The 72,089-nt window shown below is 44.4% G+C and overlaps 1 protein-coding gene across 1 annotated transcript; it reads right to left on the bottom strand.

Annotated features, from left to right (window-relative positions):
* Positions 1 to 38,116: 38,116 nt before the first annotated feature.
* On the bottom strand, positions 38,117 to 46,128 carry LOC125512259 (two-component response regulator ORR27-like). The gene is made up of 4 exons (XM_048677357.2): positions 45,920 to 46,128; positions 45,648 to 45,812; positions 45,395 to 45,559; positions 38,117 to 38,456 (listed from the first exon to the last, which is right to left on the bottom strand). The coding sequence occupies exons 1-4, from the start codon at positions 46,065 to 46,067 to the stop codon at positions 38,419 to 38,421; spliced, it is 516 nt and encodes a 171-aa protein (XP_048533314.1). The 5' UTR covers positions 46,068 to 46,128; the 3' UTR covers positions 38,117 to 38,418.
* Positions 46,129 to 72,089: the final 25,961 nt, after the last annotated feature.

Genomic DNA, 72,089 nt, shown 5'->3' with positions numbered 1-72,089 from the left:
AGTGAAAAGTTGCGCCGGGTTCAGTAGGATAAACAGAGCCAACAGCCGCCTTGACCTTCAAATTCATCCATTGCATCATAAGGTGGCAATTTTGAGACTCCGTGATAGCATCCACGGGATAGCTGGCAGGAGCCATCAAGGCATGCTCCGGCTGAAGCAGCTCGGTGGAAGCCACGCTGCTTCTGCGCTGAGATGGCGGGGTAGCTTCGGGGGAGGCTTCGGCAGTACGTTTGCTGCGATTTGCTTCTCGTTCCTCTATCGCGTCTACCCTTACTTGCAGCGCCTGCATTTGGGTCTGCTGCACTTTTTTCCTCCTCTCATGGGATTTGTAACCGCCTGCGTACGGAAACCCAACCTTCCACGGAATGGGGCCTGGCGTGCCTCGTGTCCGTCCAGGGTGCTCAGGATTCCCGAGGGCCATTGTGAGCTCATCGTTCTCTCTGTCTGGAAAGAACTTCCCTTGCTGCGCTGCTTCGATATACTGCTTAAGCTTCCTGACTGGTATGTCCATTTGATCGTTCGTCCAAATGCACTTCCCTGTTACAGGGTCCAAGGTTCCGCCAGCCCCGAAGAACCAAGTCCGGCAACGGTCTGGCCAGCTAATTGTCTCTGGTTCGATCCCTTTATCAACCAGATCATTCTCAGTCTTGCCCCACTTAGGCCGGGCTACGAGGTAGCCACCTGACCCCGTGCGATGGTGAAGCATCTTCTTCGCAGCATTTTTCTTGTTTGTCGCCGACATCTTCTTACTCTTTTCCGATGTCTTGTGGGCCACAAATGCGGGCCAGTGATCTCTGATCTTCTCATATCTACCCTTGAATTCTGGTGTCTCATTATTTTCGACAAACTTATTCAGCTCTTTCTTCCACCTCCTGAATAGTTATGCCATCCTCTTAAGAGCAAAAGACTTGATTAATTGCTCTTTAACTGGGTTCTCTGGATTATCCTCTGGCGGTAGGGTGAAATTTGACTTCAGCTGAGTCCAAAGATCATTTTTCTGCATATCATTGACATAAGACACCTCAGGGTCTTCTATAGGTGGCTTAAACCATTGCTGGATGCTTATCGGGATCTTGTCCCTAACCAGAACCCCGCACTGAGCAACAAATGCGCTCTTTGTCCGGAGGGGTTCAATCGGTTGGCCGTCGGGCGCGATTGCTATGATCTCAAACTTTTCATCCGAGCTCAACTTTTTCTTCGGGCCTCGTCTCTTTACCAAAGTTGTGCTCAATACGGAGGGCTAGAAAAAAGAACAAAGACTTAATTAATATGTGTACATACCAAAACAATGAATGCATCAATCAGCTAGTCAGCACAGGCTTAACTAATATATATACCTGGCCGGACTCGGTTCGGTCACCGGAGCCATCATCACGGTCTCCTTCTTGCACCGGCATTGGGTCACCGGAGCCGTCCTCATGTTCTTCTTCTTGCACCGGCATTAGATCACCGTAGCCAGCTTGTTCACCCTCTCCTTCCAGACCATCGGTGTCGTTGAGAAACAACAAGACAGCATCACTTCCTTCTGCGATTATGTCCCTCAACAACGCTTCTTTTGCTTCGTCTAGGGCGGTGTCCATAGTTTCTACAAATATTTACAACATGGCAACTATTATTCAAACATGACAGATGGATATATTAGTGCCAAACATAGAACTAGCTACCTAATCATAGTAAGGAATCATATATATTAATTAGTGGCCTTGACCCCCCCCCCCCACGTGTTGAAGCTATCGGGAGGGGGTATATATCGACAACGACGACACTACATCTATATGTCCCTCGACGACCCTCGTTCCTGATAAAAAAGAGGAAGAAGAAGAAAAAAAAGAGGAGAAGAAAGAATAGAGGAGAAGAACTCCTCTATTCTTTCATCTCCTCTATTCTTTCTTCTCCTCTTTTTTTTCTTCTTCCTCTTCTTTTTTATCCTGTTCTTCCTCTCATGTTCGAGATGATCGTCGAGGGGTCGGAAGGTTGCCTAGTGTCAAAGGATTCAACAAAACCATGTCTTCATCATTAGGCGAAAGTAACATGTGCATGATGGTACGAAGCTCTCCAAAGTTATTTTGGAACGGAGTCTCAGATAAGATAATTTGCTTTTTGGTACAAAGTTCAGCAACACCTTCCAAATATCGTTATTTGGAAGGCCTTTGCTGAAATTCATACAAAAAGGCAAATTATCCTATCCGGGACACCATTCCAAAATAACTTTGGAGGACTTCGTCATGCCCTGGTTACTTCCGGCTAATGATGAAGCCATGGATTTCTTCAATACTTTGACACCAGGAAACCTCTCTCGACCCCTCGGCGATCCTCGACCCCTCGAACCCTCGACGACCCTGGAACCCTCGACCCCTAGACGACCCTGGAACCCTCGACCCTCGATCCCTAGACCCTATAGAACCCTCGAACCCTCGAACCTGAAACCCTCGACCCTTGACCCCTTAACGACCCTCGACCCTCTACCCTAGTTCCCGACCCTCGACCCCTCGGCAATCCTCGACACCCTCGTTCCCGATAAAAATTAAGAAGAAGAAGAAGAAGAAGAAGAAGAAGAAGAAGAAGAAAGAGGAGAAGAAGAAAGGAATAGCTAGAGGAGAAGATCGAAGAAAAAAAGAAGAAAAAGAAGAGGAGAAGAAGAAAGGAATAGTGGAGAGGAAGAGAAAATAGAATCTTCTCCTCTTTTTTCTTCTTCTTAATTATTTATTTCTCCTCTTCTTTTCCTCTCCTCTTCTTCTTTCTTTCCTCTTCTTATTTTCTTCTTTCCTATCCTTCTTTTTCTAAAATTGTAACTTTTGCATATATAAAACTTTTCTAAAATTGTAACTTTTGCATATAGAAAGGAATAGAGGAGAAGATCGAAGAAAAAAAAGAAGAAAAAAAAGAGGAGAAGAAGAAAGGAATAGAGGAGAAGAAGAAAAAATAGAATTTTTTTCTATTTTTCTTCTTCTCCTCTATTCCTTTATTCTTCTCCTCTTCCTTTTCTTCCTCTCCTCTTCTTCTCCTTTTTCCTCTTCTTATTTTCCTTTTCCTCTCCTAAATATATAAAACTTTTCTAAAAATGAAACTAACCTAAAATGTACTAAATCAGAGAACATATATAGATAATCCTTTTCTAAATATATAAATCTAACTTTTTTGCATATATGAACATATATACACAGAGAACATACAAACATATATACATTTTTATAAAAAAGCAAAATACAAATCATCATATGTATGAAAAAAAATCTGAAAAGAAGCAGCATACACAATGCATATACTCACATATATACACATATATATAATCTGAAAAAAACAAGCATATAATATATGAAAAAAAGGAATCGGGGAGGGGCGGCGCCGGCCTGACCAAGGGAGGGGCAGGGGTGCGGGTTCGGCAGCGAGGACGGCGACGGGGCAGGGGCGCGCGTTCGGCGGCGAGGAATGGGTCGGGGCAGGGCGACGGCGATGACGGGGGTGCGCGGGCCGGGGCGCGCGACGCGCGTCTGGGCAGGGTGGCAATCGGCGACGGCGTCGGGCGAGGGCACGGGCGACGGCGAGCGGGCGGCGACGGCGACCTCGGGCGGCTAGGGGAGGCGACGGCGACGTCGGGGCAGGGGCCGGCGTCGAGGAGCAGCGCAGCAGCCTGGCGGCATTGGAGAGAAGAATGGCGGGTGGGGGAAATTTCGTAAGTGTTTGGTTATATAGAAAAGGCTTTGGTCCCGGTTCGTGGCTTCAACCGGGACCAATGCCACCCTTTAGTCCCGGTTGGTGCCACCAACCGGGACCAAAGGCCTCTTTTCAGCAGCCCAAAGGGCGGGAAGCGGCGGCCTTTGGTCCCGGTTGGTGGCACCAACCGGGACTAAAGGGGGGCATTGGTCACGGTTGGTGACATGAACCGTGACCAATGCCCCCTTTAGTCCCGGTTGGTGCCACCAACCGGGACCAATGGCCTTGTGCTGCCCCGCGCCCAAAAGTTTAGTCCCACCTCGCTAGTTGAGAGGGCTCGGGAGTGGTTTATAAGCGCTGCTGCGCCCACCCTCCCGAGCTCCTCTCAACTGCAAGCTTTCGGGCCTAATCTGTCACTGCAATTCCTGTGGGCCTACTGGGCCTGCTGCGGGCCTGAATCCTGGCCCATGGAAGGGTTTCTAGTCGTATTCAGGCCGTGGTGGCCCAGTAGGTGGCATTTTTTTGTTTTTTTGTTGCTTTATTTATTTTCTTTTGTTTTTTGCTTTATTTTTTAATTCTTTATGCTTTTAGTTTTAGAAAAATTATAAACTTTTTGTTAATGCCATTAGTTTTCAAATTTTATTTTGTGATTAACTTTACTATAAAAATAGTTTTTTCCTGTTTTTTTGATTTGTGTTTTGCATTATTTATTTTCTTTTATTTTTTGCTTTAATTTTTAATTCCGTTTGCTTTTAGGTTAGCAAAATTATAAACTTTCTGTTAGTGCCATTAGTTTTAGAAAAATTATAAACTTTCTGTTAGTGCCATTAGTTTTCAAATTTGAAAACACTTTTTTAGTTTTTTTGTTTTCTTTGTTGCTTTATTTATTTTATTTTGTGATTAACTTTACTATAAAAATAGTTTTTTTCCTGTTTTTTTGATTTGTTTTTTGCATTATTTATTTTCTCTTGTTTTTTGCTTTAATTTTTAATTCTGTTTGCTTTTAGGTTAGCAAAATTATAAACTTTCTGTTAGTGCCATTAGTTTTAGAAAAATTATAAACTTTCTGTTAGTGCCATTAGTTTTCAAATTTGAAAACACTTTTTTAGTTTTTTTGTTTTCTTTGTTGCTTTATTTATTTTATTTTGTGATTAACTTTACTATAAAAATAATTTTTTTTCATGTTTTTTTGATTTGTTTTTTGCATTATTTATTTTCTTTTGTTTTTTGCTTTAATTTTTAATTCTGTTTGCTTTTAGGTTAGCAAAATTATAAACTTTCTGTTAGTGCCATTAGTTTTAGAAAAATTATAAACTTTCTATTAGTGCCATTAGTTTTCAAATTTGAATAGTTAAAATTTGAATTCTTTGAAAATTGTTTGAATCAGAAGTTTGTGATTAACTTACTAAAGAAATGAGAATAGATGCGCTTATAGAGAAAATTCAACCTAAATTCCTAGTAAATTTCTATGAATTTCAGAGAAATTCACTATGAATTTAGGTTAAACTTTTCTCTATTAGGGCATCTATTTTCACTTTGAGAGGAGCTCAACAAGGCAGAGAGGGAAGGGCTTATAAACCGGTGTGAGCCCCCTTCGGTTGGCGAGGTGGGACTAAACTCGGCCCGCAACGAGGACCAACCCTTTAGTCCCGGTTTGAAAGTTGGCATGGGCCAGGGACTAATGGTCATGGTATTACGAGGGCCGAACCATAAGACATGAAAGCATTTCAAATGAACTCTGAAAAAGTTGAAAGTTGGGATGGTATCATAATTTCACCCACATAGCATGTGCATGTACAAAACGGACAATGGTAGCATGTTCGTGTGTTACAAAGTTGCGGGAGAAAGTCTTCACTTTTTCTTCACCTGTGTCATTTGCTTATTGCGCCGTAACCATGCATAATCTTCATTGTTTATCAGGATGCTTGGGCCAGCCTTGACATTGAAGGGAGGAATTTCATGAAACTTTTCATAATCTTCAGACATGTCTGTCTTGCCGTCCACTCCCAGGATGTCCCTTTTTCCTGAAAGAACTATGTGGCGCTTTGGCTCATCGTATGATGTATTCGCTTCCTTATCTTTTCTTTTTCTCGGTTTGGTAGACATGTCCTTCACATAGATAACCTGTGCCACATCATTGGATAGGACGAACGGTTCGTCAGTGTACCCAAGATTTTTCAAATCCACTGTTGTCATTCCGTACTGTGGGTCTACCTGTACCCCGCCGCCTAACAGATTGACCCATTTGCACTTAAACAAAGGGACCTTAAAATCAGGTCCGTAGTCAAGTTCCCATATGTCCACTATGTAACCATAATATTTATCCTTTCCGCTCTCGGTTGCTGCATCAAAGCGGACACCGCTCTTTTGGTTGGTGCTCTTTTGATCTTGGGCGATTGTGTGAAATGTATTCCCATTTATCTCGTATCCTTTGTAAGTCAATACAGTCAAAGATGGTCCCCTGGACAACAAGTACAACTCATCACAAACAGTGTTGTCACCTCTGAGACGTGTTTCCAACCAACTGCTGAAAGTCCTGATGTGTTCACATGTAATCCAGTCGTTGCACTGCTCCGAGTGTTTGGAGCGCAGACTGTTCTTGTGTTCATCGACATACGGGGTCACCAAGGTAGAGTTCTGTAGAACTGTGTAGTGTGCTTGAGACCAAGAATATCCGTCCCTGCATATTATTGAGTCTCTTCCAAGAGTGCCTTTTCTAGTCAGTCTCCCCTCATGCCGCGATTTAGGGAGACCTATCTTGTTAAGGCCAGGAATGAAGTCAACACAAAACCCGATAACATCCTCCGTTTGATGGCCCATGGAGATGCTTCCTTCTAGCCTAGCGCGATTACGGACTTATTTCTTTAGGACTCCCATGAACCTCTCAAAGGGGAACATATTGTGTAGAAATACGGGCCCCATGATGACAATCTCGTCGACTAGATGAACTAGGACGTGTGTCATGATATTGAAGAAGGATGGTGGGAACACCAGCTCGAAACTGACAAGACATTGCGCCACATCACTCCTTATCCTTGGTACGATTTCTGGATCGATCACCTTCTGAGAGATTGCATTGAGGAATGCACATAGCTTCACAATGGCTAATCGGACGTTTTCCGGTAGAAGCCCCCTCAATGCAACCGGAAGCAGTTGCGTCATAATCACGTGGCAGTCATGAGACTTTAGGTTCTGAAACTTTTTCTCTGGCATATTTATTATTCCCTTTATATTCGACGAGAAGCCAGTCGTGACCTTCATACTGAGCAGGCATTCAAAGAAGATTTCTTTCTCTTCTTTCGTAAGAGCGTAGCTGGCAGGACCTTTATATTGCTTCGGAGGCATGCCGTCTTTTTCGTGCAAACGTTGCAGGTCCTCCCGTGCCTCAGGTGTATCTTTTGTCTTCCCATACACGCCCAAGAAGCCTAGGAGGTTCACGCAAAGGTTCTTCGTCACGTGCATCACGTCGATTGAGGAGTGGACCTCTAGGTCTTTCCAGTAGGGTAGGTCCCAAAATATAGATTTCTTCTTCCACATGGGTGCGTGTCCCTCAGCGTCATTCAGAACAGCTAGTCCACCGGGACCCTTTCCTAAGATTACGTAGTGTAAATCATTGACCATAGCAAGCACGTGATCACCGGTGCGCATGGCGGGCTTCTTCCGGTGATCTGCCTCGCCTTTGAAATGCTTGCCTTTCTTTCGACATTGATGGTTGGTCGGAAGAAATCGACGATGGCCCAGGTACACATTCTTCCTGCATTTGTCCAGGTATATACTTTCAGTGTCATCTAAACAGTGCGTGCATGCGTGGTATCCTTTGTTTGTCTGTCCTGAAAGGTTACTGAGAGCGGGCCAATCGTTGATGGTCACGAACAGCAACACCTTAAGGTTAAATTCCTCCTGTCTGTGCTCATCCCACGTACGTACACCGTTTTCATTCCACAGCTGTAAAAGTTCTTCAACTAATGGCTTAGGTACACATCAATTTCGTTGCCGGGTTGCTTAGGGCCTTGGATGAGAACTGGCATCATAATGAACTTCCGCTTCATGCACATCCAAGGAGGAAGGTTATACATACATAGAGTCACGGGCCAGGTGCTGTGATTGCTGCTCTGCTCCCCGAAAGGTTTAATGCCATCCGCGTTTAAAGCAAACCATACATTCCTTGGGTCCTTTGCAAACTCATCCTAGTACTTTATCTCGATTTTTCTCCACCACGACCCGTCAGCGGGTGCTCTCAACTTCCCATCTTTCTTTCGGTTCTCACTGTGCCATCACATCAACTTGGCATGCTCTTCGTTTTTGAACAGACGTTTCAACCGTGGTATTATAGGAGCATACCACATCACCTTCGCAGGAACCCTCTTCCTGGGGGGCTCGCCGTCAACATCACCAGGGTCATCTCGTCTGATCTTATACCGCAATGCACCGCATACCGGGCATGCGTTCAGATCGTTGTATGCACTGCCGTAGAGGATGCAGTCATTAGGGCATGCATGTATCTTCTCCACCTCCAATCCTAGAGGGCATACGACCTTCTTTGCTGCGTATGTACTGTCGGGCAATTCGTTATCCTTTGGAAGCTTCTTCTTCAATATTTTCAGTAGCTTCTCAAATCCTTTGTCAGCCACAGCATTCTCTGCCTTCCACTGTAGCAATTCCAGTACGGTACTGAGCTTTGTGTTGCCATCTTCGCAATTGGGGTATAACCCTTTTTTGTGATCCTCTAACATGCGATCGAACTTCAGCTTCTCCTTTTGACTAATGCATTGCGTCCTTGCATCGACAATGACCCGGCGGAGATCATCATCATCGGGCACATCGTCTGGTTCCTCTTGATCTTCAGCAGCTTCACCCGTTGCAGCATCATTGGGCACATCGTCTGGTTCCTCTTGATCTTCATCAGCTCCCCCCGTTGCAGCATCACCGTATTCAGGGGGCACATAGTTGTCATCGTAGTCTTCTTCTTCGCCGTCTTCCATCATAACCCCTATTTCTCCGTGCCTCGTCCAAACATTATAGTGTGGCATGAAACCCTTGTAAAGCAGGTGGGAGTGAAGGATTTTCCGGTTAGAGTAAGACCTCATATTCCCACATTCAGTGCATGGACAACACATAAAACCATTCTGCTTGTTTGCCTCAGCCGCATCGAGAAACTCATGCACGCCCTTAATGTACTCGCGGGTGTGTCTGTCACCGTACATCCATTGCCGGTTCATCTGCGTGCATTATATATAATTAAGTGTCCAAATTAATAGAGGTTCATCATCACATTAAAACCAAAGTGCATACATAGTTCTCATCTAACAACATATAGCTCTCCAGAGCATCTAATTAATTAAACCATACATTGAAACTATGTAAAACATTTCAATGCGAAAACAAATGCGATCATAATCGCAACCAAGGTAACAATTGATCCAACGGCATAATGATACCAAGCCTCGGTATGAATGGCATATTTTCTAATCTTTCTAATCTTCAAGCGCATTGCATCCATCTTGATCTTGTGATCATCGACGACATCCACAACATGCAACTCCAATATCATCTTCTCCTCCTCAATTTTTTTTATTTTTTCCTTCAACAAATTGTTTTCTTCTTCAACTAAATTTAACCTCTCGACAATAGGGTCGGTTGGCATTTCCAATTCACATACATCATAGATAAATAAAATCTATGTCACGTTGGTCGGCATAATTTTCATAAACAATAAATGAACCAATAGTTATAAAGATAATATACATACCACATCCGAATCATAGACAGGACGAGGGCCGACGGGGGCGGATACCAAAACCATCGCACTATATAAGATGCAATAATAAATGTAAGAAAATGATACAAGTATCTATCTAAACATACAAGTAAGAATATTTTTCCTTTCAAAAATAAGATAAGAACAAGAGGCTCACCACGGTGGTGTCGGTGATGAGATCGGCGCGGGTGATCGACGGCGGTGAAGACGGGGACGGGGCGTGATGGACCGCTAAATCTAGACAAATCTCGAGGAAAATGGAGCTTGGAGGTCGAGCTTCGAGAGGAGAAAGCTTAAGTAGTGTGGCTCGGGCATTCCATCGAACACCTCATGTGCATAGGAGGTGAGCTAGAGCACCACAAAGCCCTCTCCCCCTCGGCCAGAGAAAAACAGAGCACTGGGGTGCTCTGCTCACGAGCGAGGGGTATATATAGGCACCTCATTGGTCCCGGTTGGTGACATGAGCCGGGACTAAAGGGGAGCCTTTGGTCCCGGTTCAAGCCACCAACCGGGACCAATGGTGGTGGGCCAGGAGCGAGGCCCATTGGTCCCGGTTCATCCCACCATCCGGGACCAAAAGGTCCAGATGAACCGGGACCAATGGCCCACGTGGCCCGGCCGGCCCCCTGGGCTCACGAACCGGGACCAATGCCCACATTGGTCCCGGTTCTAGACTGAACCGGGACTAATGGGCTGACCCGGCCTGGACCAAAGCCCTGTTTTCTACTAGTGTAGTACTAGTAGCCTTTCCAATTAATAGAGTATATTAAAGATAGATGATTCCAATCGCATCACTAAGAGTTGCTTAATTAATGTAGTGCATTAAAACTCAATATAATGTACTCTTAACACTCCATATAATGTAGTATTAGAACTCTACATACTGTAGTAACCTTCCAAATTAATGTAGTATGTCAATGGTTGAGGATTCCAATTGTGTAATTGGATGCCTCGACTGCTCGACACGTGTACCCCGGTGGGTCCCATGCGAGGCACCCCCCTTGACTTAACATTTATCTCTTTGTCTTCGCTGACTCATCCCCTTTGCATGTTTCTCCTACCTCGTGTTCATGCTGTCACAACCTCCCAAATCTCAGCGCTCCATTTCGAGGACACCAGACCACCACCACTCGCTAGTGTCTAGAGCAAAGGATGTTGCAAGGGTGTTGTCATGTTGCCACAGCTGGACCACCATGTTGCAATGGGCTGCTCGCTAAAGCAACCCACCGGACCATTGTATTATCATCGCAAGCAGGCTACTGATGTGAAGCGAGAAGTGACTTGAGCTACTTCTAGAAGAGATCCTTGGTGTTGTGTGCAACACGCGCACACATGTTGAGAATCGGCTGGCAGCGGCTGCAATACGGAGACCTGGCACCCAAGCTCGATTGTCTGTGTTAGGACAGACCAGCAACAACGCCGCTACACAAACAAGTGATCCTATGTCGGTCAATGACGACGTGCAACCCAGCTTGTGATGACAAGGTCAGCTAACGAACATGGTGCAAGTGGGGATTGTGACACTGGGATAGCACTTCGAGCCTGTGTTGCAATGACGAGGTAAAGGTTTTGCGACTATCATTGGATGCTACAAGAGGCTCCACCAATGTTGCAAACAACGGCGATGATGTTGGAATATTACACCATTGTTGTGAGCGGTCGGGACAGTGGCGGAATGATGAGTCGGAGGCTGCCAACCGCCAAGAAGAAGCAGTCCCTCGCCAAGCCATCTTCTCCCAAATATTCGTAGGGGCACACGTTTGCGGAGGCACGCACCTGTCCACCCGTTGATCTGCATTGTGAACCGACTACTTCTTTCGGCACAAATTGCCTGAAAAATAGATGAAAATTATGATCGGACCCAATAAAAGGCAATATACATGTTCATAAGTGTACAAACCGATCTTATATGTCACTATCTTGTATGTTCGGTCCATGTTTTCATCTTGTTCATTTCCTTCTTTCTGCCTCATATGGTTCTTGTTAATCCTGTTTGTACCATTGTTATTGTTCACCATCTTCTTCCTTAGTGCCACTCTTGTCACTTTCCAGTACTCTTTCTTGTGTCCTTCCATTTTGTTCTTTCTCAGTTTGTTTGACACTTGTGCAATCATTTTATGTTCTTGTTCTCAGTTCCTCAATCTCCACTGATATGCCCTCATACATGCCATTTTGAACTCCAAATTTTTACTATCGATGAACCTATTTTGAATGATACACTGTTTATGCGGAGTCCTTCTTGTTCTACCAATCATTATGCCATTTTCAATATGTTCCTCCTTCAGTTATAGTTTTTTCGTTACAAATACCATTATGTTTTTATTCTTGCAACTCCAATGATTCACCTGTTGGAAATATGCCCTAGAGGCAATAATAAAATGATTATTATATTTCCTTGTTCATGATAATTGTCTATTATTCATGCTATAATTGTATTATCCGGAAATCGTAATACATGTGTGAATACATAGGCCATAATGTGTCCCTAGTGAGCCTCTAGTTGACTAGCTCATTGATCAACAGATAGTCATGGTTTCCTGGCTATGGACATAGGGATGTCATTGATAACGGGATCACATCATTAGGAGAATGATGTGATGGACAAGACCCAAACCTAAGCTTAGCTCAAAAGATCGTGTAGTTCGTTTGCTGTAGCTTTTCTGAATGTCAAGTATCATTTCCTTAGACCATGAGATTGTGCAACTCCCGGATATCGTAGGAGTTCTTTGGGTGTGCCAAACGTCACAACGTAACTGGGTGACTATAAAGGTACATTACAGGTGTCTCCGAAAGTGTCTGTTGGGTTGGCACGAATCGAGACTGGGATTTGTCACTTCGTATGACGGAGAGGTATCTCTGGGCCCACTCGGTAATGCATCATCATAATGAGCTCAATGTGATCAAGTGGTTGATCACGGGATCATGCATTACGGTACGAGTAAAGTGACTTGCCGGTAATGAGACTGAACAAGGTATTGGGATACCGATGATCGAGTCTCGGGAAAGTAACGTACCGATTGACAAAGGGAATTGAATACGGGATTGATTAAGTCCTCGACATCGTGGTTCATCCGATGAGATCATCGAGGAGCATGTGGGAGCCAACTTGGGTATCCAGATCCCGCTGTTGGTTATTGGCCAGAGAGCCGTCTCGGTCATGTCTACGTGTCTCCCGAACCCGTAGGGTCTACACACTTAAGGTTCGGTGACGCTAGGGTTGTAGAGATATGAGTATGCAGTAATCTGAAAGTTGTTCGGAGTCCCAGATGATATCCTGGACGTCACGAGGAGTTCTGGAATGGTCCGGAGGTGAAGAATTATATATAGGAAGTGTAGTTTCGGCCATCGAGAAAGATTCGGGGTCACCGGTATTGTACCGGGACCACCGGATGGGTCCCGGGGGTCCACCGGGTGGGGCCACCCATCCCGGAGGGCCCCATGGGCTGAAGTGGGGAGGGGAACCAGCCCATAGTGGGCTGGTGCGCCCCCCCTTGGGCCCCCTGCGCCTAGGGTTGGAAACCCTAGGGTGGGGGGCGCCTCCACTTGCCTTGGGGGGCACTCCACCCCCCTTGGCCGCCGCCCCCCCTTGGGAGATCCCATCTCCAGGGACGGCGCCCCCCCCAGGGGGCCTATATAAAGGGGGGGGAAGGAGGGTAGCCGCACCTGAAGTCTTGGCGCCTCCCTCTCCCCTGCTACACCTCTCCCTCTCGCAGAAGCTCGGCGAAGCCCTGCTGCGATCACTACTGTATCCACCACCACGCCGTCATGCTGCTGGATCTTCATCAACCTCTCCTACCCCCTTGCTGGATCAAGAAGGAGGAGACGTCATCCGCTCCGCACGTGTGTTGAACGCGGAGGTGCCGTCCGTTCGGCACTTGGTCATCGGTGATTTGGATCACGGCAAGTACGACTCCATCATCCCCGTTCTCTTGAACGCTTCCGCTCACGATCTACAAGGGTATGTAGATGCACTCTCCTCTCGTTGCTAGTTGACTCCGTAGATTGATCTTGGTGAAACGTAGGATTTTTTTTGTTTTCTGCAACGTTCCCCAACAGTGGCATCATGAGCTAGGTCTATGCGTAGTTACTATGCACAAGTAGAACACAAAGTAGTTGTGGGCGTCGATATTGTCAATTTGCTTGCTGTTACTAGTCTTATCTTGATTCGGCGGCATCATGGGATGAAGCGGCCCGGACCAACCTTACACGTATGCTTACGTGAGACCGGTTCCACCGACTGACATGCACTAGTTGCATAAGGTGGCTGGCGGGTGTCTGTCTCTCCCACTTTAGTCGGATCGGATTCGATGAACAGGGTCCTTATGAAGGTTAAATAGAAATTGGCAATTCACGTTGTGGTTTTGGCGTAGGTAAGACACGTTCTTTCTAGAAACCTATAGCAGCCACGTAAAAACTTGCAACAACAATTAGAGGATGTCTAACTTGTTTTTGCAGCAAGTGTTTTGTGATGCGGTATGGCCAAAGGTTGTGATGAATGATGAATGATATATGTGATGTATGAGATTGATCATGTTCTTGTAATAGGAATCACGACTTGCATGTCAATGAGTATGACAACCGGCATGAGCCATAGGAGTTGTATTTATTTTTGTATGACCTGCGTGTCATTGAGAAACGCCATGTAAATTACTTTACTTTATTGCTAAACATGTTAGCCATAGTAGTAGAAGTAATAGTTGGTGAGCAACTTCATGGAGACACGATGATGGAGATCATGATGATGGAGATCATGGTGTCATGCCGGTGACAAGATGATCATGGAGCCCCAAGATGGAGATCAAAGGAGCTATATGATATTGGCCATATCATGTCACTATTATTTGATTGCATGTGATGTTTATCATGTTTTTGCATCTTGTTTACTTAGAACGACGGTAGTAAATAAGATGATCCCTCGTAATAATTTCAAGAAAGTGTTCCCCCTAACTGTGCGCCGTTGCGACAGTTCGTTGTTTTGAAGCACCACATGATGATCGGGTGTGATAGATTCCAACGTTCACATACAACGGGTGTAAGACAGATTTACACACGCAATACACTTAGGTTGACTTGACGAGCCTAGCATGTACAGACATGGCCTCGGAACATAGAAGACCGAAAGGTCGAGCATGAGTCGTATAGAAGATACGATCAACATGAAGATGTTCACCGATGTTGACTAGTCCGTCTCACGTGATGATCGGACACGGCCTAGTCAACTCGGATCATGTTATACTTAGATGACTGGAGGGATGTCTATCTAAGTGGGAGTTCATTGAATAATTTGATAGATGAACTTAATTATCATGAACTTAGTCTAAAATATTTACAATATGTCTTGTAGATCAAATGGCCAATGTTGTCCTCAACTTCAATGCGTTCCTAGAGAAAACCAAGCTGAAAGATGATGGCAGCAACTATACGGACTGGGTCCGGAACCTGAGGATCATCCTCATAGCTGCCAAGAAAGATTATGTCCTAGAAGCACCGCTAGGTGACGCACCCGTCCCACAGAACCAAGACGTTATGAACGCTTGGCAGACACGTGCTGATGATTACTCCCTCGTTCAGTGCGGCATGCTTTACAGCTTAGAACTGGGGCTCCAAAAGCGTTTTGAGCAACACGGAGCATATGAGATGTTCGAAGAGCTGAAAATGGTTTTCCAAGCTCATGCCCGGGTCGAGAGATATGAAGTCTCCGACAAGTTCTTCAGCTGTAAGATGGAGGAAAATAGTTCTGTCAATGAGCACATACTCAAAATGTCTGGGTTGCATAACCGCTTGACTCAGCTGGGAGTTAATCTCCCGGATGACGCGGTCATTGACAGAATCCTTCAGTCGCTTCCACCGAGCTACAAGAGCTTTGTGATGAACTTCAATATGCAGGGGATGGAAAAGACCATTCCTAAAGTATTTGCAATGCTGAAATCAGCAGAGGTAGAAGTCAAAAAGGAACATCAAGTGTTGATGGTGAATAAAACCACTAAATTCAAGAAAGGCAAGGGTAAGAAGAACTTCAAGAAGGATGGCAAGGGAGTTGCCGCGCCCGATAAGCAAGCTACAGGGAAGAAGCCAAAGAATGGACCCAAGCCCGAGACTGAGTGTTTTTATTGCAAGGGAAGTGGTCACTAGAAATGGAACTGCCCCAAATACTTAGCGGACAAGAAGGCCGGCATCACAAAAGGTATATGTGATATACATGTAATTGATGTGTACCTTACCAGTACTCGTAGTAGCTCCTGGGGATTTGATACCAGTGCGGTTGCTCACATTTGTAACTCAAAGCAGGAGCTGCGGAATAAGCGGAGACTGGCGAAGGACGAGGTGACGATGCGCGTCGGGAATGGTTCCAAGGTCGATGTGATCGCCGTCGGCACGCTACCTCTACATTTACCTACGGGATTAGTTTTAAACCTCAATAATTGTTATTTAGTGCCAGCTTTGAGCATCAACATTGTATCAGGATCTCGTTTAATTCGAGATGGCTACTCATTTAAATCCGAGAATAATGGTTGTTCTATTTATATGAGAGATATGTTTTATTGTCATGCTCCGATGGTGAATGGTTTATTCTTAATGAATCTCGAGCGTAATGCTACACATATTCATAGTGTGAATACCAAAAGATGTAAGGTTGATAATGATAGTCCCACATACTTGTGGCACTGCCGCCTTGGTCACATAGGTGTCAAACGCATGAAGAAGCTCCATGCAGATGGACTTTTAGAGTCTCTTGATTACGAATCATTTGACACGTGCGAACCATGCCTCATGGGTAAAATGACCAAGACTCCGTTCTCAGGAAAAATGGAGCGAGCAACCAACTTATTGGAAATCATACATACTGATGTGTGCGGTCCAATGAGTGTTGAGGCTCGCGGTGGCTATCGTTATGTTCTCACCCTCACTGATGACTTGAGTAGATATGGGTATGTCTACTTAATGAAACACAAGTCTGAGACCTTTGAAAAGTTCAAGGAATTTTAGAGTGAGGTTGAGAATCAACATGACAGGAAAATCAAGTTCTTGCGATCAGATCATGGGGGAGAATACTTGAGTCACGAATTTGGCACACACTTAAGAAAATGTGGAATAGTTTCACAACTCACGCCGCCTGGAACACCTCAACGGAATGGTGTGTCCGAACGTCGTAATCGCACTCTATTAGATATGGTGCGATCTATGATGTCTCCTACCGATTTACCGCTATCATTTTGGGGCTATGCTTTAGAGACTGCCGCATTCACTTTAAATAGGGCTCCGTCGAAATCCGTTGAGACGACACCATATGAATTATGGTTTGAGAAGAAACCTAAGTTGTCGTTTCTAAAAGTTTGGGGATGCGATGCTTATGTCAAGAAACTTCAACCTGAAAAGCTCGAACCCAAGTCGGAAAAATGCGTCTTCATAGGATACCCTAAAGAAACTGTTGGGTATACCTTCTACCTCAGATCCGAAGGCAAGATCTTTGTTGCCAAGAATGGGTCCTTTCTAGAGAAAGAGTTTCTCTCAAAAGAAATAAATGGGAGGAAGGTAGAACTTGATGAAGTATTACCTCTTGAACCGGTAAGTGGCGCAGCTCAAGAAAATGTTCCTGAGGTGCCTGCACCGACTAGAGATGAAGTTGATGATGATGATCAAGATACTTCGGATCAAGCTCCTACTGAACTTCGTAGGTCCACAAGGACACGTTCGGCACCAGAGTGGTACGGCAACCCTGTCTTGGAAATCATGTTGTTAGACAACGGTGAACCTTCGAACTATGAAGAAGCGATGGCGGGCCCAGATTCCGACAAATGGCTAGAAGCCATGAAATCCGAGATAGAATCCATGTATGAAAACGAAGTATGGACTTTGACTGACTTGCCCGTTGATCGGCGAGCCATAGAAAATAAATGGATCTTTAAGAACAAGACAGACGCGGATGGTAATGTGACCATCTATAAAGCTCGGCTTGTCGCTAAGGCTTATCGACAAGTTCAAGGGGTTGACTACGATGAGACTTTCTCACCCGTAGCGAAGCTGAAGTCCGTCCGAATCATGTTAGCAATTGCCGCATTCTATGATTATGAGATATGGCAAATGGACGTCAAAACGACATTCCTTAATGGTTTCCTTATGGAAGAATTGTATATGATGCAGCCGGAAGGTTTTGTCGATCCTAAGAATGCTGACAAGGTGTGCAAGCTCCAACGATCGATTTATGGGCTGGTGCAAGCATCTCGGAGTTGGAACATTCGCTTTGATGAGATGATCAAAGCATTTGGGTTTATGCAGACTTATGGAGAAGCCTGCGTTTACAAGAAAGTGAGTGGGAGCTCTGTAACATTTCTCATATTATATGTGGATGACATACTGTTGATGGGAAATGATATATAATTCTTGGAAAGCATAAAAGCCTATTTGAACAAGTGTTTTTCAATGAAGGACCTTGGAGAAGCTGCTTATATATTAGGCATCAAGATCTATAGAGATAGATCGAGACGCCTCATCGGTCTTTCACAAAGTACGTACCTTGACAAGATATTGAAGAAGTTCAATATGGATCAGTCCAAGAAGGGGTTCTTGCCTGTATTGCAAGGTGTGCGATTGAGCACGGCTCAATGCCCGACCACGGCAGAAGATATAGAAGAGATGAGTGTCATCCCCTATGCCTCAGCCATAGGGTCTATTATGTATGCCGTGATGTGTACCAGACCTGATGTAAACCTTGCCGTAAGTTTGGTAGGTAGGTACCAAAGTAATCCCGGTAAGGAACACTGGACAGCGGTCAAAAACATCCTGAAGTACCTGAAAAGGACCAAGGATATGTTTCTCGTTTATGGAGGTGGCGAAGAGCTCGTCGTAAAGGGTTACGTCGACGCTAGCTTCGACACAAATCTGGATGACTCTAAGTCACAAACCGGATACGTGTATATTTTGAATGGTGGGGCAGTAAGCTGGTGCAGTTGCAAGCAAAGCGTCGTGGCGGGATCTACATGTGAAGCAAAATACATGGCAGCCTCGGAGGCAGCACACAAAGCAGTCTGGGTGAAGGAGTTCATTACCGACCTAGGAGTCATACCCAATGCGTCGGGGCCGATGACTCTCTTCTGTGACAACACTGGAGCTATTGCCCTTTCCAGGGAGCCCAGGTTTCACAGGAAGACCAGGCATATCAAACGTCGCTTCAACTCCATTCGTGAAAGTGTTCAAAATGGAGACATAGAAATTTGTAAAGTACATACGTACCTGAATGTAGCAGATCCGTTGACTAAACCTCTCCCTAGAGCAAAACATGATCAACACCAGAATTCCATGGGTGTTCGATTCATCACAATGTAACTAGATGATTGACTCTAGTGCAAGTGGGAGACTGTTGGAAATATGCCCTAGAGGCAATAATAAAATGATTATTATATTTCCTTGTTCATGATAATTGTCTATTATTCATGCTATAATTGTATTATCCGGAAATCGTAATACATGTGTGAATACATAGACCACAATGTGTCCCTAGTGAGCCTCTAGTTGACTAGCTCATTGATCAACAGATAGTCATGGTTTCCTGGCTATGGACATGGGGATGTCATTGATAACGGGATCACATCATTAGGAGAATGATGTGATGGACAAGACCCAAACCTAAGCTTAGCTCAAAAGATCGTGTAGTTTGTTTGCTGTAGCTTTTCTGAATGTCAAGTATCATTTCCTTAGACCATGAGATTGTGCAACTCCCGGATACCGCAGGAGTTCTTTGGGTGTGCCAAACGTCACAACGTAACTGGGTGACTATAAAGGTACATTACAGGTGTCTCCGAAAGTGTTTGTTGGGTTGGCACGAATCCAGACTGGGATTTGTCACTCCGTATGACGGAGAGGTATCTCTGGGCCCACTCAGTAATGCATCATCATAATGAGCTCAATGTGATCAAGTGGTTGATCATGGGATCATGCATTACGGTACGAGTAAAGTGACTTGCCGGTAACGAGACTGAACAAGGTATTGGGATACCGACGATCGAGTCTCGGGCAAGTAACGTACCGATTGACAAAGGGAATTGAATACGGGATTGATTAAGTCCTCGACGTCGTGGTTCATCCAATGAGATCATCGAGGAGCATGTGGGAGCCAACATGGGTATCCAGATCCCGCTGTTGGTTATTGGCCAGAGAGCCGTCTCGGTCATGTCTACGTGTCTCCCGAACCCGTAGGGTCTACACACTTAAGGTTCGGTGATGCTAGGGTTGTAGAGATATGAGTATGCAGTAATCAGAAAGTTGTTCGGAGTCCCGGATGAGATCCTGGACGTCACGAGGAGTTTCGGAATGGTCCGGAGGTGAAGAATTATATATAGGAAGTGTAGTTTCGGCCATCGGGAAAGATTCGGGGTCACCGGTATTGTACCGGGACCACCGGATGGGTCCCGGGGGTCCACCTGGTGGGGCCACCCATCCTGGAGGGCCCCATGGGCTGAAGTGGGGAGGGGAACCAGCCCATAGTGGGCTGGTGCGCCCCCCCCCTTGGGCCCCCTGCGCCTAGGGTTGGAAACCCTAGGGTGGGGGCGCCTCCACTTGCCTTGGGGGGCACTCCACCCCCCTTGGCCGCCGCCCCCCTTGGGAGATCCCATCTCTAGAGCTGGCGCCCCCCCAGGGGGCCTATATAAAGGGGGGAGGGAGGGAAGCCGCACCTGAAGTCTTGGCGCCTCCCTCTCCCCTGCTACACCTCTCCCTCTCGCAGAAGCTCGGCGAAGCCCTGCTGCGATCACTACTGTATCCACGACCACGCCGTCGTGCTGCTGGATCTTCATCAACCTCTCCTACCCCCTTGCTGGATCAAGAAGGAGGAGACGTCATCCGCTCCGCACGTGTGTTGAACGCGGAGGTGCCATCCGTTCGGCACTTGGTCATCGGTGATTTGGATCACGGCGAGTATGACTCCATCATCCCCGTTCTCTTGAACGCTTCCGCTCGCGATCTACAAGGGTATGTAGATGCGCTCTCCTCTCGTTGCTAGTTGACTCCATAGATTGATCTTGGTGAAACGTAGGAAATTTTTTTGTTTTCTGCAACGTTCCCCAACATCACCTGCCACCTGATTTTATTCTTACTCCTCTTATTGTAGATCTTCTTTTCTCAAGTTACGTTTCTACAGAACTTGCCTTTTCTATCGTTTACCAATAACTTGCCTCTGTTTTGTCAAGTTACTACGCTCCGACTTCCTGTTGATGATAAGTTGAGTATTCTATCTTTACTTTTACATCTTATGTTACATAGATACTATTTGTCAGAGCGACTTTTTTTTGCGGGCAAATCAGAGAGCTTTATTCAACAAAAGTGTTCCCCGGGCAATCAGCCAAGAGGCTGGTTACCAGGAAGCTATGGGTCTCCTCGAGCCAACAATCGGTCACATTCAGGGTGCATGCACGTTTTGCATAGAGATGCGCCAGTAAGTTTGCTGCCCTGTTTATATGTTGAATCTCAAAAACTAAAAAATCAAAAGCTAGCTCTCCTATTTCATCTAGGATAGGAGCCACAATCAAGCGTGAGTTGTGGCGAGTATTCCAGAGTTGTACTAACTCCTGGAAGTCGGTCTCCAATATCACATGCGATAGCCCTTGAAGTTTTGCAAAAAGTGCTCCTTCTCGCATTGATAGGGCTTCCATAATCAGTGGATCTGAAATGTCACCGAACGGTTTGCACCAAGCTCCCAGTAGCGATGACGGAGAGTGGGCTACACCACCCGCGCCTCCTCGACCCCACGCCACATTGAGTGCACCATCCGTTGTTATCTTGATCATACCTGGCTCCGAAGGCCGCCATCCGAAACCTGGTAGGGCATTAGTTTCCTTCCGGGGCAACTCCAGCAGCACAAGGCCCTCCCTAGTTGACCTGATAGCAGCTGCTGGATCTCTCCCCTCTTCCCCATGCTTGATCCGGTTGCGAGAATGCCAAATCGTCCACATGATGGTGATAATCTTTGCGCGATCTTCATCCCTGATCCGATCTCCACATAGAATGTCTCTAGCCCACGAGCGTGGGTGTAGTCGAGGAAGCCGCAGATCAAACCAAGCACAAGCTTCATCCTAGAAGCGTCGTGCATGGGAACATTGAATGAGCGCATGCATGAGTTCCTCCTCCCTTGCCAGACAAACTTTACAAGTGTCTAAGACTGAAATGTGGTGATACTTTAGAGTACATTCATCCCGTAGGATCCCTCTCAGTACCCTCCACCAGAACACTCGTACCTTTGGGATCACTTTGAGTTTCCACAAGGCCATCCACATCTGTTTATCATCTCGAGAAGCACCGGTAGCCGTCCCTTCCTCTAGAGCAAGGCGCTCGTTCTGAGTCACTAGAGCACGGTACGCCGATTTAACAATGTAGTTGCTTGATCGTTTAAAGGCCCAAGCATAAAAATCCTCTCCTCCTCCCCTTCTGATTGGGATGTTAAGAATTGCATCAGCATCCGGGGCGATGAAGGTCGTCCTTACCAGTTCTTGCCTCCACGACCAATTCTCGGTGTCGATGAGGTCCAAGACTGTCTGAACCGTGGTGTTTGGAGGTTTCAGCAAAGGTGACATAGAATAGTTCCGGGAATCCACCTGTCATGCCACACGTCAATGGAACTCCCGTCTCCCACTCTTTTGATAAGGCCCGCTTGCAATGCTTCCCTGCCAGCAATGATGGCTCGCCAAGTAGCTGACGCTAATTTTGGAACGATTGCATGCAAGAAATCTGTGCCAGGGAAGAAGCGGCCCTTCATTACTCTTGCACACAGAGAATTAGGGTTAGTCATAAAGCGCCAACCGTGCTTCCCGAGTAGCGCAAGATTGAACTGATGGGGGTCTCGAAACCCCATACCACCTTGGCACTTTGGTGTAGCCAAATTCTTCCAGGACACCCAATGCAACGCATTTTTGTCAATAGAGCTGCTCCAGAAATATTTGGCCATTGGTGAAGTCAAGCTCTTGCACACCTTCTTTGTCAATAGGAATGTACTCATTGAGTACATGGGAATCGCCTGAACAACTGATTTCAGCAAAGTTTCTCAACCTGCACATGCAAGTAATTTCTCACACCATCCCTGAATCTTCCCGCGAGCTCTCTCCCTGATGTGGTCGAAAGTACCGCTCGTGATGCGGCCGACTGCTGTGGGCAGCCACAGGTAACGCTCGCTAAAGGCCTCAACGTCAATGTTGAGGACCGATTTTAGCTGCTGCTTGAGCTAGGCCTATTTGTCAGAGCGACTTGCAAATATGTGCTTAGATAGGCAAACACTTTATCGATTATTAATACTACATTGCAGGTACATGAGTAGAACATTTTTATATACGAAAGCCGTCATTACACATCCCTTCCAGATTATATAATACAAACACAAAAATTAATAGAATGAATGTTATCTTCATTGTGTTAGTTTGTGTTTTAAAATTTAGTTGTTAGTGATATTCTTATTGCATACTATATTTTGAGGTCAAATCAATTACATAGTATTTTACAATAAAATCTACATAATTTTTGAATATATATGTCAACATCCTCTCATGAGAGTACCAAAAGCTTATTCAAAGATCATATCCTGATGAACTCTGAAAAGAAGATGTACTAACAACGCCACTGAATCTAGGATGTAACATGGACGTCGTTGGGCAAGACGTTGAAGATACCATGGTTGATGCATGAGAGGATTCAAAAATATATTAAAATGCATCTTTGTGTAATGAATACCTAATAATGTTACAAATTTATTGTCCTGAAATTGCCTGATCTTTATTTTGCTTAGGACGACTGTAAGAACAAACTCGAATCAACTGAGCACATACTTAAAGAACTACTGCTACCTGTTGTAAACAAAACAAACTGTTTGGATGCAGCCAAACAACTACTGCTGGAAAGCTTCCTTGGTAATGTTATCGATATTTATCTAATTTTAACTCATGTCAAAAACTAACACATTTATTATTCTATACTTCGAATTAGATCCATTAAAGTTAATTGTTTTATTCTGGAAGGAGTTTTGGCAACAACATAATACTGATTTTGTAGTTCCTGATGAATATGATCTTGCTGAGGATGTCCTAGAACAGGTCAAGGTTGATCTGTCAATTTTGTCAGATGGGGCTGCTTACGAAATTGCGAGGAGGGCATATCTTTTTTCTGGTGAGCTAATCAAACGAAATATTCCTTGACCAAAGGGTCAAACTATGTTGTTAGCTGGCAACATGTTGAGGCATGCTACACAAATGCATTTATTGCTAAACTACTCGGTATAAGTTTGTAGGATGATGGAGCCACTTCAAGCAATGCAGAGGATTTCAAGATACCTCTTCAGTCGTTCCATCCTAGGACTGTGTTTGTAGTCTGCTTTAGAAATTAATGTTCTCAAAGTACATGTGATTAAGTACCTCTTATGATGCCCCGATGTATCTTTGTTTGAGCAACTTGTGACCAATACATATCATTATAAATATTGTTTCTTAGTGATGGAATCATATCTCTTCATTTATGATTTTTTAGTCTCAGAGTGCATTTTGAAAATTTGAAATCCATATTGATCAATAGAAGAACCGTGGACATCCATATTGATCCCTATGAATACATGAATGAAATCATAAAATTAAGCCATGAAAGAGTTTGTAAACTGCAGGAAGTAGAGTAGTAGAGAAATTACCATAGGTTTCGTTATATATATGCATGAGATGAGATGATGGATTTTGCATGGATCGGGCATTATCTGAAGGAGGTAATATCACCGGAAGTCACAGAACTTGCGCTCAATGTTCAATTTGGTGCTAGAACTTTAAAAATACGGATTTGTGGTCATCTAACTTGACATCGCGTGCAAATACGGTCACAGAATACGCATGCGGACATATTAGGGTGTATGGGCCTACTTGTCGGTGAGTGAGGGCCTTTGGCCAACTGATTTTTGCACAAAACAACCTTACTATTTTTTATTTGCGGGAAAGGCCAATCACTGTACAACAGCATATTGATACAAAAATTAACGGAAAGGACCGACCTTTGTACAGCATATAGGTACGATAATTAACTAAAATATCAGCGAGGCGGGACTCGAACACACGACACAAATTAAGGACACAAGATCCTCAAAAAAAAATTGAGGACACGAGCCACTCTAGCCAACCAACCAATCCTTGACGTTCATATTTCAAGTATGGATAACAAACTAAGATGTATTGAACGTGGAGCCTAATGACATTTAATTTTTCGTACCTATGAGCAGTGGGTCCTATCTGTCATTGCACATTGAAAATTAACAGGAAAAAGTGTGGCCCCCAGCTCTCGAACAAACAACCAAAGAGTGGCATACAGGACATTCTAGCCGCTACAACCTACACATATTACACATCTACGGTGAATAACTAGTCTTAATGTACTAGAAATATGTAAATACTACGTAAACAATAATTACAATAATAAAAATAACGTCTAAATATGTGTTATAAATATTGTACATACAAACTATATAACCTACTTTTAAATTTGTTCATGTATTTTAAAAATATTCATATATTTAATTTATGAATTATAATTGTATCCTTTCAAATAAATATTTCCAAAATTAAAATTACAAATATCATTTTAACTTTGCAAACATTTCAATAATTGTACTCGCATTTGTAGAGTTCAACTTTTGCGTAACTTAAAATGTAAACATTGATATGAATATTCAATCATGTATAATATTGAAATTATATAATTTTTCGAATATAAGTCATGAGTAAAGTTTATACACAAGTGAATAATTTCAAAAATTTAGTAAATGTTTGAACTCATCATTTTGCATGATTTAAATATAAGCCTCGAGTGTGTTATTTTTCTTGGATTCATTAAACATATTTATTTAATAAAAAATTCAATGTCAGTTTAACTAAATATTTTTTATATAAATATGCATGTGTATATTTAAATGTTTTTATTTACTAATAATGATCGCTTGTATGTATAATATTCTTGGAACGTAAATTTGTTAATTATGTTTTACAAATATCTTTAAAAAAATTGCAAGTGCAAAATGGGCCGCAGTATCCGCAGAAATAAGCCGGCAATGGCAACCTCCTTCCGAAAGACTCTGTTTTACAGCTATGTCAAACCGTCTTGATATGCAATTAGCTAATTAGTATCACTCCCATTGTTTTACTGCTCCACTTGTAAGTACTATGTTGATGGCATTATATTTTATCTTAATGTGTCAACCTACCGAATATGACTTCTGGTCCTGCTTAACAGAATCAACTGTAGCAGTACGTGCCTCTACATATTTTAGGTTAAAAAAAGGACCGGTAAAATAGCTTAAATGGGCTGCAGATGTACACTAATTCCTCATAGATGCGGAAAAAAAATGTCATTTAAGTTCCACGTTCAATAAATCTAAGTTTGCTATCCATACATGAGATGCGAACGTGAAGGGTGGGTTGGCTGGAGTGGCTTGTGTCGTAAACATTGACCGCAAGTTAAGTATCTGCTCACCCATTTTTTGTGTTAATTTTGTTACCTATATGCAGCACAACAGTCAGCTTTTTCCACAAATAAAAAAAATGTGAGGATGTTTTGTGCAAAAGTTAGTCAGACGAGCAACATCACTCATTGACAGATGGGGTCATACACCATGATACGTCCGCATGCGTATTTTGTGACCATGTTTGCATGGGATGTCAAGTTAGGTGATCAAAAATCCGTATTTTTAAAGTTCTAGCACCAAACTGAACATTGAGTGCAAGTTCTATGACTTCCGATGATATTACCTCTATCTGAAGCTTACTCTTCCAGTAGCAGCTATGCTTGGACAGCAACCTGCTTGTTTATGTGGTCCTGCGGTGGATAGGAATCAGTTTAGTGGACAGCAGGGATCAGGGATTCTAAGGGGTATAACCGTCATTCGCTGCAGTGGCTAGCGGAAGTGCATATCTTAGTGCTAATGTGTAGCGCGCATGAGAGGGGACGAGCTGGAGGGGAATGAGGAGAAGGGCTGGCTGGGGGCGGGCGATGGACTGATGATGGCCGACGGCGGCACCAAAATCCTCAGATTACTGAGATCCAGCCTTCCAGACCATTATCTCTTGACCTTGAGATCCAAGGGAACAATCGACACCATGGCAGCATGGCGAGATGAGCGCGCCGCCGGTGGCCTCGGGAGGCCAGGAGCTCCACGCCCTACTCGATGTTGTTGGCAAAGTAGCTCGGGCCAGCGGCGTCCTGTCGTTGGGTCACTGTCGGCTGTGACCTCGGGGCTTGCTAGCGAGGCGCCCCGAAGGGGAATAGAACGACGTTGATGGAAGAAGGCGACTCCCCTGACACTCGCGGGATAGAGGAGTGGGGGAAGCGTGGGCAGCGGGCCAATCCGGTGGCGAAAACATGGGAAAATCGGATATTTGCCACTTTTAGTATTGGGTTTCTAAAACTGCCACTCTCAAGATTGGGTTCGCAAAAATGCCATCCAATCCATGTGCATTTTGATTACTATGCCATTTCCTCTTTTCCACGACTTTTTCCCCCATTTCTTGCCACCTAAAGAGACCAAAATACCCATAGGTTGTGCTCACGTGCTAGTTTCTTTTGCATCCGACTTGAAACAAGGCCCTTCAGCGTGCGCTGCCTGCCCAGATCATCGCTCCCGAGTTCGCCAAGCCCCCTCCTCCGCAAGTTCCACCGGCTCTTCTACCTGCGCATTGTGGGGCTGCTCTTGCTTGCCGGTTGCATGTAAGTTCGCCCCCGATTTGTCTGGGCGTCCCATGCCGCGGATCGCCTGGACGTCACGCGTCATCGATCGCCGCTCTGCGCCATTGATCTCCAGATTGCTAGGTACTGCAGCGGCAAAATGGAATCCAATCCTTCTGCACAGTATTTTTCTACCGTTACCTTTGGTTATCTCATTACTTGTGTTAACCTACACATCCGACAACTTACAGTTAGTCAAAGTATACTACAAAATTTTTAGAATATGTAAATTCTATGATGTATGGTTGAGCTGCGGTTGCTCGCGCAGGGCCTGGGCGGCGAGCTGCAGTGGCTCGCGCAGGCATCAGCGAGGCGAGGGCGATCTTTGCCCGCTCGTGCAGACTTGGACGAGCACTGGTGGCGAGGTACGAGAGCTCGAGTAGGCATAAGCAGGGTGACAGCGAGCTCCGCCAGCACGCGCAGGCTTGGGCTAGCAATGGTGGGTAGCGGCGAGCTGCAGTTACTGGCACAGGCATGGGCGAGCTAGGGCGGTGAGCTGTTGTGGCTCACACTGGCATCAGTAAGCTACGGTGGAGACAAGGACGAGCGCCTCATAGCAATCCGATCCAACCAGTCCACACATGCATCAGAAAAGGTTGAAATATCTAGGGGTACTTTGGTCTCTTCGGGTGGCAACAAATGGGAAAAGAAAAAAGAAAAGCAATGGAAAAGAGAAAATGGCATGGTAATCAAAGTTCACACAATCTAGATATCATTTTTGCGAAGCCAATCTTCAGAGTGGCAGTTTTGAGAAGCCCAATATTAAAAGTGATAAATAGTCAATTTTCTCCAAAAAGAGTGGTGGCGTCCAACTCGGAAGAGGAGGGGATTAGGGTTAGGATGGATGGTTAAGCGGGTTTTTTTGACAGGAGGAAACCGACGTGGGCACGTAGGGATAGAAACAAATTATGAAAGTAAGGGGATGGACGATCGGCAGAATAGTGGTCCAGTTGGTAGGAAAAGGAAACTTGTGTTCTTTTTAGACAGTAGAGATAAGGACATAGGAGCCAACACATTCAAAGGCATTTTTTTCTATTGAGATGTACGAATTCATGTGTTTACATATATAGATTATGTTCATGTATCATAGTCCAATGCGTATATGAGCCACCCCTTGCCGTAAACACACACACACCTGTGCATGTTCTGATCGGAAAGCAAAAAGGCTAATAAAGATCCTAAAAAGGGCTAATAAAGTAGAACGTGCTAGCGTTCCCTAAAAAAAATAGAACGTGCTAGCGTGATGTCGAAAAAAAAGTAGAATCTTCTAGCATTAGTAAAAAAAGGGTCTAACGTGAAGCACATTAGTCTCGGTTTGTAACTGAACCGACATTAATGTGACCATTAGTGCCGGTTCAAACGGTTTGGCGGGCAGCGCTCATTAGTACCGGTTCGTGGAGAACCTTTAGTACCGGTTCGTGCCACGAACCGGTACCAAAGAGTCTGCGGCAGGCTGTGGCCCCACCAGCCCTTTTAGTACCGGTTTATGCCATAAATCGGTACTAAACTTTTGCCATGCAGCGGTTTTTTAGTCCCAGCTCGCTACCCTAAGAGGGTTTTTACCACCTTAAATATGTTACTTCTCAAACTATCACAACCACTTGGTCTTCATTGAACTCTCACTATTAGGGAAAACCTTATACACATCATCTTAGCAGTAGCATTGGACAAAATCATGCTCTACTGCTACTTAGTAGCAGCGCCCGTAAATAAACCGCGCTACTGCTATAACTTTAGCAGTAGCGCGTACTAGCAAAAAGCGTTGTTGCTATGTTCGAACTGGGCACACATGGCTAGCCCAACTTAGCAGTAGCGCGTATCCTCGCCCAGCGGTACTGCTATTCTCCTTAGTTGTAGCGCTTTTCTCGCACACGCGCTACTACTAACCCTACATTATCCTCCCCACATGGCCGACCCTCTCTCACTCCCTCTCCCTCTCAGTCACTCTCGCCCGCGTCGATACCCGTCGTCCGCCGCCGTCGCCGTCGTTCGTCCTCCACCGAGGTACTCCCTCCTTCCCTCCCTCCTCCCACCGCGCCCTCCTCCCTCCTCCTCCCACCGCGCCCTCCTCCCTTCGCCTCCGACCGCCCCCTCCCCCCCCCTCCCTTCTCCGGCGGCAGCCCCCCTCCCACCGCCCCTCCCTCCTCCTCCTCCGGCCGGCCCCTCCCCCCCTCCTCCGGCCGCCCCTCCCCCTCCTCTCTCCTCCCTCCCTCCCTTGTCTCTGTTCTTGCAAATTGTAGGTAATTTAAATGTAGATTTTAGAATGTAGACATTGTACAATGTAGGTTTTTTAATAGAATATTTTTTTGACTATTTTAGGTGTTTTGAATAAAATAGAAGTAAGAAAATTTAGGGTAGAACTAGGGTAGTAGAATTTTTAGCAAGTGTTTAATAGAACTAGTTTATTTATAGTAAGTGCTTAATAGAACTAGTTTATTTAGTAAGTGTTTAAAATAATTAGTAAGTAAATTAATAAACTAGTTGAACTACTTTATTTTTAGAAAGAACTAATTTTTTTCTATTTATAGTAAGTTTATATTTAGTAAGAACTAGTTGAATTAATAGAACTAGTTGAACATGTCATATTTGTTGTTATTTTCTATTTTAAGCAATTATTCGGGATGTATTAGTGATAACTTATAGGGTTTTTGCTTTTGCAGAAATCAAGGAGCCCCTCCATCATCCCCGCCGTCGTCCCCGTCACCGACCCCCTCCGACCTCGAGGTGAGACCAGCCAAATCTCCATGTCAATGTGAGTCCTGTAAAATATATATGATGTAGATAAAAACATGTATATCCTGTGTTGCTCAAATAGAATATGTGATTGCCCAAGTGGCCGGTCATGTTCAAGTTACACCTCCGAGTGGCCTATGTTTTGCCGGAGTGTTGATTAATTTCCATTCCGGCAAATTTCAGGCGCTCGATATGTCCTTTTTTAAGCAAAGGTCATGCCGGATTTTTCCGTGAATTCTGGCATGACTTGTGCTAGAATATGTAGGAAATATCGAGTGGCCTAGATTTTCTCAAAAAATTATGATCTAATTTTGGTTTTTTAGTACATATATTTAATTGTACAAGTTTAATCTTTGAATTATGAACGTAGGAAATGTCATACTCGGATGACGAAAGTCTCCCGGGGGAGTGCAGCTGGTGCCACGACGATCGAGGTCTGTGCGGCAGGTGCCCTCACCTAGACGATGATCGGCGCTTCAGCATTAAGCTCGAGGAGACCTTCGACGTTGAAATGGTACGCAATGACGACAAGTGTTTTTTTTCGTAATTAAGCACGAATTCAACTATTTCAACGTCTAATTTTCATCTTTTACAATTCGAATAGCTTATCACATGCCATGCAAGACGCTATGTCTTGGAGAGGATGAGTTTTGAAGACCATGAAAATTTTTAAACAAAGAAAATACACCTAAGGACCCATCATGATATGGATTTTGAAGTAAATCTGTACAATTCTCAGAGCGTAACCCATTTTAGTTGCCAAAATTGGGAAGCACTTTGCAAAATGTATGGTTTTTATGAGGGTATGATTGTCACCATGGATCTTGGTGATCCTGACATCGAGAAAAACAATATGGACATTTGGGTCCTTGTTGATACGCTTTTGATTCTACCGCTATGTGAATTTCTCAAACATAGTTATTAACTAATTTATATTGTTTATTTTAAAATAGTTGACAGCTTATTTCCATTGACAGCTTATTTTCATTCTTCAAAGAATGTGCGGAAGATGGTAGACAAAAGCCACTACACCGATGGCTCCGAATTAACTTATAAGGAGAAAAATCATCTGATCACATTTTGTACTTTCTTTGAGAATTACAATACCTATTATCAAACTCCTCCAAATTATGGTGAATACGTGCCACTAGTGCACATGTTGAACCACGATAACTTCTATGAAGATACCCTGGTAAGATTTTTTACTATTACGACATCCATGCATCTTTTGCATACTTCTAAAACTAGTACATGATTGCTAACTACGAAGTTATTACTATGTTTTTCAACAAAAAATCCCGATGGATTGTGTGCCTCATCTGATGTATTACAATGGTCGCCTTGAAGTTCTGAACATACAGCCAGGTCATCCTACGGATCTCACCCTGTGCAAATCGGATTTATGAAACCGGTGAACACATGCTAATCAAAGAGTGGAAAAAATGTTGGAACATTCGTAAGGAGGTTCTTGGAAGCAACATTAAGCGAAAGGCAAGAATTGGAGACAGGATAATCTGCATTCTCCATAATGAAGAGCCAGGGGCTATCTTGTTTTTTGCTATTTTACCTTAGAGAATATAGTAGGTCCTAAAAGAATGTAGTAGGTCCTATGAGGTACAATATGTTTATTATGTGGTACAATGTGTTACAGTTGATGATGAGGAGTAGTTGTGATTATGACTAGTGACCAACTTGCTATGTGATGTCTCATCGATCAAAACGATGATCATGAGGAGGTGTTATATGACAATGATGTATTATGATGATAAGTTGTTAATGATATGATGATGATGATATTTATTATATCATTGCGTGAAAGAACCACGGATTACGATGGACATCCACTTGAAACTAGTCCACGGTTCTTTCACCCAATGATGTAATAACTCATTATGATGTAAAAACAATCTCTAAATTATAGCTGTATGAAAACTTGTATAGAGGTGTATGAATACAACATGAAATAAAAAAGAAATAAAATACGGAATAATAGTAGTAGCGCGGGCTGGGAGAAGCGCTACTAGTAATTACCAGTAGCGCCGCGTCGAGAAAGCGCTACTATTGAGTCGGTGTAGCAGTAGCGTGGGTTAACCAACACTACTGCTAACCTTTAGCTGTAGCGTCGTACCAGTAGCGCACCTGCCCGCGCTACTGATAGTCCTAAAACTCGCGCTGCTGCTAGGCTTTTCCCTAGTAGTGTCTATGTGTAGGATTTTTTTATGTATATTTTTACATGTTTTTAAAACTCCAGACTTTTTATACGTTCAGTATGCACCATTCAAAGCCACGTCATCAACTTTCAACCCTTTGTGCCTTCATTTTCTATTTTCATGCATTTACTGATTTGTTTTGAGCCAAATGACTCTGAAATTGAAAAGCACTATGAACTCTGAAAAGGTTGAAACTTGGCATGGTATCATCATTTCACCCACATAGCATGTGCAAAAAAGTAGAGAGGGTTACGGCAAAAACGGAGTGCACTTCGTGTACAAACTGCACAATCTCTTTTGAAGTATCAGGATTTCAGACGAAAATTCATCTGTTACAAAGGCACTTCATTTTTTAAAACTTATTACAACTCCAGAATTTTTTGTGTTCAGCATGCACCATTCAAAGCCACGTCATCAACTTTCAACCCTTTCTGCCTTCATTTTTCTATTTTTCATGCATTTACTGATTTGTTTTGAGCTAAATGACCCTGAAATTAAAAGGCACTACAAATGAACTCTGAAAAGGTTGAAACTTGGCATGGTATCATCATTTCACCCACATAGCATATACAAAAAAGTAGAGAAGGTTACAGCAAAAACTGGATGCACTTCGTGTACAAACTGGACAATCTCTTTCGAAGTATCAGGGTTTCGGACGAAAACTCATTTGTTACAAAGACACTTTATTTTTTTAAACTTATTATAACTTCATACTTTTTTGCATTCAGTATGCACCATTCAAAGCCATGTCATCAACTTTCAACCCTTTCTGCCTTCATTTTCTATTTTTCATGCATTTACTGATTTGTTTTGAGCTAAATGACCCAGAAATTGAAAAGCACTACAAATGAACTCTGAAAAGGTTGAAACTTGGCATGGTATCATCATTTCACCCACATATCATGTGCAAAAAAGTCGAGAGGGTTACAGCAAAAACTGGATGCACTTCGTGTACAAACTGGACAATCTCTTTCGAAGTATCAGGGTTTCGGACAAAAACTCATCTGTTACAAAGGCACTTCATTTTTCTAAACTTATCACAACTCCAGACTTTTTGTGTGTTTATTATGCACCATTCAAAGCCACGTCGTCAACTTTCAACCCTTTGTGCCTTCATTTGCTATTTTTCATGCATTTATTGATTTTTTTTAGCTAAATGGCCCTGAAATTGTAAAGCACTACAAATGAACTCTGAAAAGGTTGAAACTTGGCGTGGTATCATCATTTCATCCAAATGGCATATGCAAGAAAAGCAGAGAGGGTTATGGCAAAAACTGGATACACTTCGTGTACAAACTGGACACTCTTTAAATACAGCAAAAATATTCACAAAGAAACTTTATAATTTTTTGTACCTAAAGCAAAAATATTCACAAAGAAACTCTAAATACAACAAAAAAACTATTCAGAAATAAATAGAAGAAAATAAATAAAGCAGAAAAGAAACAAAACTACATAAAAAATATTTGGACGCTGCCCAGTGGGCCTGGTTGGCCTTGGGCGTGGATATGCAGGCCCATAAGGCCCAGTAGGCTCACAGGGCAGCGCGCCAAAGTTAGGCACAGAAGCCTGCTTTAGAGAGGAGCTCGAAGGAGCAGCCGTGGCTAGGTTTATAAACCAGTGCGGTTGCCCTTCGCCCGACGAGGTGGGACTAAACTTTATGCATCGCGGGATGGGAGCGCACCCACTTTAGTACCGGTTCGTGGCTCCAACCGGTACTAAAAGGGGTGTCTTTAGTACCGGGTTGAGCCATAACCCGGTACTAAAGGGTGTCGCTTCCTGCCGCTTGGCCTGGCCAAATTTGACCTTTAGTACCGGTTGGTGGCTCCAGCCGGTACTAAAGGTCCGTCCTATATATAAAACACTTACGAAAATTTCAGTTAGTTTCTGTTCTGCTTCATCGCGCCTGTCGTCATCATCGCCGCCCCCGCCGCGCGCGTCGGCCCATCCCCGTCGCCGTCGCTGTCCCCGTCGATGCCCCCTTCGTGTGTGCCCGTCCCCGCCCTCGTCGCCGCACGCACCTGTCCCCGCCCTCGTCGCCAGCGGCCCCCGTGCGCCCTTCCTCAGGGGCCGCTGGCGACGAGGGCGGGGACCATAATTTCACGAATGGATGGTTTCATTTGTTGCAGCCTAAATACTCATCTACCATATTCACGAATGGATGTATGTTGGTTGAACGTTAAGTGGAATTGACCATGTGAATTCTGGCGCACGGTGAACCATATATATCCCTGTCCGGCTTCCAAGTAATAGACGTGTCAAGTGCAGCAAACAACAACATCTATCTCGACCATAATCTTTACCTAATAATAAAGTAAATTGGATTCCTTTCGTCCGTCATGACATTTTTCAGAAAAGTCCCTCTATTTCAAAGAATTCAACCCGCAGTCCTATTTTAAGTTAAAACGAATCGTTATTTTCATATTTTACATAAAAGTCCCTGCCTTTTCTTGAAATCAACCCGCCGTCCGGATTTAAGTCACACCCGAACCGTTATTTTACATTTTTCGAAAACCTCCCTAATGTTTTAGGTAATTCATCCGCGGATCATATTTAAGTCAAACAAATGCTTTTTAAAATCATCCATATCTTTTAAACCGTAAGTCCGATTTGAACATGTTATATATGAAATTTTATTAGAAAAATATGTAGAATATGAATATGAGATTATTTTTACCTGTTAAGTATTTTTAAATATTATTTTGGAATATATTTGAGTCAAACCAAATGATTTTCTAAATTATCTGGATCTTTTAAACCGTAACTTTGATTTTAACATATTATCTATGAAATTTTATTAGAAAAATGTGTGGAATGTAAATATGATGTTAATTTTACCTGTTAAATATTTTTAAAATATTGTTATGGAAGCAAACTTATAATTTATAGCGCAAGATTCCTTTTTTCATACCAGCAGCGATCCAGATTGCAAATAAACACCCCACTATAACCATATAGGGAAACAAAACATCGATAACTACACATGTATACCTCCGAAAAATGTCTTAGGGGAAAATAACAGATTTCTCATCATGAGAGAGAGAGGGGGGAGGGAGAGGGAGAGGGAGGAGAGAGGGAGAGAGAGACGTCTTAGGATTAACCATATTCAACACACGTTTTTTGTTGTTTTGTGTGAACACCGAGTCCATCGCCGGCGAGGATGAGAAGGAGGATAAGCGGCAACACAAATATGATGCCTCGCAAAAATAAAGGAGATGGACCTATTGTGGTCTTGAGTGATGGTTGTTGAGTTAAGAGCGTGTGTTATGTTTTCTCTCCCGTTGCAACGCACGGGCTCTTTTGCTAGTTTAAATATAAGCCAATTATATATTATCGAATGTAAAACTCCATTACCAAGCAGTCCGCTTCGTAATATACCAAAAAAGTTGCAACCAATAATAAATCAATGTAAACTCCATCGATAAAAAGGGACCGCGTGAATTGGGTATGTACTCCCACGAGAAGGGTAATAACCGATGGATGTTGTTCCCTACGCGTTCCACGGGCGAGGTAGAAACATGCGGCACATGTTGGCAGGCTCTCTACGTTGCCAGTCTCTGGGCGACGGATCTCCTGGTGTACCGGTGGGGCCGTGCTCTGGCAGGCAGACTTGGAGCACCTCCTACTGCTTGACAAGAATGGCAGGGGGCGATGGAAGGGTTTGCCTAGCCGGTGAGCAGATCGGCGCAGGTTTGGAGGTAAATTTCCCTTTGTCACGTTGCTTGGATTAGCACGACTCTGGATTGTGCGGGTCTCCGTGGCTTGCTCGATGCGTGCTGCGAGGAGTGGGAGGTTGGGCGATGCCATGAATGTGCGGTGGGGCTGGATGGCAATTACTCCCCTCTAGAGCACAGTTACGCCATACCCCCCACAAGTCCATTGGCATTCCACCTTGCGGCAACGAAAATCTCTCATCTCTGTCTAGTTCGCATTCTCCACTAATTTTGATGAGCAGTGGCAGATTAGAGGTTGAAGATGGAGTCGAAGATATTGGAGATCGCAAGCGGAGATAAGGTGAAGATGAATCGGATGCAGGAGATCTGTTCGTGGTCTGTGACCAAGGACAATCTGTACGAGGCGGCGTGCTTGATCTGTTAGAGGCTGATAGTGGAGGAGGACGAGAGGCTCTCACTGGAGGGGCTAAGCAAGCTCCCTCTGCAAGTAGATATCTAGGTCATGGAGGAGGCGGAATTAGAGGATCCGAAATAGGAGTGGAAGTGGCGCAAGTTCCAATATCATCGTCGCGCCCCCATAGGCCCAACGATGTTCAAGATTGGAGTGGTGATGGTGCTCCCTTTGCTAGGGACAAGGGAGATGCTCATTCTGATTCTAGAAGACGATCCCAGAGTCCATGTAACAAAACTCAAGGAGGTCACCGCACTTCCCGCAGTGTTGCCCCCGTCTACTGAACTTGGCTTGCTCTACTGCAGCGGAGTAGGGTTGTCCCACGCCGGCAATGGCTTTTGGTTGCTGGGTGGGGAGGACTCCACAACGAGGAAGTGTGATCGTTCGGATATCAAGGTACTTTTTGTTGCTACTCTAGATATCTGCATTCTCCTTTGCAAAATTGTGAAGAGAGAATTGCACATAGAAGCAGTTGAGTTGGTAAATTGCAATCCATAAAACAAAAAATGATACAATACATCTTCCCGTGTCTCAGGATATGGTATTGCTCTAAGTGAATTCAACCAGATTGAAGATAAGGAGATTTTATAAAGTTTATTAGTTGTGGGATAAAAGTCAAGAACCATTTGGATGCCAAAAAAGTCTCGCACATCCATGCTTTTTGGTCCGAGGAGATGGCTGACTTTGGAGATTAGTTTTGAATGATTGTGAGGTTGTCAGTTGCCTTAGGGGAAATGGGTCGAAATTGAAATCTATAGTGATAATTGAAAACCAAGTTGATAACAAGTGTGTTGTTGGGCTTGATATAGTGGTGTCTTTTGATCCAGGAGGCCCGGGTCTTGGTGGGTTAAAAATATATTTTGGCAATCCGCTTTCCCTTTATTTTGGTTACTTATAAATAGCATGCTTTTATCCTAGGTTGTGGATGAGAGTGAGTTCTCTGGCGTGTTAGGGTTTCCCTGTGAGCCGTCGACGACTTGTAACTGAGGATATGGTTGAGAACTTTGGCAGGCACTGGGAGATTCAGTAATGAAGGGAGGGGTAATCATAAATATCGTAGGAATTAAGATGAAGGAGACCGAATTAGACACATAAATCCATGAGACGAAAGGGGTGACCTGGTTGAGAAATCTGGTGGTTTAAGTTGAAACTGGCAATTTCTTGATCTGCGAGGACCTTACTCGAATGACGGTGATGCCCAAGGCGGTGGATCTCTTCAACAGGATGGCAGGAGGACTGCAGAAGGGAATTTCTTGCATCAAGGAAACATGGTAATCTCGGGACACCTTGAGGCTGGGTGTGAGTTGGGTACTGCAATGCATTAACAAGACTTCTAAAAATTGATGGATCCTAAGGGATGGCCATCAGTGGCAAATAGTATGGACTGGGTGTCAACGAGGGTGGAGATGGGCTTGGCATTAAGCATGGATGCAAGCGAGAGTCTGTAAAGCGTATTGTTTCTTGCGAAAAGGTGTTACCTATGAGACTAATCCCAACGACATATAAGGCAAGGTGGGTGGTGGCATTATTGTTTTAGTGAAAGGTGAATAATGAGGAGCCAAATTCGGACACAACAAAGCCTAGGGAGAGGGGATGAGTGCTGAACCGCATAGACCAGGCACAAAGTGCTTTCTTAAGGCCATATGGGTACTTGTGCAGTCAAAGAAACCTGAAGGTTGGCGACTATAGATTGTTTCGAGAAGAAAACTATCGAGAGAAAATAGTTGTAGCTTGTGGTTGATGAATTTTCACCACCTTTATTGTTTTCCATTTATTTGAGAGAAACATGGACTTGGTTAAGCACAAAGGTGTAAAAGCATTGGAGGGTAATATCGGCAATAGACTTGTTGTGTAATGGACTAGTTCGGTAATGCTGTGAGTACTCATCAAGAATAATGACATAAAATACATAAGAAGGGAAAATACAACGGGAAAATTTAACAAATCATAATGTATTTTTTGGTGGGGTAGTAGTAGAAAAAAAGGGAAGAATCAATACGCGGGTAGGGTCGTCATCCAAACTGGCAAGAATCACAAACAAGAGTTTGCCGAATTTATTTATTACATGATGGAAGTAATTTTGTAGCTACTACAGAAACAGAAGCTTGCCCTGAGTGACTAAGACTTCAATGCCAGAGGTCGCCAGAGCTGGTTGCAGAGCAAACAATGGTGCCACCTTTATTCATCGAGCGGAAGTTGTAGATGTCTCCCAAGCTATTTGATCTCAGGGGGATTCTCATTGTTGCTAGCTCCTTGAAAGAGAAACCATAGGGATCAAATTCAAATGAAAAGTAAATATCACAACGAAAATTATTAAATAAAATTAAGTTCTTGATAATAGATGAGGAAATTAAAATTTGTTGAGATCGAAGGAATAACAAGAGTAGCCAGTAGTTGTGATGGGGAGCCTCGAACCATTTCCAACTATAATATTAAGGGGAGTGTGCATTAATCGGGAATAAGACTTGTCTCATCAATGTCCGAGGAGGCTTCGTGGTCCATGAACAAATTGTCGGTGGAGTTGGGCTAGTGAGACATTTCTTATTTGAGTTTTCATCATGTAGCATACAACATTTTTTAAGCAAGTATGATCTAAGTATACCTCGACGTAGGCTTGGGATGGAGTGCTTGGATGAGGGTAGAACCAGTAGGAATGACAGCATCCAAGCACAAAGCCACTGGGTTTAGTGGGAAGGTCGCCAACCATGGAGCGAATTTTACGGACCAAGGAAACTAGGGATGTCATGTTGTCCATGGCCCATGTGGTTGGGTGAGCCACGTTTATGACTTCTGATGCGCGTATGCTCCGAGGAGCATCCACTGGGACAACCGTGATTCAAATGGTCATTTATAGAGCATATTCATTGTCTTGTTACCTGCTGCCATGCTCCTAGAAGTTGGCGACTGCATCGCCACTTTTTGGTGAGAGTCATTGTTGATGGTGAGTGTCAGGGTGCCATTGGCGTGCTTGTGCCGATACATTGTGATTGCCTTAAGAAACAACAATGAGTGTGCCTAGATGAAGGGGGGAAAGGGCAAATGTAGGTGGAGTATGGAGGCCATTACCTGATATATGGGGCCGAGGTCGCAAATCATCACCAGTGTGAGAGAGTTGTCGGTTACCAGTTTCTCATCGTTGGCGAGGGAGTGGACGAGCGCCCTGAGGCAACAGTAGTAGGTGGCGATGATCATGTCACCTCGAAATGTTGCCTAGAAATTGGTGCCAATGTGGATCGTGCATTTGGTAAGCTTGTCATTGAAGAACACGTGCAGGTGCTACCACATCATGTTGGCTACGTTCTCTATTGACATGTACACATTGTATAGCTCACTAGATATCGTTGCATAGAGACACATGATGATGGTGAGATCTTCCTTGCGCCACTTGATGTCTCAAGATGCAAGATCATACTCATGCTTGAGGTTAAGGCAGTCAAATTTGGTGTCCACGAGTTGAAAGAGATGCTTCCACTTGGTGTAGTCTTTGATGGCCAAGTTGAGTTTGAATGGTGATATTGGTCTGATGCATGGAGGGAGGAGAGAAGGAAGAGTTTCTTACACTGACATGGACAATCCGAAGGTTGCTGCTATCGGAGGACTTGACAGTGGACTTGGTGCCAGTGGGGGTCGCAACAGAGTTCTGACATATTGTGAAGGATTAGAAAGGAACTACTCTAATGCTAAGAAATTTTCTGGAAATCAATTTTTATTATATTTACGCTTCTGGGCCATGTATATATAGACATCACATATTAATACAATGGTGAGCTCTACAACCTAATTAAGTACATAATGGTCGATGCGTTAGGCATGGGAGCATCCTAGAGTGTTGGAGCATAAGGTGGTGCTAATGTTGTGCATCTATTGAGATGAGTGCACACCACAAAAGATCGATGGCTCTAGGAGGTGATAATCCCACCTCTCATCCTTTGGTGGAAAGAAAAACAATGTATTCCCCAACATCTAGCATAAGTGTGTTCATTGGAACTAGAGATGTGAAGAGATTTGTCCCCTGAAGACGTGTGAGGGAGGGGTCGCGAGTGAGGAGAACTTGCTAGAAATTTGGCATGATTTTTCAAGGAGAACCCAATGACGAATGTTCCACACCATAATCGTGAGCTTTGTAAACTATTTTATTTCATGGGAAAAAACATCGCAATGCTAAGGAGCTGATGATCAAGGTAGAACACCACAAAGGCACCTAAGAGAAATGGGTTTGCCACGACATCACAAATATGCATCCAAGAAGTTGAAAACACACACTAGAGGAATCAAGAAATTTGTTGCCTGCTCAAACATTCTTTGCCTTCAACTTGCCGACGATAAATAAAGTCAGAAAAGAGCTACTTTGCCATGAGCTTTTCCTCGGCGGATGGAAAGTTCTTTGCCATCAGCCAAACTCCGTATGTGTCGTCAGCCGAATAATAACAGATGGCAAAGAAAAGAATCTTTGCCATCAGCCAAAATCCATCTTTGCCGTTAGCCTCAAACATCACAGCCGGCAAATAAATGGGTAAATATTAGAAAAAAACACAGGCGCGCTGCTCGTCCTCCTCTGTCAAGGCTGAAGAGAGATGGGGCCATTGCATCATGCTCCTCGTGGGGAAGACGCCAGGTGGCACATATATGGCAAGGAGGCGGGGTGTTGGCACTGGGTTTGAGGCAGTGCCAGGGAGGAGGTGCAGATTCAAGGTGCAAGTGGGCAAGCCCCGGGTCTTGTCGTCAGGGAGTTTTGCAGGCTGCGTGGTTGGACGGATCCATGTGCAGGGAACTTCGTAGGATGACGACGAGTCACGGGTGATGGAGGGAGCTTCCGGGTGGCAGCCATGTCCTTTGAGGAGAGACAGAGACAGAGATCTGGGAGAGAGAGAAACATTGGAGAGAGGAAGAGCCAGGAGAAGAAAGGGAAGGGGGAGGAAGGTGAAGGTGACACATGATGGGCGGCGGTGCTCCGGTGGCTTCGATCACCGGCGTCGGCCTCCGGCAAGGAGAAGGCGTCTTTCTTGGGTCAGGAAAGGGCGACGAGAAGGAGGTCCTCGAGCGGCACCAGGAGGAAGGTCGTGTGGCGGCGCGGTGCAAGGGATGGGCAAGAGGTGATGCAACGACACAGGGATGGAGGTGGTGTGACGGTGCAGCATGGGGCGGGAGGTGGTGTGGCGACACAGGGCAGGGCAAGAGGTGGTGCGGCAGCATGAATCGAGATGCAGGTGTGGCAACGATCCGGCGTGGAGCGGGAGGTGGTGCAGCGGCGCGGGGAGGGAGGTGGTGTGACGGTGTGGGGTGGGAGGTGGTGCAGCGCCGCGAGAAGGGAGAGAGGTGCATGTTGGGTGGAGTTGGGCAAGTACGTGCGTGCGTGGGGGTGGTGTGGTTCCACATCATAAATCTGCGTGATCGATCCGCGGGATGTGCTTTCTCTTGCCAACGATCAGAAAAAACTGACGGCAAAGTCTGTCTTTCCTATCAGTCAAATAAAAACATATGGCTAAGTTTGTTTTTTCTGCTAGTCAAATAAAAAATATGACAAAGTCTCTCTTCGCCGCCCACAAATAAAAACAGACAGCAAAGTGAGCGCTTTGCTGACATTAGAAATTTGCCGTCACTTTTTCTCTATTTTGCTGTCAGCCCCGATAAAAAGCTGACAGAAAGAGCTCCACAGACGGCAAATTTCCTGATACCTGCAGTGACACATACACACAACCCTGGTACAACTTGTCATCAAGTTATTAAGGAGACATGTATTTGATACTTCCACTCTAACTCATGGTGCACATGAGTGCACCGAAGAGAAATGACGGTGCGCTCCAAGATAGCGACGACAATGTGATCGTCCACCATGCCATCCTCTGCCTTACCCAAAAGAATGAAAGAGGTTGACCACGTTCTTGAGGGTCTTCAGTCAAAAAGAGACGGTGCCATGAAGCCCCCTGATCTTAGAAGCAGGCACCATCATCTGAAAGAAGGGCTCAGATGTCTTATTCATAGGGTGATGAATATAACAAGCCATGAACACGACATCAAGATGGTGCTTCTTGCGCACCAACATCTTCTGTGTGCTAGAGGGCTGAAAATCCCCGGCCACCGGCTTAGCATTGTCGATTTTGAGCTCACTCTAGCATTTGTGACGGCTGCCAACTCTTGCACCACTTGCAGCTAACACGGGCGGTGTTTGGATTAAGGTCTAAGGACTAGAAAGGGTGAACAGTGCTATAAAATAATTATATCCTGATTTTAGGGTAGGAAGTTTTTAGCACAAGACAACAAGGACAACACAAGCTTAAGTACTTAACAAGCATCTAGTTATAGAACATGATAGGATCTCAAGTGACCCCTAACCATCTAGGATGCGCTCACTAGCCAAGAGTAACAAGCAAAGAAAAGTAACTTGATAAGAACTCCCAGAATGATCTTCAATCAAAAATTCTCTAAAGAATCAAATGGGTCACTCTCACCAGAATAGGAATTTCATGAAATAGATGTAGGTATGCAAGAAAGGGGAGTTCCTGGCCTTGGGAGAATCAAAGAAGTGAACATGGAACCACCCAGAACTTCTTTTCATAAGTGTGATGGAGTGGAGTGGTTTGAATAGGTGGATTGAGTGAGTGAAATGACTAAGGGTGGAAAGGAATGGTTGCAACCATGGATGGGTATGGTAGGCTATTTGTGGATAAGTTCCAAAATATAGATGTTACTGCAAAAAAATAAGTAACCATGCGTGGAAGGACTGGTAGTAGTTTATGGAACAACCAAGACAATTCAAATAAATTTGAATGGCCACAACAATGTTCAGGGACCAAATAAAGTAAACCACTCAGAAGTACCACTGAATGAATAAGTAGAGGTTTCGACTGAAAAGGATAACACATTTCGGCAAAGGCACAACTACTCAGAAAGTACCATGTAAAACCAATTGCTTGGTAGTACCATAGTGAGGGAGTAGTTCTTAGAATAAGAATCTACAGAAAGGAGCAGCTCGGAAGTTCCACTTGAAAACGAAGCGAAATTACTGGACATATATTTTGCCCGACAGACAAATAAATCATGACAACTCGAAATTGCCGATGAGAAGTATTGTGGTCGACAGCGACATAGTACAGAAAATGCTTCAAAGTGGATTTCTCAGCAGTTCCGAAAAAAATGAATAGCGGTTCTTAAGTATTGAAAACTATTTTCTCTGAGTATGAATAGCCCAAAGTGGCGCATAGTATGGGAAGATAAATCTTCAGATGTACCGGGGCTTAGAGAAACCCATACAAGGGGAATGGCTAGGAAGTGGATTTTAGAGGAATGATGTGTTTTGGCTCCCAAACTCAGATGAGCCCATGAGTGAACAAAAAATCATTTAAAATTCTAAATTAATTCAAAAAATTCAGATTCTTTTGTAGAGAAAGATGCCTAGGTGCGTGATGTACGTGCCAAATTTCAGAACATTTGGATGTCTGAGTAGCTCTCGGCAACAAGGACAAATTTTGGGTCTATGAAAAAGTTTACTGCTTATGCACTGTTCAAATCTGATTTATTTTTTTGCTGAGAGCTACTCGGGTGCCCAAATGCATGGAATTTTGGCACACACTTCACTCATTCCAATATCTTCCATGCAAAAAAAATGGATTTTTTTATTTTCCTAGCATTATTTTAAAATTTATTGTTCACCAGGTGCAAATGAGCCTAGGCTCATAATTGGATATTCGACTTTGGAGGACTTTGTCTTATAATCTATTCTTTGGTTTTAAAACAAAGTACTTAGCTCTTGCCCCATTTCATAGTACGTTTGTCCTACACTCAATGTGAACCCTGGATTCGGTAAACGCCTAGAAAAATACATGTTAAGAGCTTCAAGAGGACAAAAACTAGAGAAGATGTTTGTGGGGTCATGAATGATACTTCACCTTTAGCCCAAGACTTGAATAGGAAAATTAGTCCTACTCCCCGAAATAAACTCATTCAATACATTACTACATTAGTCATCTCAGTTTTGTCGTAAAATAACCAATTGGAATGTGTAGCCCGCCTACAATCAGCAAGCGGTGGTTTAGTCGGTTCCAACAATGGGCAGCCACTTGCGGCGCGGCGGCCCTAGGTTGCAGCAACACGACACTGCCCTTGAAGTAGCACGTGTCACTTGGATTAGCAGACGGTGGTGGAATGATAGCCTAGAGATGGAAGAGGTGATCGGGACAAGTGAGATTTTGTAGGTGATGATGGAGTATAGCGCGAGGTAGGAGGGGTGAGGGAGGGGGATGAGTAGGGGAAGATGAATAGATAGGGATAAGGCAAGGGGGCACTTCACATAAGGCCCAGTACTGCGGCACATGGCGAGCTGTTGAGTCGGTCAATGCAAGTGCGCAATCAGCTGCCTAATTGGAATCGCACCTTGATTATACTACATCGATCGGGGCTAGTTTAATGTCCTACATTAATTAGGCCAAGCTCGATTGAAATCATTCCTTTAATGAAATATATTAATCATTTCCCAATGTAAAGCTTTGAAACAAAAACAAAATTTGAAAACAGTCAACAAATAGCATGAAACTCAAAAAGACCATGGACAATGGATCCATGCAAAGAATACCCCGTGCATAGTAGGAATTGCATTTCTGATGACCATCCAAACTAAGGCCTGACAGGGTGAGAGAGGTTTTGGGCTCGGGGAGAGCTTCGCCAGGCGTGACAAGTGAATGGGCCGAGCTAGGCTCGGCACATTCCAGCTCAGCGCAAAAACGCACGCTGCGGCCCTGTCCAACGCTTGCTAGACGTACTTTTGTCCAGTGGCCAGAAGCATGTGCACAACGAGGACGACGGACGCCAGCAGCCAGCCCACGCCCACGCGGACGCCGGGCAAGGCGCGCGGCCATGCCCAAGCCTCGCCCGTGCAGGCCGATGCCGATACCGAGGCGAAACTCCCACTGACGTCTCACTCGTTAATTAAGACGGGCACTCGCAAACCTACCTATCTATATATACATGGAAATGCTTGCATGTTACTCCCTCTGTAAACTAATATAAAACCGTTTAGATCATTATTTTAGTATTCTAAACGCTTTTATATTAGTTTACGGAGGGAGTACAAGTGAAATCTTCAACAAGCACCCAGAAACTAATTAACAGAGCAGAAACGGATCATGTAAACAGCCAAACATGGTGGAGATAGTAAAAGATGGTTGACCCTCCGTTAGAAACATATGTGACGCACCTTCTACCCCCTCGTTAGGGTCGTCCACTTCTAATCCCCTCTGCATGTCGACATGGAACCATATATTGCGCACCTCCTGGTAGCACATAGGCTTTGGCATGAAGTCACAGGCGCCTTCATTGATTGTCCTCATCACCATCTCCTTGGAATAGTCGGCGGAGAAAACTGCACAAACACATGCAGGATTGCACATCAGTATGTACCGTTACTAACCTCACAGTAACCATGCATGCATATGTGTGCGGATACTCACTGATGACTGGGTAATGATCCCGAACGCGCTTGAGGAGGTCGAAGCCATCGAATCCATCTCCTTCTTCGCCACCGTGCACGACGGTCATGATGATGTCGAAGTGGAAGCCCTCTCCATTCTCCTCCACCTCTTTCAGCGCTTCTCTCGGCGACGCTTTCGCCGTCACTACATGACACAAACACGTACGTACAAGGTGATCCAGATCTCACAAGAACAGTTAGAGGAGACATGCAAAACTAAGGCGAGCAGATCTAAGATGACCGCCTAGTTACCTTTGTAGCCGCACCTCTCGAGGATTTGCGTCAAGTGCTCGAGGTCGTTCGGGTCGTCCTCCACCACGAGGACCCTCATCCCGACGGGGAAATGCTGGGGCAACGTGTCCCTGCTGACACCAGAAGGGAAGGCGTTGCCGTTCTCCATAGCACGCACACACCTTGCGCTCTTCAGAAGGTACTGCTGGTTATAGAAAGAGAGCAGAGAAGGCATGTGGATACAACTCGATATATAAAGCCAGCCGCAAGCCTCTTTTTTCCTCACGAAACAGAGTAGAGTAATGCACTAAGATTTGCCATATATAACTTAATTAATGCAGTACATTAAAACTATATATAATGTATTAATACTAGTAGCCTTTCCAATTAATAAAGTATATTAAAGATAGATGATTCCAATCGTACCATTAACAGTTGCTTAATTAATGTAGTGCATTAAAACTCAATATAATGTATTAATACTCCATATAATGTATTAGAACTCTATATAAGGCGGGTCATAGTGGGGTAATTTAAACTAGTAACATGTATATGTTACTGGTCTATATGTTACTATCTTCATAGTGGGTGGTGTCATAAGTGTGATAACATAGATGTGCTCATTTATTACTTTGTAGAGTCATTTTGCATTGGAAAGCGCTATGTGATGGTACTTCCTCCGTCACGGTTTAGAAGACGTGCTTGAAAATTCTCTGGGACCTAGGTGGTTATCTATTGGTTATGGTATGGGCTAAAAAATAGCATTCACACTACGCATGCATATAGAAATAGTATATCGGAGTACTAATTAGCTACTAGAAATAAATGCAATGTGCCCTAAACCTTGTCTATTGTGGAAACGCACGCAAATTTAACTGTGCCTTCTAAACCGTGACGGAGAGAGTAGTAACATATTATGTTACTTTATTAGCCTCTCTCCTTATTAATTACTTGCCACTTCATTTTTTTGCTTATGTGGCATCTATGTTACTCTTTAAGTTACTCCCACTATGACCAGCCTAATGCAGTAACCTTCCAAATTAATGCAGTATGTCAAAGGTAGAGGATTCCAATCATGTAATCGGACGCCTCGACTACTTGTTTAATTCTAAAAAATGTTCATGTCATTCAAAAAACAGGTACGATGCATTTAGATAAAGTTTCACGACTTTAACTATTATGGTCATGACGTTTAATAAATATTAATACAATGTAAAATATATCCGCAGAGTTAAAAAATGTTTTGTATCAGTAAAAAAAATCAACGTGTATTTGAATATTGTTTCATAGTTATTGGAAGAAATGTACAAAAGATGTATTTGAAAACAAAATCATATATCTAAAATAAGTTTAACGTGTATAAAAAGGTTTTCATATGTATCTGTACCAATATAAAAAGACCTAAAAAAACAGATCCAACTGATCTCGACCATCAAACTAAGTCAATCCAACGACCTAGATTACTCCAATGACAAGCGTTCAACGTGTTTAACGTGCAATTAATATCATACCAAATATTAGACTAATAACAAAATTAACACACAAATAATAGCATACCTAATATCCGCGTGCAATTAATATGTTGCCTAAATAATAACGTGCATTGCACGTGCGCATTTACTAGTACTAAAAGTGTACAATGTGTATGAAAAAAAAGTTAATAATGTATCTGAAAATTGTAAACATGTATAAATGCATTTTACATGTATACCAAAAATGTCCAATGTTACGAAAAATGGCTATCAAAACACATATTTGAAAACAATGTTAATCATGTATTTCAAAAGTGTTAAATGCATATATATAGAGTCGCGCTATTCGTCACCCTGGGTGAGGAATAGTTATTCTTCACCACCCCGCCCCCCTCTATTTTACCATCAATGCACCGTAATTTTAAGTTCCGTATGTTTTGTCGTATTTCCGACGCAAAAAGGAACCGTAAAAAAATATATAATTACTGTAAAAAATATTTTATGTTATGTAAAATTACAAACGTAAAAATATAATCTAAAATACACATAAACTACAAATTTTCTTGTCTTATGACCTATATTTTTATTTTCTTATACAAATTTTACGTAGTGAATCAATAAGATTATGTCCTCAAATTTTACGTAGTATCTATTTAAATTCGAAATGTAATTTAATTATGAAATGATCGTAAGATTACCTCGGATGAAGAATAACTTATTCTGCACCCTGGATGATGAATAGTAACACATAGATGAATCTTTTATACCACATAGATGAATCTTTTATAGCTTATTATTATTTTTAATATACTTCATTAATAATTACTAGATACCCTAAAATGGATTTCATGAAAAAAAATCATGTGTGCCTCATATTTTCAAAGGTTTACGTATATACTTATTTGTTTGTACGTGAAAAAGGTATATTGCAAAAAGTAGGTCGTAAATGATATTTTCTTCAACAAAACTTGTATTGAGGTATCTTAGAATATTTAATGAAGTATATTGAGAATGATAAGGGGTATAATCAATGCATATACGAGGTATATTGAAGATGGGAGTACATACTCCCAAGAGTATAGAAAATGAGTCATATATATATATATATATATATATATATAATGTTTACGAAAAATGTAGACATGTGCTGGGAAAAAAACTGGAAACTCGACAAAGAAACAAATGAACCCCATAAAAAAACCGAAAGGAAACCGGTACAAACTGTGAAAAAATAAATAAGAAAAACACAGGTGGGAAAACTCACGCCGGAGCTATTGTAATGGGCTAGCCCAGTAGTGCGCTACCAGGTCTCTCGAATCGCTTGTCTCTTTGATCACTTGGTCGCTCGTCTCTTCAATCACTCAGGTCGATGCTTGACCGGCAGCCATTAACCGGCAGTTGTTAACCAGACAACCGTTTTGACCTTTGTAAAAATAAATCTGAATTTCAGAAAACAAAATTAAAAAACATGTATTTAAAATAATTCATAGATTTGCAATAAAAAGTTCATGAGTAGGGAAAAAAGTTCACGGAATTCGAAAAAAGTCAAGATATTAGGGAAAAAGTTCATCGGCTTGCAAAAAATTCGTCAATTTTGCAAAAAGTTCATCGGTTTTGGAAACATATTCACGAATTTGAAAAAAAATCATCATTTTTTAAAAAAATCATCAATTTTGTGAATTGGGAATCCAAAACCGGCAGCTTCCACAAATAAAAGAAAGAAGGAAGAAAAAAATAAGTACCCACAACAGGTGAGATGTCCTTGTTTTCCTTTTTGAGAATGTAAGGAATCTCGTCGCACACACCTCTTTTTGAAGGTTAACAGAAAAAGGAAAAATAGACCAGGTCGGCGCGGAACGTGGTGTGCGCCAGTTTGCAGATAACAAATTAACGGGCGGAGAAGGCGCCAAACAGGAGTTGGGCCGGTTTTATTGTATTTCACTAACGGACTCACACCCCCTTCGGCTGAGAGGGCCAATCCATTTAGGAAATCTAGTGTGTTTTCTTCTGCCATTTTTTTTCTTTTTCGGTCTTTTCCTTTTTTCTTAATGTTTTCTATAAGTAAGGTCTTTTTTCAAAATCTAGAAGTTTCTTTAAGTTTGTGAACTTTTTTTAAACCACATGAACTTTTTTAGATTCATGAACTTTGTTTCTAAATTGGTGTATTTTTTTCAATCAGCTAACTTTCTAAACAAATCCTCAAACTTTCAAATTGGTGAACTGTTTTGTCAAATCAATGAACTTTTTTCAAATCCGTAATTATTATAGATTAGTGAAGTTTTTCCAAATTCATGAAGTTTCTTTCAAAAGCATTGAACTATTTAAAATCTTTGAACCTTTTTCTCAGTCCATGAACTTTTTTCAAATTTGTGAACACTTATTTTATAATTGCAAAAAATTCGAATTCGTAATTCTTCTGAATTTGCAAGCTTTTTCTCTTTTTTTGCGGTTTCATGGGTTTATTGATTTTTTTCTAAAGAACCGATAGTTGACCAGTCAGCTGGTCAACTTTGGACCGGCCAACCATCTATCGCCCGTCTGATGGGCTGGCCCATTTTTTCTTCCGCATGGGTGCCGGTTCCCCTAACCGACGCAGAAGGAGCCGACTAGGACGAATTTTCTTTAGGACATCCCTTTTTTTTGGCTTTTCTTTTTATCGGAGGATCATTGTCTATTAAGGCCTTGTACAATGCAAGGTGCTTAGGAGAGGTGCTTAGAAAAATAAACCAAGTTTTTTTAAGCACCGGTGCTTATTTATACTGGGCAGATGCTTAATTAGGCGTCTCTCCTATAGAAATAGACATCGGTGCTTCGAAAAAACCCGGTTTATTTTTCTAAGGACCTCCTTAAACACCTAGCATTGTACAAGGCCTAAGAGGATCTCTAGCCGATCCTAGAAATTAGAGTATCCGGCCGAGTAAAGCTTACTAAACTATTTTTACTCCACTAAATTTTGACTAGACATAGTCGACCTCCTAAATTTAGTAAAGTAAATTTTGGTCAAATTAAAAAGAAAATTTTCATCGAAATGCACCCTATTTCATTGAAGGACATATTGATACATCAAAGTACATAATTCACCAATTCTTCGCTAAAAAAATGAAACAGAAAAACTAGAACCACAATTAGACACTGTAATAGAAATCCAACTTTCATAACTACACCCACTAGTTGGATTAATATTTTTTCCATGTCTTTATTTTGAACGTTGTTGATTTTCTCAAGTACCTTCTCGAACTTGCACACTTCTTTCTTCTTCGCTTTCACACAATTCGACATTGCGTCGTCTCGACTCATCTCTAATCTCTCCTCTAGCCGGTCGAGTCCTACCTCACTGCCCATGAAATATGCCGTGACCGCAGGTGGCACATTCAGTGTCATTCGGATTTACAGGCCGCCTACAAGGAGATGGACTAGACGGCGGATGAGGTGTTTGGCAAGAGCGACAATGAGGAGGATATCGCCAGCTTCGCCATGGCCGCGCCCCGCCACCACGACCACGAAACAAACACGTCCACTAGCGCCGCCAGCAGCGAGGTAGAGTAGTGCATGGTAGGCCGCCGTCGCTCTAGTCCCAAGAAGGCCACCGCTTCTTCCCTCCCGCTGAAGCTAAGCTTGGCGGCCTATTCATTGTCGGCCGATTAGACGCTCATGCTGCGGAGGCAGAGCTAGAGACTGCCGAAGCAGAACTGGAGACTGTGAAGGCGGACCTGGAGCTTCATTTCATGGTACTCACACCCAGACGAACGTCAGCGATCATCTAGATTAGGTTTAGAGTTGGGTTAGTTAAAATATGTTCCAATGTAATGGATTTTGTCTGGTTTATACGAAAATTAGCTGGTTTTCATGAATTTTGTCCGATTTGTTCAAATCTCATTCGAATTATATGCAGATAGCATTAGATGAGGGGGTTTACATCCATGTACGCATAGCATTGAATGAGGGGTTTAACATCCATGTGCGCGGACTGATTCCCTTTTCATGAACAAATGCGGAAGAAAATCTACGGGTCAGTGTTGGAGATGCCGTAAATCGGACGGCCAGCCCGTGCGTGCGCGTAGATATATTGATTTTCTTGGTTAGTTTCCTATTGACCTCGCCGCGTGTCGACGGGTACCACCGAAGAGCACCTGGCCTGCGACGTCAGTCCTCCTGCGCCCAGCCATCGGCCACCAGCAAGGCTAGCTGGCTTACGGTGAACGGATAGACGGGAGAGGACAGCACGGGATCCGCGCCCGTAAGCGGTAGCTCGCGATGGGCCGAAGGCGACGTGCGACGGTGAAACCATATCTTCCTTCCTGGTAAAAGCCGCGTCGAGTGCAACAAACAGCAACCTCTGGACCATATAATAATGAAAAACGAATTCGATAAACCCCAATAGGATCTTCACTGTTTTTGACGTGCACCGGGCGGTGTATCGATCGATCGAGCTCAGCCTAACAGGTTCTGTTCTGTCCGCTTGCAAGGATGTTCCCTTCCACGTCCATCGCCGTCTGAAATTATACCAACCGTGTGCTCAGATTACTGAAATCTGAGATGGGCTCTAGCCCATATTGCAATTTCTGAAAAATCTCTAAGTGCCCATGTGGGTTATATGGCACTAGGTGTAGTGGAAAGTTTAGTCCCATCCCGGAATTGGAAGGAGTTGGAGTGGTTTATAAGGGTTTCTCTTCTACATGCTATTGGAGATTGAGAAGAGAAGAGGCCCTCGCGCACTCCTCCGCCGCCCGCCTCGCCACGCCCCGCCGCGCCGCGCCGCGGGTTGCGGGATTGAGCCGAGCCGAGCTCACACCTACGCGCTTATTTTTGCCAGTCACTAACGGAGAGTTTTCTGCCACCGTCGTTCCTTCGCTACTGCCGCCGGTGACTCCATCCCGTCCGCCGCGTACACGGTCGATGGGAGAGCAGGTCTCCGAAACCACGCCCTTCTGGTTCCTGTACGGGGTGAGGGGCGAATAGGTTTTTGGGCAGCGATTACGCGACTGCTCGCTTCCGATCGTCTACTTCCTCTATGTCCACGTCGCCTTCATCATCACCATGTCCACCGACGCCGACTGTGCCGCCGCCGAGACCGCTTAGTACGTGCATGTTTAGATCAGAGTCAGTACGTCATCAACTTAGTCAATGCCATGCTAGTGATTTACTCATGGATTAATTTAATCGAGAAATTGACTATTTACTCAACAATCCAAAAACCTATTATGTGAGGGAATTTCTCGGCAAGTGGCTTTGCCGCTGCACTGAAACCGGATAAGGTTACCGGTACATACTTCAAGCGTTGGCAGACTAAGACCACGTTATGGCTCACGGCTATGAACGTGTTCTGGGTCAGCGGTGTCTCCACGGGAACGATTGCTCCTGAACAGGAGAAGGCGTTCAAGGAGGCTACCGTTGTGTTTCTCGGAGCGGTTCTTAGCGTGATCGGAGATAAACTGGTCGACGCATATTTACATGTGCATGTCGCCAAGGACTTGTGGGAGGCACTCGAATCTAAATTCGGGGCCGCCGATGCAGGGAGCGAGATGTATATTATAGAGCAGTTCCACGATTACAAGATGGTTGAAAACCGTCCTGTATTGGAGCAGGCTCATGAGATAATATTCATTCGAATGTTAATGAATCTGAAGTTTGGCATTCACGTCTTTGTCACATTAGTTTTGGTGTTATGACGCGGATAGCCAAGTTGGATTTAATCCCGAGTTTCACTTTAGCCAAAGGTTCTAAGCGCCTTTCATGTGTGCAAGCTAAGCAACCTCGCAAGCCTCATAAGGCCGCAGAGGAGAGACACCTGGCACCATTAGAACTCATACATTCTGATCTTTGCGAGATGAATGGTGTGTTGACTAAAGGTGGAAAGAGATACTTCATGACATTGATAGATGATTCCACTAGATATTGCTATGTGTATCTGTTAAATACTAAAGATGAGGCTCTACACTACTTTAAAATCTATAAGGCAGAAGTTGAAAATCAACTTGAAAAGAAAATTAAACGAGTCCGGTCAGATCGTGGTGGAGAGTACTTCTCGAGTGAGTTTGATTCCTTCTGTGCGGAACACGGCATTATTCATGAGAGGACGCCTCCCTATTCACCCCAGTCAAACGGGGTTGCCGAGCGGAAAAACAGTACTCTAACTGATTTGGTTAACGCCATGTTAGATACATCGGGTTTATCCAAGGCATGGTGGGGGGAGGCTATATTGACGGCATGTCATGTCCTGAATAAAGTTCCGACAAAGGATAATGAGATCACTCCCTATGAGAAATGGGCATAGAGAAGGACGACACTCTCGTACTTGCGCACTTGGGGCTGTTTGGCGAAAGTCAACGTGCCGATCCCCAAAAAGCGTAAGATTGGACCCAAGACTGTGGACATCGTTAATTTGGGCTACGCTAAGAACAGCGTTGGCTATAGATTTCTAGTAGTGAAATCTAAGGTACCTGACCAGAAGGTCGGTACAATTATGGAGTCTAAGGATGCTACATTCTTTGAGGATATTTTTCCTATGAGAGATATGCAAAGCACTTCTAGCCAAGAATCTGAGGAGACTCCTGAACCTGCCATCCCTATGGAATATTATGAACAAACACATGATGAAAATCCCGAGGAGGATGACGAGGAAACCCTTGGTAGGGGCAAGAGACAAAGGACTGCAAAGACCTTTGGTGATGATTTCTTCATGTACCCCGTGGATGATACTCCCACTTCTATTTCAGAAGCGTATGCCTCTCCAGAAGCTGACTACTGGAAGGATGCGGTCCGTAGCGAGATGGATTCCATCATGGCTAACGGGACATGGGAGATCATTGATCGTCCCTATGGTTGCAAACCACTGGGATGTAAGTGGGTGTTTAAAAAGAAGCTTAGGCCCGATGGTACGATTGAAAAGTACAAGGCTAGGCTTGTGGCCAAGGGCTATGACCAGCAAGAAGAGGAAGATTTCTTTGATACTTATTCACCTGTGGCTAGACTGACCACCATTCGAGTATTACTCTCGTTGGCGGCCTCACATGGTCTTCTCGTCCATCAGATGGATGTTAAGACGGCTTTTCTAAATGGAGAGCTAAAGGTGGAAATCTACATGCAACAGCTTGATGGCTTTGTGATAGATGGTCAGGAAAGAAAGGTGTGTAGGTTGATAAAATCTTTATATGGCCTGAAACAAGCACCTAAGCAATGGCATGATAAGTTTAATACAACTCTGACATCTGTTGTTTTCGTTGTTAATGAGGCTGACAAATGTGTATACTATCGCCATGGTGGGGGCGAAGGAGTTATACTGTGCTTGTATGTTGATGACGTACTGATATTCGGAACAAACCTCAAAGTCATTGAGGAGGTCAAATCGTTTCTATCTCAGAACTTTGAGATGAAAGACCTTGGTGTGGCTGATGTTATCTTGAACATCAAGCTACTGAGAGATAATGAGGGTGGGATCACACTTCTGCAATCCCATTACGTTGAGAATGTGATGAGTCGTTTTGGATATTCGGACTCCACACCATCTCAAACACCATATGATCCTAGCGTATTGATTCAAAAGTCCAAAGGCATGGCTAAAGATCAATTGAGATACTCTCAAATCATTGGTTCACTAATGTACCTAGCGAGCGCAACGAGGCCTGACATCGCGTTTAATGTGAGCAAACTGAGCCGGTTTGTTTCCAAACCGGGTGATGTACATTGGCATGCTGTTGAGAGAGTTATGTGCTATCTGAAAGGTACTATGAACTATGGACTTCACTATACCGGATACCCATCGGTACTTGAAGGGTATAGTGATGCGAATTGGATCTCTGATGCTGATGAGATGAAGGCCACAAATGGGTATATGTTTACTCTTGGAGGTGGCGCTGTTTCCTGGAAGTCTTGCAAGCAAACGATCTTAACGAGATCGACAATGGAAGCATAATTAACGGCATTAGACACATCTAGTGTTGAAGCGAGATGGCTTCGAGATCTTTTGATGGACTTGCCATTGGTTGATAAACCGGTTCCGGCTATCCTTATGAATTGTGACAATCAGACTGTCATCACCAAGGTGAAGAGTTCAAAGGACAACATGAAGTCCACCAAACACATAAGAATGAGATTAAAAGCTGTCAGAAAATTAAGAAACTCCGGAGTGATAGCGTTGGACTATGTCCATACGGCTAAGAATCTGGCAGATCCCTTTACAAAAGGGCTAACACGTGTTGTGATAGTTAATGCATCGAGGGAGATGGGTATGAGACCCACATGAGTTGCCATGGTGGTAACCCAACCTATGTGATCGGAGATCCCGTGAACTAGCACCTGGGAAAACAAGCCAGTGGTGAACTGAGGAGAGTAACTATACTAAGCCACTCCGTTGGAGATGCAATACTCTCGATACTGTATGGTAGGATGACTACGGTCTTAATGTGTTCCAAAGCTTATAAAAGCAAGATGCTATCCTACAGAGCGATCTTTGGAGGAACACACCTATATGAGCCCGACTGCTGGTCACAGTCTATGAGATTGGGGTGATCTCTAGTAAGCTCATGAATAGGCCAGGAGTGTGACTTATATGCTCCACCTGAGGGGTCAGCCTTCGGCAGCCTAGTACTAGTACGACATGTAGTGAAACTTCTTTACGCCAAACTGACAATTCAAGGCATAGTCCATTGTTCAGTTGTGAAGGAGTGTAGCCACTTGTTCTAGGTGAAGTTCAACCTTAACAGGTCTTCACTGAAACACTGGTATATCGAAACAGCAATTGGAACAGAGGACACAATGGGCCCTCGAGATCTGGTGGGGGATTGCTGAAATCTGAGATGGGCTCTAGGCCCATATTGCAATTTCTGAAAAATCTCTAAGGGCCCATGTGGGTTATATGGCACTAGGTTTAGTGGGAAGTTTAGTCCCACCCCGGAAGTGGAAGGAGAGTTGGAGTGGTTTATAAGGGTTTCTCTTCTACATACTATTGGAGCTTGAGAAGAGAAGAGGCCCTCGCGCACTCCTCCTCCGCCGCCCGCCTCACCACGCCACGCCACGCCTCGTCACGACGCGCCACGGGTTGCGGGATTGAGCCAAGCCGAGCTCACACCTACGCGCTTATTTTTGCCAGTCACTAACGGAGAGTTTTCTGACAGCTGGGCCATGATCTGAGACGTCAGATCGTGGGCTGTCACGGACTCGGACGTGGGTCGAGCCCACGTCTCTCCTAACACTAGCCACCACGAACAGATCACATCTGCTCACGCGCATGCCCACCGTCGTTCCTTCGCTGCTGCTGCCACCGGTGACTCCATCCCGTCCGCCGCGTACACGGTCGACGGGGGAGCAGGTCTCTGAAACCACGCCCTTCTGGTTCCTGTACGGGGTGAGGGGCGAATAGGTTTTTGGGCAGCGATTACGCGACTGCTCGCTTCCGATCGTCTACTTCCTCTACGTCCGCGTCGCCTTCATCATCACCATGTCTGTAGGATCGAAAGTATGTCTAGAGGGGGGGTGATTAGACTACTTGACCAAATAAAAACTTAACCTTTTCCCAATTTTTAGTTCTAGGCAGATTTTAGCTATTTTAGGACAAGTCAAGTAATCATCACACTATTCAAGCAAGCATGCAAAGAGTATATTGGCAGCGGAAAGTAAAGCATGCAACTTGCAAGAATATAAAGGGAAGGGTTTGGAAAGATCAAACGCAATTGGAGACACGGATGTTTTTCCCGTGGTTCGGATAGGTGGTTCTATCCTACATCCACGTTGATGGAGACTTCAACCCACGAAGGGTAACGGTTGCGCGAGTCCACACAGGGCTCCACCCAAGGGCAACGGTTGCGCGAGTCCACGGAGGGTTCCACCCACGAAGGGTCCACGAAGAAGCAACCACCCACAAAGGGTCCACGAAGAAGCAACCTTGTCTATCCCACCATGGCCATCGCCCACGAAGGACTTGCCTCACTAGCGGTAGATCTTCACGAAGTAGGCGATCTCCTTGCCCTTACAAACTCCTTGGTTCACTCCACAATCTTGTCGGAGGCTCCCAAGTGACACCTAGCCAATCTAGGAGACACCACTCTCCAAGAAGTAACAAATGGTGTGTAGGTAATGAACTCCTTGCTCTTGTGCTTCAAATGATAGTCTCCCCAACACTCAACTCTCTCTCATAGGATTTGGATTTGGTGGAAAGAAGATTTGAGTGGAAAGCAACTTGGGAAGGCTAGAGATCAAGATTCATATGGTAGGAATGGAATGTCTTGGTCTCAACACATGAGTAGGTGGTTTTCTCTCAGAACATATGAGTTGGAATGATGTGTGTGTTCTGATGGCTCTCACTTCGAATGAGAAGGAGGTGGAGGGGTATATATAGCCTCCACACAAAATCCAACCATTACACAGTTTTCCATCTCGGTGGGACCGAATAAATAAACTCGATCTGACCGAAGTAGTAAACCTAGTGACCGTTAGGAATTTCGGTGGGACTGACATGCAACTCGGTAGGACCGATTCGGTTAGGGTTTGGGCATAACGTAATCTCGGTGAGACCGATTACACAAACTCGGTGAGACCGAGTTTGGTAATTAGCTAACCAGAGAGTTGGTCAGGCAAACTCGGTGGGACCGAGTGGAACTTGGTGAGACCGAAAAGTTACAAAGGGGAAACACTGAGTTTACATTGCAATCTCGGTGGGACCGATTCGCTCTTTCGGTGGGACCGAAAGTTACGAAAGGGAAACAGAGAGTTTGCAACCTCATCTCGGTGGGACCGAGATCCTTATCGGTAGGACCGAAGTGCTAGGGTTTGGCAGTGGCTAATGACAATTGAAACTCGGTGGCGCCGGATAGGAAAAATCGGTAGGACTGAGTTTGGCTTAGAGTTTAGGTCATATGTGGATATGGGAAAGTAGTTGAGGGTTTTGGAGCATATCACTAAGCACATGGAGCAAGAGGCTCATTAAGCAACACCTCATCCCTCCTTGATAGTATTGGCTTTTCCTATGGACTCAATGACCGGGGAAAGCTTGCCGCCGTGAACAGTAACCTGCCGGGGAAAGCTTGCCGCCGTGACAGTAACCTTGCCGGGGAAAGCTTGCCGCCGTGACAGTAACCTTGCCGGGGAAGAGCCAATCCATTGTCCTTAGCATTTTGAGGGTTCCACTTTCACATCCATGCCATGCCAATCATTGAGCTTTCCTGAAATAATCATCTTGGAATAGCATTAGCTCAATGAGCTATATGTTGTTATGAATTACCAAAACCACCTAGGGATAGTTGCACTTTCAATCTCCCCCTTTTTGGTAATTGATGACAACATATAGATCAAAGCTTCGACAAAAGATAATAAGCATGAAATATATCGTCGCTTTGAGAAGTATGTGATAAGTAAGGGCTCCCCCTAAATTTGTGCATATTTTAAAATTTGCTTTGGACTGCAAATGCACAAAGAGTTAGAGTCATGGGTTACTCTTCCATGTCACATACATCTTGGTGGAGCGCTCAAAATGATAAGATTGAAATGCATGCACTCATCACCAAGAGTAGTGAATGATCACAAATGATAAATAGAATGATAATATTTAAGCAAGCATTAAGCAAACATTAAGCAAACATTAAGTGTAGCTTATGATCAAACACATGATCATCGATGTCTCACAAATAATGACATAGTATCAAGCACTCAAAAGCAGAAAAAGGTTCAAAAAACCACCAAATAAAGCAAGAGAGAAAAGCAACACTCTCTCTCTCGAAGCCTATGATCTATACATCTTCTCCCCCTTTGGCAACAAGTTACCAAAAAGTTCCTAGAAAATGCATAGTGCTAAGTCGTCGCTCAGGCTTGATCTTCAGGTGGTGGTGGAGTCCGAATCACTCCAAGGACGAAGACTTCTGTAGATGTTGAAGTAGTCGCTGGAGTTGGAGCTGAGGTAGACGCTGGAGCTGAGGCTGTGGCTGGTGCAAACGTTGTAGCTCTGGTGTCAGCAACTGGCAGTGCAGACGACCTCGGACCTCGTGGCACCCTCGCAAACGCATGAGTCGTGGTCCTGCCTCTCCTCTCATTCATGTCCTCCTGGAGCTGCTCCACTACAGACTGAACTTCTGTTACCTTGATGTCCAAGTCATAGAACCTCTGTTCCATGATCCTCTCTAAACTCGCCTGGTTCTGAGTCAGGGTGGCTAAACTCTGCTCAATCCGCAGGGTGGACGCAATCAAGTAACCAAGCTGCTCTTGTTTGGTCTTCAAGAAGTATTCAGATGCCTCTGCTTGAGTAGGCATCCTGGCAGCTTTCTCCTTCCTCTCCTTCTCCTTCTTTGCATAAGCTTGGGCAGACGATGGCTCATTCTCTGTCATCACAACTTCATTGTTCTCAAAATCTGGACGGATGGGCAGGTGTTCCTTATCCAACAGATATACGCCCGTGCCCATCTTGGAGTTGATGAGCTCCTGAATCTGAGGGGCATATCCACAGCTCCTCTTTTGATCTGCCGCAGTCCTTTTGATCGTTTCAACTATGAGGCTCATCACCTTGAACTTCTGAGGCACGTCAAAGACATGAAGCAGGTTGATCGCGTGGCCTCTGATCATCTTGTGATCTCCAGACTTGGGCAGTAAGGTGTGCCTTAGTATCCAATTGATCGTAGGCAATCCTGAGAGCAGATAGTGCACTGAGCCAAACTTGAGGGTGTCGAGCGCTTCATTCGGGATCTCCTTATACATGTTGGACATGGAGTTGTGATCCATCTTTTTCTTGGCATAGATATCCAAGTCCTCATCTTGCTCTTCTGGGGCATTGATGATCTGTGCCCACTCAGCCACTGTAGATTGGTACCTTGTACCCTCAGACATCCATGTAATCCTGCCATCTAGATAAAAGTGAGCTGTGGAGTAGAACTGCATGATGAGTTCCTCGTTCCACTTTGTGAGCTTCTGCCCAACAAAGTCAGCTACTCCACAAGCTACGAAGCTGTCTTGCACTCCAGGATAGTGCTCCTCATTGTCCTTGATGTATGTCCAATCAACCCAACGCATATCACAGACAATGGGCTTCTTATCTAACAGCACAGTCTCATAGAAATCTTGTTGCTCCTTGGTATGAAATCTGTAATCCACGGCAGTCCTTCTCCTAGAAGCATATGGATCTGCTTCTCTCCATTTCCTGAGCCCTGAGTCTCTCCTGAGCTTCATGTCCTCAGCCACAGGATGAGCATCGTTGTGGTCTGGGATCTTGGGCTTAAGCTTCCGAAGGACACTCTCTTCTTCTTCTTCAATAGCTTCAGGCACTGGGGCCTTGTTCTTTTCTGCAGCAGGTATACTCCTTGTGTTTCTCTTTGGAGCTGTCTTAGGCTTAGATGCAGCCTTGGGTGCTTCCTTGGGCTTGGATGCAGCTGTTCCTGACCTTATGGCATCTCCCATAAGTTTGGCTGCCTTGGGTGCTGGTGCAGCAACCTCTTCTTCCTCCTCCTCTTCTACCATGATGGAGGCTTGCCAAGTACTCTAGCCACAGTCTTTTTCACTCTCTCTTTCCTCTTCTTGCCCTCAGCTGCAACGGGCTCAATGGGAGCAGGCTTCTCAGTTGATGCTCTAGCTTTTGACATGGGCTGCCTGCCTGCTGGCCTCTTGATTTTCAGGCCTGGCTTTGAGCCTTGAGCTGGCTCAACCCTCTTGGAAGTGGCCTCTTCCTCTGCCACATAGTCTTCATCCTCAGAATCAGACGTTCTCTTCTTCCTTTGACGTGTGGCAGCCTTAGGCAGATTGCTGGGGGTGCTCCTGCTGCCATCATTAGAAGAACTTGAGGGGCTAATGCCCTCACTCATCACAACTTGCTGCTCAGACACATTCTGGCTGTCACTTTGATCAGACATGTTGCAAACTGACTGCTGACCCTGTGAATAGATTATAGATAAGATAGAGTGAATGAGCATCACAAAAAGCAGAGATTTTTGCAAAAGATTAATTCAAAAACTTAGTTTTAGTTTTCCACAGAAAGCATCTCGGATCTACCGATTTTCAAACTCGGTGACACCGAAGCAGTTTTGGCACCAGAACTGGTGAACTCGGTCAGACCGAGTCACAGTTCGGTGGCACCGAGACTGCTAGGGTTTCACAGAATTCCAAAATCGGTCGCACCGATAAGTTATTCTCGGTCAGACCGAGTTTCACTTGTGCAATGGCAAAAGCCAGATCGGTGGGACCGAGTTTTTCGACTCAGTGGGTCCGAGATGGTTTCGGCGGAAACCTAACCCTAAAATTTTCGAATTAAGCCTAATCTACGAGTTCATTGACTGGATAGGAGTGTTTCAATTGTGGCAAGAATCATGATCATCACAATGTGCTAGGAATCGGAGTGGTGAATAGCACAAAGATCGAGTCCATACCCTAGCTCGGCGAAGACTCGCTACGGCGGCAACGGCGGCGCAGAAATCCGTTGACGGCGGCGGAGACCAGCGGCAGGAGGCTGCTGGCGGCAAGAAGACGATCCGGAGACCTCGAGGGCAGAGCAGGCTATCGCGCGGGCAAGGAGGTTTCGGAGAAATTTCCAAAATTCTGCCCGTCACTATATATAGCCCGACCCTGTCGGTGTGACCGAGTGGAACAACTCGGTGGCACCGAGATGCAAAACTGTGTGCAGTTATTGCAACTCGGTGTGACCGAAAAGTTCAAATTGGTTGCACCGAGATCAAAAACCTAGATCAACTTAATGAACTCGGTAGGACCGAAATGGAGTATCGGTCAGACCGAGATTCATAAAGAGGTTTTGGAAGTTTAAGTCTATGACGAATCGGGGACTCCGAGCGCTCCTCACACAGAGTGGTTCGAATCTGACTTGATCAAATTTTGTGATGCAGCATGAATAGAGTTTGAGACGAGAAAAGCATAGATAGCTAGAGGAGGTTCTTAGGCATTCTTGTCCATCCACTTGGAAAAATAAGATAAAGCCAAACAATCAAAACAACAAGTGGATGTCCTCGAATGAGTAAAATGTGCAATCAGCATGCTCACACAATAAGATGGCAAATGAAATATGTGGCAAGGCATGCACAACCAATTCTAGCATCTATCAAGCAATTTGCGATGACTAGGTCATCTATATATGAGTATATTGACTTAGGAGTCAAGTGAGAACACTTGATCGTAGGTCATACTCATCGTTTAAGCTCAAGTGGGGTTACCACTTTTACATAAAGCATTGTTTTGTTCACATCTTTAGAGTTGCTTTAGCTCAAGTCTTAGAGTAAAGCTCCCCCTAGATGTGATATCCCCCCTAAGAGGGATGAACTAACCTTGGGTTTTGTCGATGATGACTTCATGTAGATATCGAAGATGTGGATGCTCAATGTTGATGTAGATCTCTTGGAGCTATCCATTTGAGTGAGTTGCACTTTCAATACCTACATGGGTTAGTCCCACAAGGAACAAACAAGGATATCCATAGACATAGAGTGATGCACACAAAGATGATGTCCATGAAAACTTTTAGGTTACCTTGTCCCTTGTCTTACCAACAAGAGGGTTTGTGACTCCTTGAACTAGTGCAAGATGTGGAAGTTGATTGCATTTGTTCTTGCCAAAATGATAAGAGTGAAGTACGTTGGCGGAGTCTCCCTCAAGAACTCTCTAGTTCTTCTTCTTTTGGATCCACACCATCTTGATGGGAATCCTTGGATTTGTAGTCGTACTTGATGAAGTGGAACTTGAAGTAGTCTTGGGAATCCACTTGACTAAGGTCTTTGGAGCTTCTTCAAATGCATCAATTTCCTCTTGAAGCTTGTCCTTGCCTTTTTGCTCGTAGTCTTGTGGTGGAAGATCATCTTGAGCTTGTGTCCCCTTGAAAGAAGTATACTTCTCTTGTTGAGGGACAAACTTCGTCTTGGGGTATTGATCTTCTTCCCATTCAACTCCATTGGCATTGAACTTTCGTTCAAAACCAACACCTTGATTCTTCCGGTGCATTCCTTGCTTGCGCACAATTTCCTCGAATTGCTTACTCCCGGCAAGGCTCTTGTACACTCATTTCTCTATAATTCCCTTCAATAAGCTATTTTCTTGCTCAAGTGTAACTTGGCCAAGAGAATCATTAGTGGAATCAAGAGAACTACTAGAAGCAACAATATTGGATTTAGCATGATCATTGTTACTACTAGAGGAGGAATCTTTCTTGTTAGATTTGACTTGAGGCATGTAAGTGGATAAGAGTAAACGCTTGGCAATGTAAGAAGAACTTTTCTTGCGGAGATCATCATTGATTGCCTTTAAGAACTCATGCTCTTGCTCAAGATTGAGCTTTTCAAAGCGTAGTTTCTAATGAGCTCTTAAAAGTTCTCGATGATCTTCGAAGATAGTGTCATGAGCTAACTTAAGAGTTTTTAGTTCTTTAGTTAGAGCCTCAATCTTCTCCTTATCATTGTCATTCGTTTTATCTTGATTAGCATGATTAATTGGTCTTTCATCATAGTATTCATCACTAGAGTTGTCACCAAGCAAATCATCACCTAACAAGTCATCTTCATCACTATTGAAATCAACATACTCGGGGTGTGTTACCTTAGGACCTTTGGCCATGAAGCATCTTCCAATTCCTTCATTTGGTGAGTCAAATATGTCGTAGGAGTTGGTTGACACAAGTGCTAGACCGGCAACACCTTCATCTTGAGTATCTTCGGAGTCGGAGTGATAACTTCTCTCGGAGTGGCTGTCGGAGTCGGAGCCGGATACCCATTCACCAACATGAGCTTGATGTCTTCGTCTTGTATAGCTCCTTGATGATTTTTCCTTCCTTTCCGAATCCTTGCTTCTCCGTGAGTATCTTCGTTCATAACGATCATCTCTACTCCTTCTCTCTCTTGGTGGTGATCCTTTGCTTCTTCTTTTTGGAGAGTCTTCTCTTCTCTTGTAGGGAGCCGTACACTCATTGGAATAGTGTCCGGGTCTTCCACAATTGTAACAGTTTCGCTCTCGACTAGAAGATCTTTTGTCATTGTAGGACCTTGACTTGGAGCTTCTATCTTTGCTTCTGCTCTTGTAGAACTTGTCGAAGTTCTTCACCATTAAGCTCAATTCTTCATTGAAGTCTTGTTTCTCACTTGACGATGTAGGGGCTTCACATGAGGCTTTGTAGGTACCACTTGATTTGTTGTGAAGTTCCTCTTTATCCTTAAGTGACATCTCATGAGCAACAATTCTTCCAATCAGTTCGGTTGGCTTGAGATCTTTGTAATTGGGCATCATTTGGATCAATGTGCACACGGTATCATATTTTCCATCCAAGGCTCTTAGGATCTTCTTGATGATGAATTTATCGGTCATCTCTTCACTTCCTAAGCCGGCAATCTCATTTGTGATGAGAGCAAGCCTAGAGTACATTTTAGCGACACCTTCACCATCCTTCATCTTGAACTTGTCAAGTTGGCTTTGAAGCACATCCAACTTGGATTCCTTGACGGAGTCGGTACCTTCGTGCATATCAATCAAAGTGTCCCAAATTTCCTTTGCATTCTCAAGGCGGCTGATTTTGTTGAATTCTTCGGGGCACAATCCGTTGAAGAGAATATCACAAGCTTGAGCATTGTATTGCAACATCTTCAACTCATCCGCGGTAGCTTCACGGTTTGGTTCTTTCCCATCAAAGAAGTCACCTTGCAAACCAACACACACAATAGCCCAAACGGCGGGGTTATGTCCAAGAATATGCATTTTCATTTTATGCTTCCAACTAGCAAAATTAGTACCATCAAATTAAGGACCTCTACGGTGATAATTTCCCTCACTGGACGCCATACTCTCCTAGGTTGTGAAACCAAGGCTATGACTACCAAAAGCTATGGAGATCAAGCAAATGGAGACCAAAGCTCTGATACCACTGGTAGGATCGAAAGTATGTCTAGAGGGGGGGTGATTAGACTACTTGACCAAATAAAAACTTAACCTTTTCCCAATTTTTAGTTCTAGGCAGATTTTAGCTATTTTAGGACAAGTCAAGTAATCATCACACTATTCAAGCAAGCATGCAAAGAGTATATTGGCAGCGGAAAGTAAAGCATGCAACTTGCAAGAATATAAAGGGAAGGGTTTGGAAAGATCAAACGCAATTGGAGACACGAATGTTTTTCCCGTGGTTCGGATAGGTGGTGCTATCCTACATCCACGTTGATGGAGACTTCAACCCACGAAGGGTAACGGTTGCGCGAGTCCACACAGGGCTCCACCCAAGGGCAACGGTTGCGCGAGTCCACGGAGGGCTCCACCCACGAAGGGTCCACGAAGAAGCAACCACCCACAAAGGGTCCATGAAGAAGCAACCTTGTCTATCCCACCATGGCCATCGCCCACGAAGGACTTGCCTCACTAGCGGTAGATCTTCACGAAGTAGGCGATCTCCTTGCCCTTACAAACTCCTTGGTTCACTCCACAATCTTGTCGGAGGCTCCCAAGTGACACCTAGCCAATCTAGGAGACACCACTCTCCAAGAAGTAACAAATGGTGTGTAGGTAATGAACTTCTTGCTCTTGTGCTTCAAATGATAGTCTCCCCAACACTCTACTCTCTCTCATAGGATTTGGATTTGGTGGAAAGAAGATTTGAGTGGAAAGCAACTTGGGAAGGCTAGAGATCAAGATTCATATGGTAGGAATGGAATGTCTTGGTCTCAACACATGAGTAGGTGGTTTTCTCTCAAAACATATGAGTTGGAATGATGTGTGTGTTCTGATGGCTCTCACTTCGAATGAGAAGGAGGTGGAGGGGTATATATAGCCTCCACACAAAATCCAACCGTTACACAGTTTTCCATCTCGGTGGGACCGAATAAATAAACTCGGTCTGACCGAAGTAGTAAACCTAGTGACCGTTAGGAATTTCGGTGGGACTGACATGCAACTCGGTAGGACCGATTCGGTTAGGGTTTGGGCATAACGTAATCTCGGTGAGACCGATTACACAAACTCGGTGAGACCGAGTTTGGTAATTAGCTAACCAGAGAGTTGGTCAGGCAAACTCGGTGGGACCGATTTGCTCTTTCGGTGGGACCGAGTGGAACTCGGTGAGACCGAAAAGTTACAAAGGGGAAACACTGAGTTTACATTGCAATCTCGGTGGGACCGATTCGCTCTTTCGGTGGGACCGGAAGTTACGAAAGGGAAACAGAGAGTTTGCAACCCCATCTCGGTGGGACCGAGATCCTTATCGGTAGGACCGAAGTGCTAGGGTTTGGCAGTGGCTAATGACAATTGAAACTCGGTGGCGCCGGATAGGAAAAATCGGTAGGACCGAGTTTGGCTTAGAGTTTAGGTCATATGTGGATATGGGAAAGTAGTTGAGGGTTTTGGAGCATATCACTAAGAACATGGAGCAAGAGGCTCATTAAGCAACACCTCATCCCTCCTTGATAGTATTGGCTTTTCCTATGGACTCAATGACCGGGGAAAGCTTGCCGCCGTGAACAGTAACCTACCGGGGAAAGCTTGCCGCCGTGACAGTAACCTTGCCGGGGAAAGCTTGCCGCCGTGACAGTAACCTTGCCGGGGAAGAGCCAATCCATTGTCCTTAGCATTTTGAGGGTTCCACTTTCACATCCATGCCATGCCAATCATTGAGCTTTCCTGAAATAATCATTTTGGAATAGCATTAGCTCAATGAGCTATATGTTGTTATGAATTACCAAAACCACCTAGGGATAGTTGCACTTTCAATGTCCACCGACGCCGACCGCGCCGCCGCCGAGAAAGCTGAAGCCGACAAGAAGGCCGCCGAGGACGCCGCTGCTGCCACCAAAGCCGCGGCCTCTGCGTGGCCTACTGGAGGGTATAACTCATTTATCCCGCTCCTGATTATTTTCATATTAGCAGTACTAGCAGTATGTGTAGATTTGTCTACTATTTGCTTAGTACGTGCATGTTTAGATCAGAGTGAGTACGTCATCAACTTAGTCAATGCCATGCTAGTGATTTACTCATGGATTAATTTAATCGAGAAATTGCCTATTTACTCAACAATCCAAAAACCTATTATGTGAGGGAATTTCTCGGCAAGTGGCTTTGCCGCTGCACTGAAAACGGATAAGTTTACCGGTACATACTTCAAGCGTTGGCAGACTAAGACCACGTTATGGCTCACGGCTATGAACGTGTTCTGGGTCACCGATGTCTCCACGGGAACGATTGCTCCTGAACAGGAGAAGGCGTTCAAGGAGGCTACCATTGTGTTTCTCGGAGCGGTTCTTAGCGTGATCGGAGATAAACTGGTCGACGCATATTTACATGTGCATGTCGCCAAGGACTTGTGGGAGGCGCTCGAATCTAAATTCGGGGCCGCCGATGTAGGGAGCGAGATGTATATTATAGAGCAGTTCCACGATTACAAGATGGTTGAAAACCGTCCTGTATTGGAGCAGGCTCATGAGATAATATTCATTCGAATGTTAATGAATCTGAAGTTTGGCATTGACGTCTTTGTCACATTAGTTTTGGTGTTATGACGTGGCTAGCCAAGTTGGATTTAATCCCGAGTTTCACTTTAGCCAAAGGTTCTAAGTGCCTTTCATGTGTGTAAGCTAAGCAACCTCGCAAGCCTCATAAGGCCGCGGAGGAGAGACACCTGGCACCATTAGAACTCATACATTCTGATCTTTGCGAGATGAATGGTGTGTTGACTAAAGGTGGAAAGAGATACTTCATGACATTGATAGATGATTCCACTAGATATTGCTATGTGTATCTGTTAAATACTAAAGATGAGGCTCTACATTACTTTATAATCTATAAGGCAGAAGTTGAAAATCAACTTGAAAAGAAAATTAAACGAGTCCGGTCAGATCGTGGTGGAGAGTACTTCTCGAGTGAGTTTGATTCCTTCTGTGCGGAACACGGCATTATTCATGAGAGGACGCCTCCCTATTCACCCCAGTCAAACGGGGTTGCCGAACGGAAAAACCGTACTCTAACTGATTTGGTTAACGCCATGTTAGATACATCGGGTTTATCCAAGGCATGGTGTGGGGAGGCTATATTGACGGCATGTCATGTCATGAATAAAGTTCCGACAAAGGATAATGAGATCACTCCCTATGAGAAATGGCCAAAGAGAAGGACGACACTCTCGTACTTGCGCACTTGGGGCTGTTTGGCGAAAGTCAACGTGCCGATCCCCAAAAAGCGTAAGCTTGGACCCAAGACTGTGGACTGCGTTAATTTGGGCTACGCTAAGATCAGCGTTGGCTATAGATTTCTAGTAGTGAAATCTGAGGTACCTGACCAGAAGGTCGGTACAATTATGGAGTCTAAGGATGCTACATTCTTTGAGGATATTTTTCCTATGAGAGATATGCAAAGCACTTCTAGCCAAGAATCTGAGGAGGCTCCTGAACCTGCCATCCCTATGGAATATGATGAACAAACACATGATGAAAATCCCTAGGAGGATGACGAGGAAACCCTTGGTAGGGGCAAGAGACAAAGGACTGCAAAGACCTTTGGTGATGATTTCTTCATGTACCCCGTGGATGATACTCCCACTTCTATTTCAGAAGTGTATGCCTCTCCAGAAGCTGACTACTAGAAGGATGCGGTCCGTAGCGAGATGGATTCCTTCATGGCTAATGGGACATGTGAGATCACTGACCGTCCCTATGGTTGCAAACCACTGGGATGTAAGTGGGTGTTCAAAAAGAAGCTTAGGCCCGATGGTAGGATTGAAAAGTACAAGGCTAGGCTTGTGGCCAAGGGCTATGACCAGCAAGAAGAGGAAGATTTCTTTGATACTTATTCACCTATGGCTAGACTGACCACAATTCGAGTATTACTCTCGTTGGCGGACTCACATGGTCTTCTCGTCCATCAGATGGATGTTAATACGGCTTTTCTAAATGGAGAGCTAAAGGAGGAAATCTACATGCAACAGCCTGATGGCTTTGTGATAGATGGTCAGGAAAGAAAGGTGTGTAGGTTGATAAAATCTTTATATGGCCTGAAACAAGCACCTAAGCAATGGCATGATAAGTTTAATACAACTCTGACATCCGTTGGTTTCGTTGTTAATGAGGCTGACAAATGTGTATACTATCGCCATGGTGGGGGCGAAGGAGTTATACTGTGCTTGTGTGTTGATGACATACTGATATTCGGAACAAACCTCAAAGTCATTGAGGAGGTCAAATCGTTTCTATCTCAGAACTTTGAGATGAAAGACCTTGGTGTGGCTGATGTTATCTTGAACATCAAGCTACTGAGAGATAATGAGGGTGGGATCACACTTCTGCAATCCCATTACGTTGAGAAGGTGTTGAGTCGTTTTGGATATTCGGACTGCACACCATCTCAAACACCATATGATCCTAGCGTATTGATTCGAAAGTCCAAAGGCATGGCTAAAGATCAATTGAGATACTCTCAAATCATTGGTTCACTAATGTACCTAGCGAGCGCAACGAGGCCTGACATCGCGTTTGCTGTGAGCAAACTGAGCCGGTTTGTTTCCAAACCGGGTGATGTACATTGGCATGCTGTTGAGGGAGTTATGCGCTATCTGAAAGGTACTATGAACTATGGACTTCACTATACCGGATACCCATCGGTACTTGAAGGGTATAGTGATGCGAATTGGATCTCTGATGCTGATGAGATGAAGGCCACAAATGGGTATATGTTTACTCTTGGAGGTGGCGCTGTTTCCTGGAAGTCTTGCAAGCAAACGATCTTAACGAGATCGACAATGGAAGCAGAATTAACGGCATTAGACACATCTAGTGTTGAAGCGAGATGGCTTCGAGATCTTTTGATGGACTTGCCATTGGTTGATAAACCGGTTCCGGCTATCCTTATGAACTGTGACAATCAGACTGTCATCACCAAGGTGAAGAGTTCAAAAGAGAACAAGAAGTCCACCAAACACATAAGAATGAGATTAAAAGCTGTCAGAAAATTAAGAAACTCCGGAGTGATAGCGTTGGACTATGTCCATACGGCTAAGAATCTGGCAGATCCCTTTACAAAAGGGCTATCACGTGTTGTGATAGATAATGCATCGAGGGAGATGGGTATGAGACCCACATGAGTTGCCATGGTGGTAACCCAACCAATGTGATCGGAGATCCCGTGAACTAGCACCTGGGAAAACAAGCCAGTGGTGAACTGAGGAGAGTAACTATACTAACCCACTCCGTTGGAGATGCAATACTCTCGATACTGTATGGTAGGATGACTACGGTCTTAATGTGTTCCAAAGCTTATAAAAGCAAGATGCTATCCTACAGAGCGATCTTTGGAGGAACACACCTATATGAGCCCGACTGCTGGTCACAGTCTATGAGATTGGGGTGATCTCTAGTAAGCTCATGAATAGGCCAGGACTGTGACTTATATGCTCCACCTGAGGGGTCATCCTTCGGCAGCCTAGTACTAGTAAGACATGTAGTGAAACTTCTTTACGCCAAACTGACAATTCAAGGCATAGTCCATTGTTCAGTTGTGAAGGAGTGTAGCCACTTGTTCTAGGTGAAGTTCAACCTTAACAGGTCTTCACTGAAACACTGGTATGTCGAAACAGCAATTGGAACAGAGGACACAATGGACCCTCGAGATCTGGTGAGGGATTGCTGAAATCTGGGATGGGCTCTAGGCCCATATTGCAATTTCTGAAAAATCTCTAAGGGCCCATGTGGGTTATATGGCACTAGGTGTAGTGGGAAGTTTAGTCCCACCCCGGAAGTGGAAGGAGAGTTGGAGTGGTTTATAAGGGTTTCTCTTCTACATGCTATTGGATCTTGAGAAGAGAAGAGGCTCTCGCGCACTCCTCCTCCGCCGCCCGCCTCGCCACGCCTCGTCACGACGCGCCGCGGGTTGCGGGATTGAGCCGAGCCGAGATCACACCTCCGCGCTTATTTTTGCCAGTCACTAACGGAGAGTTTTCTGACAGCTGGGCCACGATCTGAGACGTCGGATCGTGGGCTGTCACGGACTCGGACGTGGGTCGAGCCCACGTCTCTCCACGCGGCTGCGCCTATAAGTATGCGGTGTCTCCTAACCCTAGCCGCCACGAACAGATCACATCTGCTCACACGCACGCCCACCGTCGTTCCTTCGCTGCTGCTGCCGCCGGTGACTCCATCCCGTCCGCCGCGTACACGGTCGACGGGAGAGCAGGTCTCCGAAACCACGCCCTTCTGGTTCCTGTACGGGGTGAGGGGCGAATAGGTTTTTGGGCAGCGATTACGCGACTGCTCGCTTCCGATCGTCTACTTCCTCTACGTCCGCGTCGCCTTCATCTTCACCATGTCCACCGATGCCGACCGTGCCACCGCCGAGAAAGCTGAAGCCGACAAGAAGGCCGCCGAGGACGCCGCTGCTGCCACCGAAGCCGCGGCCTCTGCGTGGCCTACTGGAGGGTATAAGCCGTTTATCCCGCTCCTGATTATTTTCATATTAGCAGTACTAGCAGTATGTGTAGATTTGTCTACTGTTTTCTTAGTACGTGCATGTTTAGATCAGAGTCAGTACGTCATCAACTTAGTCAATGCCATGCTAGTGATTTACTCATGGATTAATTTAATCAAGAAATTGCCTATTTACTCAACAATCCAAAAACCTATTATGTGAGGGAATTTCTCGGCAAGTGGCTTTGCCGCTGCACTGAAACTGGATAAGTTTACCGGTACATACTTCAAGCGTTGGCAGACTAAGACCACGTTATGGCTCACGGCTATGAACGTGTTCTGGGTCACCGGTGTCTCCACGGGAACGATTGCTCCTGAACAGGAGAAGGCGTTCAA

This window comes from Triticum urartu, chromosome 6A, assembly GCF_056163025.1.
Source record: "Triticum urartu cultivar PI428250 chromosome 6A, HENAU_Tu73, whole genome shotgun sequence".
NCBI lineage: Eukaryota > Viridiplantae > Streptophyta > Magnoliopsida > Poales > Poaceae > Triticum > Triticum urartu.
This window is presented reverse-complemented; position numbering and strand designations above follow the sequence as displayed.

Excerpts from the sequence above, each read along its gene's own strand:
- LOC125512259 (XM_048677357.2), bottom strand. The coding sequence starts at position 46,067 with ATGGAGAACGGCAACGCCTTCCCTTCTGGTGTCAGCAGGGACACGTTG. Across the intron at positions 45,813-45,919 it reads CGAGAGGTGCGGCTACAAAG|TGACGGCGAAAGCGTCGCCG; the intron begins GTAACTAGGCGG and ends TGTGTCATGTAG. Across the intron at positions 38,457-45,394 it reads CCCTAACGAGGGGGTAGAAG|GAGCTAGCAACAATGAGAAT; the intron begins GTGCGTCACATA and ends TTCTCTTTCAAG.